Source organism: Pantherophis guttatus, chromosome 4 (genome assembly GCF_059756535.1).
Source record: "Pantherophis guttatus breed Tessera chromosome 4, ASM5975653v1, whole genome shotgun sequence".
Lineage (NCBI taxonomy): Eukaryota > Metazoa > Chordata > Lepidosauria > Squamata > Colubridae > Pantherophis > Pantherophis guttatus.
This window is the reverse complement of record NC_142066.1, coordinates 18,326,755-18,387,702: the sequence shown is the minus strand read 5'-3', so window position 1 is coordinate 18,387,702 and position 60,948 is coordinate 18,326,755. Positions and strand designations below refer to the sequence as shown.

The 60,948-nt window shown below is 37.8% G+C and overlaps 3 protein-coding genes across 3 annotated transcripts in view; all 3 read left to right on the top strand.

Moving 5' to 3' along the window:
- Positions 1-20,437: 20,437 nt before the first annotated feature.
- LOC117673044 (vomeronasal type-2 receptor 26-like) lies at positions 20,438-33,745 on the top strand. The gene is made up of 6 exons (XM_034430178.2): positions 20,438-20,892; positions 25,394-25,685; positions 27,242-28,105; positions 29,506-29,733; positions 31,416-31,542; positions 32,844-33,745. The coding sequence occupies exons 1-6, from the start codon at positions 20,438-20,440 to the stop codon at positions 33,743-33,745; spliced, it is 2,868 nt and encodes a 955-aa protein (XP_034286069.2).
- Positions 33,746-42,077: 8,332 nt separating this feature from the next.
- LOC117673045 (vomeronasal type-2 receptor 26-like) lies at positions 42,078-50,137 on the top strand. Its single transcript, XM_087893424.1, has 5 exons — positions 42,078-42,113; positions 44,471-45,340; positions 45,963-46,190; positions 47,284-47,410; positions 48,317-50,137. The coding sequence occupies exons 1-5, from the start codon at positions 42,078-42,080 to the stop codon at positions 49,216-49,218; spliced, it is 2,163 nt and encodes a 720-aa protein (XP_087749550.1). The 3' UTR covers positions 49,219-50,137.
- Positions 50,138-51,784: 1,647 nt separating this feature from the next.
- LOC117673047 (vomeronasal type-2 receptor 26-like) overlaps positions 51,785-60,948 on the top strand; it is a 12,723-nt gene continuing 3,559 nt past the window's right edge. Inside the window, exons 1-6 of the mRNA XM_087893423.1 lie at positions 51,785-52,314; positions 53,823-53,878; positions 54,723-54,888; positions 57,147-57,438; positions 59,092-59,949; positions 60,912-60,948. The exon at positions 60,912-60,948 is cut by the window's right edge and continues 191 nt beyond it. Coding sequence (XP_087749549.1) covers positions 51,785-52,314; positions 53,823-53,878; positions 54,723-54,888; positions 57,147-57,438; positions 59,092-59,949; positions 60,912-60,948 — 1,939 coding nt within the window. The remainder of the gene's footprint in view (positions 52,315-53,822; positions 53,879-54,722; positions 54,889-57,146; positions 57,439-59,091; positions 59,950-60,911) is intronic.

Sequence of the window (60,948 nt, the reverse complement as noted above, 5' to 3'; positions counted from 1 at the left end):
CCATCCAATCAGAGCACAGCCAAGCCCCCACCCAATCAGAACACACCTCCACCCAATCAGAACACAGCCAAGCTCCCACCCAATCAGTTCACACCCCCACTGCCAGTTAAAAGGAAGAAACAGCTGCGATCACACATTGCTCCTAGAAGCACAAAGCTGAAAACACCAGCCTGAAGATGACGAATGAGACTTCGTCGAAACGTCGCCAAGACACTTCCAATTTTACGCGGGATAAAACCTGAATAACCAAAGACCTACATACAAACACCCGCAAAAACCTCAGAAAACAAATATATATATATATATATATATATATATATATATATATATATATGCACAAATTCATAAATAGACAGAACATATCCATGTCCATGTCAACCAGAATGATTAAAATCAATGTTTATCTACAATATATTCTAAATTCATATGTTAAATGACAAGTTATTATTTTTTCTTTTTGTTTTCATGAATAAACTTAACCTGCCCCCATTGGCCTCCTAAAATACTTGAATGGCAAGTCCCCTCTTAGTCATTTCTGAGTGCAGAAACTGCAGAATAGAAATTTAGGAAAATTGTAGAACTTTGTCTTTCAGATTTTAAGTTAGCTGCCCTGATCACAGGCCTTTCATTTGCTTGTTTTAATGCAACTCCAAGACTATCATATTTCTAATCTGATTTTGTTTGCAGACATGAATGATTGTTTGGAATGTCAACAAAATCAGTATCCAAATCAGAACCAGGACCTATGTCTCTTCAAAGCTGTAACATTCTTGATGTATGAAGAAACTTTGGGAATTGTTTTGACCACTTTTGTTCTCTTCTTTTCTTCAATCACAGCTGTAGTACTTTGGATATTTATTAAGCATCAAGACACTCCCATAGTCAAAGCCAACAACCAAACCCTCACCTATATTCTCCTTGTTGCTCTCATGTTGTCTTTCCTTTGTTCTTTACTATTCATTGGCCAACCTTCCAAAGTAATGTGTGTCCTTCGTCAAACAGCTTTTGCCATTATATTCTCAGTGGCCATTTCTTCTGTTTTGGCCAAAACCATCATTGTGGTTATAGCTTTCATATCTACCAAGCCAGGTTCCAAGATGACCAAATGGGTGGGGAAAAGGCTAGGCTTCTTCATAGTATCTTGCTGCTCCTTTATTCAGGGTATTATATGTGGTACATGGCTTTCAATCTCTCCCCCATTCCCAGATGTTGACACGAGTTCCATGGCAAAAGAAATAGTTCTGGAATGTAATGAAGGATCCACCTACATGTTCTATTGTGTCTTGGGATATATGGGCTTCCTTGCCTTTGTTAGCTTTACAGTGGCTTTCCTAGCAAGGAAATTGCCTGATGCTTTCAATGAAGCCAAGTTTATCACCCTCAGTATGCTGGCCTTCTGTAGTGTCTGGTTGTCCTTTATTCCAACATACTTGAGCACCAAGGGAAAATATATGGTTGCTGTGGAGATCTTCTCAATTATAACTTCCAGTGCTGGTTTATTGATTTGCATCTTTTCCCCTAAATGCTACATTCTTATCTTAAGGCCTGATCTCAATAAGAAAGAGCAGCTAAGAGTAAAAAAATAATGCAATAATATCATACTGGATGGCCTTTCATTTTTTAAAAAAAGAAAAAAGAATCTACAATCCTATATACTCGTGTATTGCGGTAAGCATTGTTGAGCTTTTTGGAATATATTCCTCAGTATTTGTGAATAAGAATGTTAGAAGTATTTATTGCCTAGCTTGTAAACAAAATGTCAAAAATGGAATTAAATAGACTGCCTTGAAGATTTGAACAGCAACACATTTTCAAACATTCCTTGTAACTTGCAATTCTGGAAAGGACCCTGCTGGAGTGTGGAATTCCCATGGTTTTCATACAAGCTTCCAAGTTCTGTATAAATCATTTTCCATTTCCATACCTGCTTTAAAAACCCCAGCACATCAGAATCTAGGATACATATTGAATATAGCTGGTTGATAATATTTTATCCAGTGGTGGGATTCAAATGATTTAACAACCAGTTCTCCGCCCTAATGACCAGCTGGGTAGGCATGGCTGGGTGGGCATTGACTGGATGGGCATGGCCAACTCAACGTCACTCACCCTGCCTGGTCCCGTCTCCCAACCACTCACCTCAAAGTCCTCAACAAGATACAATCTCTATTTATTTACTACTACTGAACATCACTTAATGGTGGCAAGGAAAATCACAAAATGGAGCAAAACTCACTTAAATCTTGCTAAGCAATGAAAGCTTTGGCTCAGTTGTGGCCATAAATTGAGGACTACTCCAATGAGAATGTAGGATAAAGAGCCTACTTTGCTCACCCCAAGAAACATTTCAAGATTAAAGATTTTGGGTGCAGGTGGTGGTAGTGTCACCGAAGCGGGTCTGCTTCTCTCCTCTGTTGGTGGGGCAGCTGTGCTCAGCCGAGGTCTGCCAGAGGGTGGTGGGGAATCTGAATGAGGGTGGCCCTCCCAGTAAGAAGGCCCTTCGGTTGCTTCTCATGTGAGGAAATGGGTGCTACCAGGCTGCCTTGGGAGCAGAGGGGGAGTAAAAAGCCACTTGGCAGGCTGAAGTTTCACTCACTTGCTTGCTTTGTTCTCCCACCTCCATTCTTGAACGTTTCACTGCCTTTTCTCTTCCTGCCTCCCCTTGTCTCAGAAGCACTCCCCTCTCTGCTAGTGGCTGCCCCCTTCTCCCTCTCCCTTCTCGCTGCCAGGCAATCCCATGTGAAGAAAGGGGCAGCCACACTTTTTAAAAAGGATTTTTAATGAAATCTTCAATACAGCGACCAAGATCCAAAGCCCCCATCTCTCTCCTCCCCACCTGGCGCATCTGCTTTGCCTTGATAAATCAGATCTAGAGCCTGAGGGAGAATGAGAAATTTAACAGGGGGGAGTGGGGAAGGACAGAAAGGCAGCAGAGTGAGGTTAAGGAAGTAAACTCAAGTTTCTTAGCTTGGACCAGCAAAAGATGTTGCGCTGACCCAGCGAAGGGTGAGACCACAGTGGAAACATGCAGGAGCAAGTGGGGTGGTGGTGGGGAGGTGTCTCTTTAGAAAGGCATGAGGTTGGTGCACAGATTGAACACCACAGCTTGTTTTGTAGGATTTGGAGTTTAGCAGGATCTTCTGTTTTAGAAAGCGACATCGGTTGCCGCCCCTTGCCCTGAAGTGAACTTTTCTTTGAAGCCTGGATGGCTGAGCACTGCTCCATCTCTCCAGTTGTCCTTTGTATTCTCTGATGCCACCATCGCCCACCGCCTTTTGCTGATCCAGGCTAAGAAACCTGAGTTTACTTTATAAAACTTGCTCTGCTGCCTTTCTGTCCTTCCCTCCCTCCCTCCTGTTAAATTTCTCATCCTCCCCCAGGCTCTAGACCAGTGATGGCTAACCTTTTTGCCATCATGTGCCAGGCCTCTCTAGGAGTCTCTGGAGGCTGGGAACAGCAAAAAAAGTCACTTCCTGTCCCACCGGGAGTTGGGAAATAGGCCCTTTCAGGCCTCCGGAGGGCCTCCGAGGGAGTGGAAAAGGCTGTTTTCGCCCTTCCCAGATGCATAGAGAGGATCTGGAGCCAGGTGAGAAAGAAAAACAGCCCTTCCCCACCCACCCCCGACCCTCTGGAGGCAGGAAACAGCCTGTTTCCCTACTTCTGGTGGGCCCAGAAGGCCAGAAAATCAGCTGGCCGGTGTGCACATGCATGCCAGAGCTGAGCTGGCATGCCCACCAATATGGTATGCATGCCACCTGTGGCACGCGTGCCATAGGTTCGTCATCATGGCTCTAGACCCAATTTAGTAAGGCGAAGCAGACATGCAGGGTGGGGAGGGGAGAGATGTTGTTTTTGACTCAGGATTGGATCTTAGCTGCTGCATTGGAGGTTTCATTAAAAGTCCTTTTTAAAAAATGTGGCCACCCCTTCTTCACATGGGATCACCTGGCAGCAAGGAGGGGGAGGGAAAAGGGGTGGCCACTAGCAGAGAGGGGAGTGCTTCTGGGATGAGGGGAGCCAGGAAATATCTGGGTCCAGCTCACCCGGCCTCTCTTCCTCTCGCAGCCATGTGTGTAGCTGCCAGGCGATCCTGTGTTCCCTCCACTCCTAGCAGAGGTTGAAAGAGGGAGTTGGGGAGGGTCGGAGACCTACCAGGTGTGCAAGCTCTGCCCAACATCCTGGGGTGGCTCCAGTACAGCTGCTGGTGGCCCATGGCAGCAGTCACGTGGCTTGGACACTGAAAAGAAAAATGAAAGGCCGAATTGTGCAGGCGTAGAAAAAGGAAGCAAGCAAGCCTCTTTGCTCCTGCTCCCTTCCCTTTGGGTTACATCACCACACAAAGTGGTAAGTAAGCTTGGGTGAGTGGCCAGGTTACAAGACAAACCGCCTGGTGAAGAGAGACTGGGAAGGAGGGGCGAAGCTGCAGCCGGTTCGCTGAACTGAGCAATTAACAACCGGTTCTACCGAACCAGTATGAACTAGCTGAATTCCACCACTGATTTTATCCCAATTTGAAATAACGAACCATTAAACTTTGATTACTGAATAATGTAACTCTACCTTTCTGTTACTTCATGAACAACCAGTTCATAAATAGAAAGCAAATACATATAGTCAAAGATTGTTAATTTGAAGTTTAGGTCTTTCTAGTGTCTGTCAATCTGTCTGTATCCACCATTTTCAGTAAATTGAATATTTGATAAAATAGTAAGTTGTATACTTTTCGTTATATAAATCAAGGTCACATTGTTATCTTCAGGCCATTGAAAAAACTGACAAGATAATTGATATTAATTCAAGTGGGTTGAGAAAGGGATGTAATACCTACATCATATGAGTAGGTATTACTTCAGCCATGATACTCTTCCAAACTAGTGAGGTTTCTATCTAACCCATTAAAATATTGCTTAAATTGTCTAGGAAATATAAAATAAACACTTGTATTGAATTAATGCTAAGAAAAGAGGAAGAAACTGGAAGTAGAAGAAAGCAAATAGGATGAACAGCAGGAAGGTGAGAATTACAGAATAACAGATAATTGGAAGGGGCCTTAGAGATCTTCTAGTCCAATCCCCTGCTCAAGAAGGAGACACTATACAATTTCAGACAAGTGGCTGTCCAGTCTCTTCTTAAAAAACCCAGTGTTGAAGCACCCACAATTTCTGAAGGCAAGCCACTAGTTAATTGATCTAACTGTTAGGAAGGTTCTCATTAATTCCAGAAGCATGGAGAAATATTATACAGAGAACTCTTCTCTGTAACTTAGAGAAACTGATACTAAATAAATGTCAGTGTTTTATATTTCTTTCAGTTCTGTTTTCTTTCTTATTTTCTAGAAATTGTGATTACAAATTTATAAAATCCTCAATGTAATTACTAATTTAATTATACTTCAATGTCCTCTTTCAATTCCAGGAATATAATTGAACCCATTCAAACAGGAACAATTATCGCCTAATCCCTTGGAAAACAAAAAAAAAAAAAAGGATTTTTGAGGGGAAATGTCCGATGAGCTTTCTTATTTATGATTCATTTATAATTTTCTGTTGGTAATTATTCCTCTATAATTATCCATTTAATGATGATAACTTCTGCGTTCCTCATGGATCTCAAACAGGTTGAACAGAAATGAAATACAACAAAATAAAATGGAATGAGAAAACACAACACAATATTCCAAACTGGGCTTAAAGATAGTTAGAATTCTGAACTCTGATAATTGTTACTTAGGCTGGGACTTGGACAATCTGAATTAATGAAAGACAGATCTGGGAGAGATGAATTGGCTTAAAGAAAAACTGCTTCATTCAGCATGGCGGTATTTGAAGCATTAATTATAGTGCTTTTACCCCGAGTGGTGTGCATGATTCCCAGTGCTAAATGCAGCATAAGTGAACCTCTGCCTTTTCTTCACCAGCAATATGAACCTGGAGACTCCGTTATTATAGGCATTTTGTCTAAGATCTACATATTCTATACAGTGATGGACTTCAATGAAGCACCGTCTAGTAATCTCTTTGATGAAATCCTGTAATTTTATTTGAAACATGGAGACACATATTCATATGGAATCTTATCTGAGATGGTTTCCTCATAGGCAATGAATAACACTCTGTCTAATGAGAGAAAGAGATTATGCATAATCTATATTTGTTGAGCTATGACTTTCCATCACATTAATATTTTTGTGGGTCCAAGAAATACTTTCAAGGAAGGGAACACATCTATATTCCTTTCATAATGTATAGATAATGAATCACATTTTATTCAGTACATACTAATGTTTAATATTTTTATTGTAATAATGATCAGGATAAAATTGAAAACTAAACAGATAAAATTAAAGAGTCTGGCTAAATTGTGATTTCATGTTAATATGCAAAAAAAAAGAGAGAGAAAAGAACAAAGTATTTTAAGAAACCACTGTGCTGATATGTTCTTCAACACTATTTATTTCAAACATTATTTGCTGCAAAGTTATTTCCCTGTTGAAAATAGCATTACAAAAGAATTTATTCAAGGGGGACAGAAATCATTGCTTTTACCATTATATATTAAATGTTTAGAATAATTTCAATTGGAAATCTTTATTGTCAGTGCACAACATATATACAACGAAATTGATTGAGCTCCCTCAGTGCACCCCCCCAACACAATACAACTCACAGTGAAGTCAGAAAATCCCTAACCCAATAAATCATATTAACAAATTGAGCTTGTAAAAACTGGTGAGAAACATCCAGGTGAAGGTGACAATATTTCCTCACATACATGAACGCCAGTTCTTAAAAAAATATGATACAATGAACTCTGCTAATTGTCATTTCTTGAACTGTGTGTATAATTTTCCTTTCAGAGTGATGACACCAATGTATCAGCAATTCCTGGCTCTGCAATTTGCACTCAAGGAGATCAGTGAAAATCCCCACATTTTACCCAATCACACCCTGGGCTTCCATGTCTACAACAGTTATTTTAATCCCACGTGGACCTATCGTGCCTCCTTAGAACTGTTCTCCACCAAGGAGAGATTCATCCCAAACTACAGGTGTGACATGCAGAAAAGACCAATAGCTGTCATTGGAGGATCAACATCTGCAGTTGGAGACCACCTGGCCACTATCCTTTCCCTCTACAAGATGCCACAGGTACAATGCCTGCTGAGAAAAATGAGGTTTTTGAAGTCTTTCATGTTTTCCTTCCAGTGATGTTTGTTTGTCATGGGGTAGAGGTAAAGGGATGCAGTGGCTCAGTGGCTAAGATGCTGAGCTTGTCGATCAAAAGGTCGGCAGTTCAGCGGTTCAAATCCCTAGTGCTGCGTAATGGGGTGAGCTCCCGTTACTTGTCACAACTTCTGCCAACCTAGCAGTTCAAAAGCAAATAAAAAATGCAAGTAGAAAAATAGGGACCACCTTTGGTGGGAAGGTAACAGCGTTCCGTGTGCCTTTGGCATTTAGTCATGCCGGCCACATGACCACGGAGATGTCTTCGGACACTGCTGGCTCTTCGGCTTTGAAACGGAGATGAGCACCACCCCCTAGAGTTGGGAACAACTAGCACATGTGTACAAGGGGAACCCTTACCTTTACCTAGAGGTAAGGAGAAAGAGTTAGGGAATAAATGGGCCCCTTGTATCTTACAAAGTCTTAAACTATTTTGTTTGCTTGATTTAATTAATTATATATTATTAATAGGCTTATTTAGGCCTAGTTTATTCTGTTTATTGTAAATTGTTTACCTGTTTGATATCATTCTTTTTGGGTTAGAGATTCTCATAGTGTATCTTACTTGATGTTCCTTCGTTTTCATCCCTACTTAAATTCCAAGGGCTATTATATACACAGACTGTGACACCACAGTATCAATATTGTTGTTATCGTTAATTTTTAAGTAATCCTTTCTCTTACATGCTCTTTAAAAAAGGAAGAAAAGAAAGAAAAATGTGAAATGAAATGAGAAGAAAAGTATATTTTGTAAATTGAACTGTAGAGAAAGAAAGCAGTTAAAATTCATAGGGTATAAAAATAAATAGACTAGACCCAAGCAATCTGCAAACTAATAGACCACTGAACCTGTTGAGTGTACTTTATTATCTCTGAAGGTAATTGTTTTCAACATATATCACATTCAAAACTAGAGGTTGCAATGTAAATTCTGCTTTATTAATAAGATGCAGATATAGTTGTTCCATGAAATGCAGGATGATCTGATGGAAACTTTACCACTGAATCAGTAGTGAGTTTCAAATCCTGGTGCTACCGGTTCGCAGAGCGTTTTTGATGACGTCTGGGTGGGTGGGCGGAGCCTCCCACCACCGCCGCTACCAGTTTGCCTGAACTGGGGCGAACTGAGAGCAACCCATCACTGCACTGAATCAATTTCATTGGAGCAGACTTACTTAGGCAGGGACTGGCCAAACGTCCCAATGTGTAATTAAATTCTACATACCTTCTGTTCATTTATTTTCATGGAAAAGTAGATAATTCATAATTTCTCAGTTACTTCCCTTAACATTTTAACTGCCACATGCAAAATGTGGCTACAATGGAAGCTTGAAATCCCCATTTTAATTTCTAATTCCTGGTTTTTGTTTTGCCTAATCTTTTCTTCCCTCCCCCCCCACCACATAAAATTAAAGATGATTTTTCCCCATCCTGTTTTTCCATCTCTTTCTTCAGTTCATCTATGGCTCAACTCCAGAGATAAATGAAAAAACACAGGTTGTTTTAAACCAACAGATGTTCCCAAATGTGCACCATGAATACAATGGTATTCTTCAATTGATGCTCCACTTCCAGTGGACCTGGATTGGGATGCTCTATTCAAATAGTGAGAATGGTGAAAGGTTTGTACAAGATGTTGTACCCCTGTTTTCCGTGAGTGGCATCTGTTTTGCTTTCATCAAAACTTTGCCAGCAATTACTTATTCAAATAATATTTTTGCTTCTGTGGAAGCTGGGATTGAAACTTTCAAGATTATTATGAGAAGCTCTGCCAATGTAGTGTTAATCCATGGCGAAGCTGAAGATATGATTATTTTGAGGATAATTCCCACCATATCCCAAGTGGAAGATGTACCATTATTGGCAAAAGTTAAAGTGTGGGTGTTGACAGCTCAGATGCATTTCACATCACTTCCCTTCCAAAGGAATGACAACATAGACTTCCTCCATGGTGCTCTCTCCTTTGCAATTCACTCAGGGGAGGTTTTGGGATTCCAGGAATTTCTTCAGATGAAAAAGCCTAACATGAAAAAAGAAGATGCCATTATCAAGCTCTTCTGGGAAAATGCATTTGAATGTTCATTCTCCAACTCCATGAATGGGGAGAAAGATGCAGTCATCTGCACTGGTGAAGAAAAACTGGGAAATCTTCCTTCATCTGTATTTGAAATGGACATGACTAGCCACAGCTACAGTGTCTACAGTGCAGTCTTTGCTGTGGCACATGCTTTACATGACATCCAGGCATCCATATTCAGATACAAAGCAGGATATCATGAAGCCAAACTAAACCTTCTGATGCAACAACCATGGAAGGTAATGTTCTAAGCCCATGATGGTGAACCTATGGCATGCGTGCCCAAAGTGGCATGTGAAGAGCCATGTTGCCTGGCACACGCGGCCTTGCCTGTTTCTCTTTCGGGTTTCTGGCGTGCATGCACATGCAACAAACAGCTGTCTTTTGCGTAAAGGTAAAAACTGGTGCTGAAAACTGGTGTGTGTATGCCAGGGGTGGGTTCTACTTACCTTTACTACCAGTTTGCAACGGGGCTGCATGTGCGCACTTCTGCGCCTGCGTAGAAGCTTCCTGATGATGTCGAGGTTGGTGGGCAGAGCCTCCTGCCAGTGTTACTACCGGTTCTATAGAACCAGTCTGAACTGGGGGCAACTCACCACTGATGTATGCACACTGGCCAGTTGATCGTCAGGCATGCATGCGTGCTAGAACCCACAAGTTTGGCTTTTCCAATGCATGCATGTGTGACATTTCCGTGCGACCTTTTCAGCACTCGGTGCCGAAAAGGTTTGCCATCACTGTTCTAAGCATTACTTCTAAGGAAGTCTAAGTAACTTCTAAGCATGGAAACTAAATTGCAGAGGGCTGATCATATTTGCAGGTAAACTAATACTGTAGATCCTAGATTGGGGAGGATGCTATTCTCCAAGACTTTTTACAGCCTAAATATGAACATTTATCTAGACATAAGATTCTCTCTAATTATATCTTTAAAGTTATGTTTTTAATGTTTATAAGCTATGTGATATGTTTATGATTATTTATTTCATTCCACCTTATATAACAAGCACACTGCAGTTTTGTGAAATGTATCATAGTTTCAGTGACTAATAAATCACAAGTCTGAGCACTTATCCAATTCATTTTTTTTAAAGGAAATAAGAAAAGAAAAAAAATGAATACTAGTTATTGCTAGAATGAAAGTGAAATGTTTATTTGTCTTTAGCTTATCCCAAATAGTTAAGCAATTTGTAATTTATTAGATAAGAAACCATCAGGAAAAACAAATATAGATTTGTTGCAAACTTCAAAAACAGCTTTATTGATTAATTTGATTGACTATGTGCTATCAAGTAATGGTCGGTTTTTATCCACAATGTAGACAGGGTTTCTCCAAGATGAATTATCCTGAATCTTGTCTGTCAGGTCTTTTATTGGTGCACCCATTACAACTATAACTGACTGCATGTACCTTTCTGCTGGTTTTCATCTTCTTGTCTTTACTTTCCCCTTTCCCAGTATTCATATCTTCTTTAGGAAGTGAGATCTTCACATAATATATAATAATTTCTATGTTACAAATATTCTCCTCAATAAAATGTGCTTGAAAAAATTATCCACTAATGATTTAAACCAGGGGTGAAATCCAGCAGGTTCTGACAGGTTCTGGAGAACGGTAGCGGAAATTTTGAGTAGTTCAGAGAACTGGCAAATACCACCTCTGGCTGGCCCCAGAGTGGGGTGGGAATGGAGATTTTGCAAAATCCTTCCCCTGGAGTGCAGTGGGAATGAAGATTTTGTAGTATCCTTTCCCTGCCATGCCCACCAAGCCACACCCACCAAGCCACACCCACAGAACCGGTAGTAAAAAAAAATTTGGATTTCACCACTGATTTAAACCTAGTGGACAATCATTTAAATATGAGCCAGCAGTGTGTGGCAGCAGGCAAAGAAACTAATGCAATCCTTGATTGCAAAAAAATAAAAATAAAAATAAAAAGAAGTATTATAAAGCCTTAGTAATCACACCTGTAATAATGCATCCAGTTTTGCTCACCACATTACAAAAAAGATGTTGAGACTTTGGAAAAAGTCAGAGAAGAGCAACTAAGATGATTAAAGGTCCGGGGACTAAAACATATGAGGAATGGTTGCAGGGATTGGTTATAGCTAGTCTAGAGAAAAGAAGGACTAGGGGACACATGATAATGGTGTTCCAGTATTTGAGGGGCTGCCACAAAGAAGAGGGGATCAACTTTTTTCCCCCCCCAAAGCACCAGAAGGCAAGACAAGAAACAATGGATGGAAACTAACCAAGGAGAGAAGCAACCTAGAATTAAGGATAAACTTCTTAACAGTGAGAATAATTAACTAATGGAAGAGCTTGTCCTCAGAAGTTGTGGATGCTTCACCACTGGAGGTTTTTAAGAAGATATTAGACAGCCACTTATCTGAAATGATATAGGGTGTCCTGCTTGAGCAGGGGGCTGGACTAGAAGACCTCCAAGGTCCCTTCCAGTTCTACTCTGATTCTGATTCAAATTATTTTATATTTCTCTTGAAATAAATTAGAATCAGGGATTTTTTTTATTCTCAGTTTTTATCTGTTTGTTTTTCGTAGCTTTGGTACTTTTATTAAATTGTGCCGCTTTGTAGGTTTTAGTCTCATGCCTATTCACTAAAACTGCAAGCATAATCATTCAGTATTACCTTACCTTCTAGACCAGAGGTGTCAAACTTGATTTCATTGAGGGCCGCATGAGGGTTGTGTTTGATCTTGGGGGAGGGGCATGGCTGGGGGGGGGGCATGGCCAGCTTGACATCACTCCTGTCGGGGTGCCTGTGGCATCCCAAGCGCTCTGCCAGTGAAAACAGGCTCCCGAGCTCCGTTTTCAGCTGCCATGGCCTCCTGTTTTCGGCTGTCACAGCCGAGCGCTCCCAAACTCTGTTTACACTGATAGAGGGTTGCAGAAGGCCGTGGTAGCCAAAAATGGAGTTTGGGAGCCCATTTTCCCTGGCAGAAGCACCACAGGCTATCCTTCTATGTTTCCAGGGCAGCCCAATGGGCCAGATCTAAGTACTCCACAGGCCGGATCCAGCCCCTGGGACTTGAGATTGACACCCCTGTTCTAGACTCTAAAGCTCTTAAAGTAGTGGTGGGTTGCTACCGGTGGCGGTGGGAGGCTCTGCCCACCTGCCTGGACATCTCTGCCTATGTGCAGAAACTTCTGTGCATGCACAGAAGTGTCATGAGAGCGAGCAAGCATGCGCATGCCCACGAGCGAACCAGTAGTGACAGAATTTGAAACCCACTACTGTCTTAAAGGGTTTATTCTCTGCATTCTCCAAAGAGCAAGGAACATTATTCTTTATGTACTGGAATTTCTAACTGTACTCTGTTTTCTTTTTCTTTCTTACATTTAGCTCAACCAATTTGTAAGAAGGGTGTCTTTCAATAACAGTGCAGGGGAAAAAGTTTCCTTCAGTCAGAATGGAGAGTTGGAGGTTGGATTTGATATTATGAACTGGATCGTATTTCCAAATCAGTCTTTTCTGAGAGTCAGAATTGGAGGGATCAATGGCATGGATTCTCAAGAAATAACATTCTCTTCTCCTGAAGAATCTATTGTGTGGCCTAGGAGATTTAATCAGGTATGGTGCAATTACATTTTGGATTACTTTCCATAATTATTCCACTGTTAGAAATATTTACAGATCCAACATCCCACCTTCCATTTACATTCAGAAATAAAACCCTCCATGGGTTTCCCCCCCCCCTACTTTTATATATTGTCCAAACCATGAGGAAAAATAGCATGGGGATATATGTAAATCTGGTAAAAAGATGGTTTGGGATTCCATAAGTCACATGCATCAGTTATAATTATTCTAATTTGTATTTATTGTCCAAAAACCAAATGGCAAAGGATAAATATAATTAAAAACTTTGGAATAAGATAAAACAGTTTAGCAGATAAAATATTTTCACAAATATTACACAAAGTGATAAAAGATAACAGAATTCTCACTAGGAATTTATCAATATTCATTTCTTTCTATCTATCTATCTATCTATCTATCTATCTATCTATCTATCTATCACTATCTATCTCTATTCTCTATATCTATCTATCTATCTATCTATCTATCTATCTATCTATCTATCTATCTATCTATCTATCTAATGATTGTATATCAACTTTAACCTATTGATGGAACTGGAATATCATAGCCAACTATTTGAAGATGATTATCCCCCATTTACAGGAATGTCTGTTTCAAAGAAGAGAAAATAATGGAATAAAAATTATATAAAACAAAAATACCTTTCCACTCAGTAATGAGATGTTAAGGGAACACAGAGAGAGTGTTTTCCATAGTGGTTTCCAATGTGTAGAGCATATTGTTCCAGGATGTTTTGGGACATTTAAAATATTTCACAGTTTGTTATACAATATTTGCCTGGTTATTTTATGCTTGTTTTACTAATGTTTAATTTATTATCCTTGCTTTGTTATTCCTATGGTACAGCATGATTTTATGCTTAGTAGATTTATTTTATTTTGGCTACAAAGATCCCTCTATCTCAGATCCCCCCCTCTCCCTGGCCCTCAATTCCAGAGTGGCAACACTGAAGCAGACAAAATGGCTTCAGTCAGGACAGCTTCAGGGTTGACACAATGCTGAGGAAAAAGATCACACCTTATTACTAGCCATGATCATTGAGTTTCAGTTCATAGGAGAAACAAGAACAAGAGCAAAAAGAAAAGAAAGTGAAGGACTTTGATAGGAATTGTGAGTAGGAAATTCTTAGGGTCTTATTTGCTGGTAGTTATCTTGGGCCACAGAGGGTGGGTCAAATTATTTTTACTTTATGGGAGGAGGGATGTTCATATTTTTACTAAGGAGAAATACTGTAGCACTTAGACTTATATACCACTTTACAGTGCTTTACAGCCCTCTCTAAACGGTTTACAGAGTCAGTCTATCGCCCCCAACAATCTGGCTCCTCATTTTACCCACCTCGGAAGGATGGAAGGCTGAGTCAACCTTGAGTCTGGTGAGATTCGAACCGACAAATTGCAGTCAGCCGGCAGTCAGCAGAATAGCCTGCAGTACTGCACTCTAACCACTGTGCCACCTTGGCTCATAAATCAATGTTTGGAAATGGTCTGTCCATGCTAATTAGTGATGGGAGATTTAGGTGCATGCTCTTAATCTAGAACTGGAAAGTCTGTGAATTTTCACCCAACAACACTGTTGCAATTTGTTTAATGGGTCTGCTGATGAGTACTTGCAAAGGCTGAATCCTCATTATCTTCTGTTGGTTTAGTCCCAATGAGTCATACTTATTTTCTTCTGGCCAGACCAGATTAAGGGGGTTTAAAATGGAAAAATCTGATTGGATTATGTAAATGAGAGGGGGAAGTCTGACATGAACCTGATCTTGTTTCTGAAGTTCTGGGCGGGATTCTCCATTTCTGGGTTGTTGTTTTTTAAATTTGATTTATATGCCGCCCTTCTCCGGAGACTCAGGGTGGCTTACAGTGCGTTAAGCAATAGCCTTCATACTTTTGTATATTTATACAAAGTCAGTTTATTGCCCCCACAAACTGGGCCCTCAATTTACCTACCTTAGAAAGGATGGAAGGCTGAGTCAACCTTGAGCCTGGTGAGATTCGATCTTACTTTAATTGCAGACAGCTGGTGTTAAATTACAGTGCTTCTGTCTGTTGAGCTATCCAGGCTCTTAAGGTTTGACACAAGAAAGTGTAACAAATAAATCAATATACAAATAGACAATGAAGGTACAATCTTGTCCAATCAAAAGCATTCTCTCCTTTCATAACGGATAGGTCCAGCCACTTTCTCTGTGTAATAACAAGTGCCACTCAGGATACAGTAAGAAAAGGATAGAATCAAAGCCATTTTGCTGCTATGATTGTCTTCGGTGTCCTGATGGGGAGATTGCTAACAAGGAAGGTAAGAGATGTTGTGCAGAAAGCTGAAGGATCTACTGACATCAATAATCACAGGCGTATTTTCTCTTAATATCCAAAAATAGATGATGATCATGATATTTTAATTCATCAAAGGATATCACAGGATTAAAAAACGGGGGGGGGGGGAACCGGTTAGGTTGTCTGAGTTCGCTTATCTTGTTGTAGATATTTCATTACCAAGCTAGCTGACGTCCATGCATGGAGAAGTTATAAAGCAAATAAAAACAGCCAGCAAACTTCATCCTTCCATGGAGTGATGATATTACACAACCCAATAATGAAATGTCTGCAACAACGGTAGCAAGCTCAGAGAACCACAAGAACCCAAACCAGTGGTGAAATGTAAAATTTGTTACTACCGGTTGGGTAGGCGTGGCTTGGTGGTTGGGGTAATGTGACTGGGTGGGCATGGCCAAGTGTTTTTTTTAAATTTTAAAACCATTTTTTCTATAACCTCTTCAGCTGAAGAGGTTGTAAAAAAAATGCTTTTAAAAGCCTCTGATGATCCCAGCTGAGCCGTGCGATCATCAGACACTTTTTTTTAACTTTTAAAAGCATTTTTTCAGCCGAAGAGGTTGTAGAAAAAATGCTTTTAAAAATTAAAAAAAAAAGCTTCTGATGATTGCGTGGATCAGCTGGGCATGGGAGGGGGCAGGAATTTTTGCTACCAGTTCTCCAAACCACCCATTGCCATCGCTACCAGATCAGGCGATCCGGTCCGAACTGGGAGCATTTCACCCTGATCCAAACATATGTACAGCTGAAATAGGGACTGGATGTAAGTAGAACTAAAAATCCCAGAGAGAAAGGCCAGAAAAATGATGGCAATGAATCATGCTTCATGCATGCTGTGATGTTGACTGATTCTACTTACCAAGGAAAATAGGTAAGCATGTAATGTTATGTGAAGAAGAAAAAAGGGCATTGGAAGAATATCTGAAATACAGTGGAAGAGGTACATTGAAGCCAGTATGCCAGCTTTACTCAGAACAGCTTACATCCTCCAATGACACCTTTAAATCCATTAAAATTAACATCTGCCTATTCCATGCTCTTGTGAAGGACTCAATAGATAGATGAAAATGGCAAATTCAGTCTAAGCATCTGACTGACTGTGCAATGAACCATAATATAAATCACACTTCCCTATTTCAGGTCCATGGGAGATACTCAATTGATCAGGGGTATCAAACACAAGGCCTGTGGGCCAGATTTGGTCCATAATGTGGTTGGATCTGGCCAGTGGGGCCATCCTGGAAAATATAAGGGGCCAAACCACATTGCTTCGGCATGGTCTACCCATGTCACTTCAACCCGGTCTACCCAATGTGAAGAGGAAATATTGGGCCAGCGTGGCTTTGGCCTGGTCTACCCAATGCCAAGAGGAAATATGCCAGCAGTTTGGGGAGTGGTGTCAAGCTGGCCACGCCTACCCAGTCAGCCATGCCCAGTGAGTAGGGTCAAGCTGACCACCCAGTCAGCCACACTCACCCAGTCAGCCACGCCTGCCCAGCCCCCCGAGGTCAACCACAGCCTTGATGTGGCCCTCAATGAAACTGAATTTGACACCCCTGAATAGATGGAAAAAAATATCAAATCTAATCAAAATATGTGGCTGACTATGCAACCAACAATAATAATTTCAACTGCAAATTGAAATAAAAGCCGAGATCACATTGGATTTCTTGATATCCTTATATTATTTGATCTTCTGAACTCCTAAATAGTAAAATCACTCTTAATGTTGTGATTCTTACCTTTTGAGTTAAGACCCATCACTGAATTCTGGACTTTATCCAGATAACTTTTGGAGTTCATTCACCATCTAGTTTACCTGCATCTGGTAGCCTCATCAGAACGGGTCTGTAGGCATATGTTCCCAAGGTGTGATGAAGAATTACAAATTCAAATTCCAGTTAAAAATACCACAAGTTCACAAACCTACCCATCATGACTTCTTTTTAATACACAAAAAGCAAATATAATAATGTTGAGTGCTTCTAAGGAAACATTTTCAGTCATCCTGGAATTTCATTTATTTGAAATACAATATATGTCCTGCTTTATTAGCCATTACTGATGTTGGATACATGTGCAAACGATAGAAATTTCTTTGGTTTTCAGATTCAAAGTCAACAATTATTATTTGACTGTTAGTTTCTGATTTAATTAGTGAATGGGATGTCAGAACTATCCTGTTTCTAAACTAATATTTTCTTTTCTAGACATGGATGACTGTTTTCATTGTTCAGAAGATCAGTACCCAAACAACAGCCAAGATCTGTGTCTCCCAAAAGCATTAACTTTCTTGATGTATGAAGAAATTTTGGGAACCATTTTAGCCAGCTTTGCTATTTTCTGTTCTTTCATTACAGCTGTGGTCTTCTGGATTTTTATTAAACACCAGGATACTCCTCTTGTTAAAGCCAATAACCAGAACCTGACCTATGTTCTCCTGGGTGCTCTATTATTATCTTTTCTTTGTGCTTTGCTATTTATTGGTCAACCATCCAAGGTGACCTGTGTGTTTCGTCAAACTGCTTTTGGAGTTGTCTTCTCAGTGGTCATTTCTTGTGTTTTAGCCAAAACTGTCATTGTGGTTCTGGCTTTCATGGCCACCAAGCCTGGGACCAAGATCACCAAGTGGGTAGGGAAAAAACTTGCCATGTCTGTAGTGTTTGGCTGCTCCTTTGTTCAAGGGATTATATGCACAGTGTGGCTGATAATATCTCCTCCATTCCCTGATGCTAACATGAGTTCAATGGCAGAAGAAATAGTTCTGGAATGCAATGAAGGATCCAACTACATGTTCTACTGTGTCTTGGGCTACATGGGTTTCCTTGCCTTTATTAGCTTCATAGTGGCTTTCCTAGCAAGAAAATTGCCTGATGCTTTCAATGAAGCCAAGTTTATCACTTTCAGCATGTTGGTCTTCTGCAGTGTCTGGTTGTCCTTTGTTCCAGCATACCTGAGCTCAAAGGGAAAATATATGGTTGCTGTGGAGATCTTCTCTATCATAGCCTCCAGTATTGGAATATTAATTTGCATCTTTTCCCCCAAATGTTTTATTATTATATGGAGACCTGATCTAAATAAGAAAGAAAAGCTAAGCACCAAAAATCATTAGAAGAATATAAACCTGGATGACCCTTAATACTTTTGAATTAGTCAATAGTGTTTTAGCTATGTATTGAGTTGAGTGTGTGTGTGTGTGTGTGTGTGTGTTTGTGTGTGTGTGGTTATACTTGTACCTATACATATAATACATATCCCTTTTCATCAGGGGTGAAATTCAAAAAATTTCCCTACCAGTTCTGTGGGCATGGCTTGGTGGGTGTGGCAGGGGAAGGATATTGCGAAATCTCCATTCCCCACTCTGAGGTCAGCCAGACCTGGTATTTGCCAGTTCTCCAAACTACTCAAAATTTCCGCTATGGTTCTCCAGAACCTCCTAGAACCTGCTGGATTTCACCTCTTTTTTTCATACTATGAGCGGAATGTGTCTTGCTCAATCTCAGATTCTCTATAACAATTGTGTGAAATTGAGGGTTCTGCATAATGCCTTAATCATTCCTAGACTGCTTTCTTCTGATGTTCACACAGAAAGTTCTGATGATGTTTCTGAGATATTTTAGAGCTACTCTCTCATTGTAGGAGTCACAGTCTTGAGTTCTTGAACCATCACTGGGACCACTTTGCCTTTTATTTACTGTATCCCCTTTCATTTATCCTTTAAGCCCTGCTACTCCTTGAGCTTTTTCTTCTCCTTTTTCCTGGCATTGCTGTCAGTTGGTGTCACTACATTTACCACCACTGCTGTCTTCTGGTCCCTGGTTACTATCACAATGTCTGCTGTTTAGCCAGTACCTGCCTGACTGTTTGGATCAGGAAGTCTCACAGAATCTTAGTCATGTTATTCTCCACAACATTGAATGGAACATCTCACCCCCCCAAAAAATCTGGACTATTGATAGTCTGGCCCATCAATATACACAGTGGGACTCCTTCATTTTGCCACTCAAGGTATAATGTACCTGCCTGCATTTTACATCTTTCACTATGTGTTGGGTATCTCTGAGGCCTTTCTGTAGAGTCTGTAGCTTGAGTCCTGTATGATAGATCCCTCCTTCTATGTATCTGGTGCTTAGTGCCTGTTCTTGTGTTGCTCTGATCAGTGCCTTAGGACTGTCTTTAGTGCAACTTTTTCCAGCCACTGGTTGTGTGTGTGTGTGTGTGCGAGAGAGAGAGGAGAGAGAGGGAGAGAGGGAGAGAGAGGAAGAGAGAGGGAGAGAGAGAGAGAGAGAGGGAGAGTGATTTAATTTAATATTATTCTTGTTGCATTTTTGTTTTTGTACATGGCTTAGTCCTATGATTGAGATAAGCTTTCAAAAATGTCTGCATCAAAAGCCTTTCACAATTGCAGGGTTTATTTGTTTGTTTGTTTTCCTGAACATCCATCCAACCATCCATCCATCCATTTTTATTTATAGGTTGACAGATTTCTATATGACTTTTTAATGCTTACAACTATTGTTATTACCCAATAACTTCCGGTTGGCACCGCCGGTGCCGCGAACGGTCTTTTCAGACCGCCGGCATCGTGATTCCGTTGGAGCCATCCTTACAGCGCTAATCAGCTGTCAGACGGCTCGAAAACTTCTCCTTCAGGAGAAGAAGGGGAGGAGAGCCGGTGGGTGAGGGTAGAGCTCCCCGGAAGCCCCTGGAATAACTCCAGGGGCTTGGAGGGTGAGAGCCCCCCGGTCAGCCCACTGAAGCTCCGGATCTGGTGCGACTCTGTATTAACAGAGCTAGGCGTCGCGTCCAACTCTGCTGTCAAAAAGAAGATTGATTGAATCCAAAAAGCAGACTGAACGGAAGCAGGAGAACAAGCTTTTGCAAGTATAATGCTTAACTCTGGGGATACATTGTTTCTATTTGAATTTTCTGAGCTGGAGGTGAAGATGGCGTCTTTGTTGCGAGTCTAAAAGTGAAAGTTAGAAAGGAAAGTGCTTGTTAACAGATTTGTGCTCAGAGACTGGCTTTAAGTTGCTGGATTTGATTTTAAAGAGCTGCTTGGAAAAAAGATCATTTTGCTTGGTGATTTACAAACAAATTGCTGAAAGCTGTTCAAGAGACTTTATGGCTGTGACTTTATGACTTTATGGTGGTGAAAAGAAAATTTTTCTTAAAATAAGATGGCTTCCAAGAAAGGAGTTTTTGAAAGTGCTGGAAGCTCTCCAGTGGTGTCAGAAATGACACAGTCGACTGATTCACAGAGATACAAGGATTTTATTAATGAATTTACAGAATTTGTAAAGGAAGCCATGAATAATCATACTGTAGCTATGATTAACCAAATAGCAATCTTCGAATGGAAATTAAAAGATTTGTTGGAGGACACAAAAGCAAATACAGAGCACAATGACAATGCAGGAGACATTTTGATTAAAGCAGAGAAGGTGGAATTGGCTGGTTCTCAAGAATTTTCAAGCTTACTTCCTGCTCTTTGTGATGATTTGGAGAGGAAAAAAGTAGAAAATGATAAGCCTTGCGAGGTCTTGGAGGAAGAAGGAGATTTGCCAGTGGCTTTCACACAACTAAATGAAAAGAAACAACTGAATTTTTCTTTGCGAACTGATGATAATCTTTGGTTTTACAGAACAAGGAATGAAGTGACTGACTATATAAGCAAGAAGAGGCGATATGGTGGCTCTAAATCAGAGGAAACACTTTCAAAAAGGGGAAAATTTTTACAGATACATCAACCTCAAATTAAAATTAAAAACCTCCTCAAAACAGAACTAGGAGGGATGAAGAAAGATTGGAAAAAATATAAAAAGAAAGCAAGAATGGAAGATTAACCTTTTTTGGTTTTGCAGTTGATGTTTTAATGGCTAATTAAAAGGATTATGTTTTAAGATTTAAAAGTTGGAGGGAGGAAGACTTTTTGTTATAAGACTTTTAAAATATCTGAAAGCATGAAAGTAAGATTAACTTTTTTTTTGGTTTTGCAGTTGATGTATTAATGGCTAATTAAAATGATTATGTTTTAAAATTTAAATGATAGAGGGAGGAAGAAAGATTGAGGGGAAAATGCAGAAACTCAATTATTGACTAATTAAGGTTTACTTTTTGTTATAAGATCTTCTAAAATATCTGAATTTTGAGAAAAGTGGAGGGAGAGTAAAATGTTTAAGTAAATGAATTAAGAATACTTTACAGATATACTAAAAGAGTTTTTAGGGTTTGAATGATCAATGTTTGTTAATGTTTTTAAAACCCTTAGAGTTAATGAAAGGGGAGGTTGATGACTTTGTAGAAGGGGAGTTAAGGGGTCCAGGAAGTTTTAAATCTTGCAGTAAGTTAGCATATGTTAGCGAATGTTTGTTGAAGTCTATGCCCTGTTTTTGTTCTGGGAAGTTGGGGGTGGGGGGTGGGGAGCGGGGTTGAAGGTTGATGATAGATTGAATGATTGCTTATATTGTATATTTGTTTGATTATAAAATAAAATAAAAACTTTTTCAAAAAAAAAACCCTATTGTTATTACCCTATGGCTGTGATGGCAAACCTATGTCACGCATGCCCAAAGTGGCACATGGAGCCAAGTTGCCTGGCACACACAGCATCTACTGTTCCTCTTCCTGGGTTTCTGGCATGCAGGCGCATGCAATGATCAGCTGGCCTTTTTGAATGTGGCAGTGCCAGAAACTAGAAGAGCCAGTCTTTTGTTTTCCTGCAGGAGCATGTGTGCCGGCCAGCTGATCATTGTGTGCCCATGCGTGCCAGAAACCCAGAATAGTAGCTGAAACCAGAAGTTCATTTTCAGGCACGCGCATTCACCCTGGGCAGCTCCTCTTCCGGGTTGTGGCCCAGATGCACACTCGGTGCTGAAAAGGTTGACCATCACTGCCCTATGGCATTGTTACATAGCCAGGAGACTACAATGTTAATGCATAGTAGTAGTTTGGCTGCCAATTTATTAGCTTTGTTATGGAAAATACTTGTGTGCTTTCCAGGGTGCATTCATTACAGGAGTGTGAGCTAGGTTCACATCAGAATGAAAGATGAGCGGCTCTTCCTGCATAGTCATTTTAAGCCCCCCTCCCTTCACCAGAGCCACCTTGCAAATGAACATCACAAGCAGGAAGGTTCAGAACTGGCAGGAATCTGACCATCTGCACAAAGCACCAGTTTGTCTCCCCAACTAAGTGGTACCTATTTATCTTCTTGCATACAACATTTCTTTCAAATTGCTAGGTGGGCAGAAGCTGAGGCAAGTGATGGGAGCTCACCCCACCATGCAGTGCTAGGACTCAAACCACCAAAGCAGAGACCATCACCAGTGTCATGAAGCCATTAAGCCACCTCTGCTGCTTACAATGAAAAACCTGACACACAAAAAAATACAATTAACCAGAAATCTCAAATGAATAAAGGAGCAACTTTTATGCCACTAAGAAATTTGTTTTATGTGTATTCAATAAAATCTCCAATTTTCTATAAAGAATACCTACATAGAAGTAATACCAATACAATTGAATATATTTTAATCTTCTACTATACAGTGAACTTTTTTGAAAAATTCAGAAGGATATACTTATAGTTCTTTCCTACTGCCCTCTTACCCAATTCTTACTGTATGTTGAATTTCCATTAAAAAAAAATATTGGTGCTGCAATTGCAGAGTTACACACTGTTGTTTTTGTTTTTGTTTTTTAAAAATCCTCCCATCCTCATGAATATTTCTGTTTCTGATCATCTTGCTATCACACTGAAGTACCAGTGGTAAATATCATTTTTTCCTTCATTTTTTTCCCGCCAATTTCAATAAACCCAATATAGATAAGGTAAATTGAGCTATGTGTTCTAATCCCAAAAGAGTTTTTTTTAAAAAAAAAATTATCTACATTTGTGGTTTTTTCAGTAAAGAACATATAAGATCTCAATTAAGATACAACACATGCTTTCTTATCCATTGTTTTATTTCATCTATTATTTTTTACTTGGTTCTTCCCCTGCAATTATATACATTTTGAACATGTTAATGTCTGAGAGCTGCATAGATCCCAAATCTATGTGAGAATCACTAACGCTGAAATGCAATGCAACAAAATAAAATCATTTGTGGAAAATAAAATAGAACATTGTCTGGACTGGTCCCACCTGGGGTTAAAGATAGTTAAGGTGCTGAACTTTGATAATTGTCCCTTTTATCTAGTAATATACTGTCTGAGGACTTAGATTAGACTTATCAGAATTAATGAAGGACAGTGCTGGGAAGCTGAGCTGACTTAAAGAAGGAATTGCTTCATTCAGAATGGTGATATTTGGAACAATATTTTTAGTGCTTTTGCATCCGGTTGCATCCAAAATTCCAAGGGCTAAATGCCGCATCAGTAAGCCACTGCCTTTTCTTCATAAGCAATACCAACCAGGAGACCTCATTATTGTAGGCATTTTATCTAAGATATACATATTGACTTCCATGATGGACTTCAGTAAAGCACCCTCTAGTGATCTCTTTGATGACATTCTGTAAGTTTATTTTAAAACACACACATATTCCTTTCTAATGCCAATTGAGATGGTTTCATCTCTGCCTGGGTAATTACATTCTTTCTGATTACATCATGAAGGAAAGATAGCATAGTAAGATTTAGTTAACCTCAGAAAAACCTCTATTAAAGGAAGCTCCTATGAGCCAAATCCAAGGGCTTTCAAAGAAGCAAGTATTTCTGATTATGGTTAATAATATACAATAACAATAACAACACAATACAATTCTTTATTGGCCAAGTGTGATTGGACACACAAGGAATTTGTCTTTGGTTCATATGCTCTCAGTGTACATAAAAAGAAAAGATCCATTCGTTAAGAATCATAAGGTACAACACTTAATAATAGTCATAGGGTACAATCAAGCAACCAAATTAATACTAGGAAATAATATAAATCGTAAGGATACAGCAACAAGTTACAGTCATATGTTGGAGGAGATGGGTGATAGGAACAATGAGAAGATTAATAGTAATAGTAATGCAGACTTAATGAATAGTTTGACAGTGTTGAAGGAATTATTTCTTTAGCAGACTGTTCAGGAAAAAACTGTTCTTGTGTCTAGTGGTGTGCAGTGCTCTATAGCGTCATTTTGAGGATAGGAGTTGAAACAGTTTATGCCTAGGATGTGAGGGGTCTGTAAATATTTTCACAACCCTCTTTTTGACTCATGCAGTATACAGGTCCTCAATAGAAGGCAGGTTAGTAACAATTGTTTTTTCTGCAGTCCTAATTATCCTCTGAAATCTGTGTCTGTCTTGTTGGGTTGCAGAACCAAACCAGACAGTTATAGAAGCGCAGATGACAGACTCAATAATTCCTCTGTAGAACTGTATCAGCAGCTCCTTGGGCAGTTTGAGCTTTCTGAGTTGGCGCAGAAAGAACATGCTTTGTTGTGCTTTTTTGATGATGTTTTTGATGTTAGGTGTCTATTTTAAATCTTGAGATATGGTAGAACCTAGAAATTTGAAGATCTCTACTGTTGATACTATGTTGTCTAGTATTGTAAGAGATGGTAGTATGGGAGGGTTTCTCCTAAAGTCTACCACCATTTCTACAATTTTGAGTGTGTTCAGTTTCAGATTGTTCTGGTCGCACCACAAGGCTAGTTGTTCAACCTCCCGTCTGTATGCAGATTCATCATTTTCTCAAATGAGACCGATCACTGTTGTGTCATCTGCAAACTTCAGTAGTTTAACAGATGGATCGTTTGAGATGCAGTCATTGGTATAAAGAGAGAAGACAAGTGGAGAGAGCACACATCCTTGGGGGGGCCCTGTAGTTAATATTATGGTTAATAATATACAGAGCATGTCTTTAGTAGGTGAAAATCAAAGCTCAGTTCACATCAACTAATCTGTGATTCATTAAAAATAAATAAAATTAAGACTGGAATTTTCAGTCATATTTGAAAATTCCCATAATTGAATATTGTGATAAAAAAAGTAAAAATAAAAGAGTGTATAGAAGGAATAGGAAATTTTGCTAAATTATGCACAGATGGTTGGGAAACCTTTATAATATCCTGAAATGAAATAGACCAATGTTGTATTTGGCATTAAAAGTTATGTGACATGTTCTTTTTCTTTTACAGGGTCATGACACCAGTTTATCAGCAATTTCTGTCGTTGCAATTTAGTATTCGGGAGATCAACAAAAATCCCCAGATTTTACCTAATCATACTTTGGGTTTCTATATCTATAATAGCTACTTTAGTGCAAGTTGGACTTATCGTGCCTCATTAGAATTATTCTCTGCTGAAGGGAACTTGATCCCTAACTACAACTGTGATGTGCAAAACAGACCAATAGCTGTCATTGGAGGACCTACCTCTGCTGTTGGATTTCATTTGACAACCCTCCTGTCTATTTACAAGATGCCACAGGTACAATGCTTTATCAGAACATAGGCATTTTGTAAGTCTTTCATTCATTCATCTTTTTTTCCTTATGGCCATGCCTACCGTACAGTACAAGAATGCCATGTATGCTATAACTGGAATAAAGAGGTTGGACTTTAACAGTAACAGAGTTGGAAGGGAGCTTGGAGGTCATCTAGTCCAACCCCCTGCTCATGCAGGAGACCTGTGCTAGGATTTTGAACCTCCGAACTACCGACCTTTCTGATCGACAAGTCTTAGCCACTGAGCCACCTAGTCAGGATTTAAAGAAGAACCTGGGCTTCAAAGGAACTTCCACTCTTGTGATTAGGAAACTTGGAGTGAGGGTTTAAGAAACTGAATAGATTAATTACAGATTCCAAACATTGGATACATTCTTTTTGCTTTTGGCTTTAATGAAGGGGGGGGATGCTAGAAATTAGGAATGGATACCTGAAGATTAAACAATGGAGACATCCTCTTATCATGCTGTCAATAAGCACCTGTGTATAATTTAGAGCATCAACATAAAAAGTTTTACAAGGCTTAGCACCAAAATATATCTGCAGTGTCTTTCTTTAAGCATTCAAGACAAAGGTCTTCCAGAGGGTTTTGTGATATCTTAGTTGGGATATAGATGGTCTTTGTTATTTATTAAGCATGTAGAATAACAGAGTTAGAAAGGACCTTGGAGGTCTTCTAGTCCAACCTCCTGCTTAGGCAGCAAACCCTACACCATTTCAAACAAATGGTTATCCAACATCTTCTTAAAAACTTCCAGTGTTGGAGCATTGACAACTTCTGGAGGCAAGTTGTTCCACTGATTAATTGTTCTCATTGTCAGGAAATTTCTCCTTAGTTCTAAGTTGCTTGTCTCCTTGATTTGTTTCCACCCATTGCTTCTTGTCCTACCCTCAGGTGCTTTGGAGAATAGCTTGACTCCCTCTTCTTTGTGGCAGCCCCTGAGATATTGGAACATTGCTATCATGTCTCCCCAAATCCTTCTTTTCATAAGACTACACATATCCAGTTCCAGTAACTGTTCTTTATATGTTTTAGCCTCCAGTCCCCCAATTAACTTTGTTGCTCTTTTCTGCCCTCTTTCTAGAGTCTCAACATTTTTTTTTTTACATTTTTTTACAAATTACATTAAATTTGTATTCAATGTTCATTACTTTATTTATGGATCCTGGATGGATGGATAAAACCAGGATGTGAAATTAATAAATTTAAGAAAATATTGAAAAGCTATTGATAAATTCTCAGAATGTAAAACTATCATAATTGTCTTCAAATGTAATATTATTTGAGCATATACCAAATTGGATACCACAGGAATATGGTATCCATATTCTCCACCACTGACATAAAGTGAGAAAAGATGTTGTGTTATGTGGATGATCTCTTGCGAAATTCTAATATAGGGTTTATTTTGCTGATGTCAATTGAGTAAAAGATTGTTTCTTATATAGTCAAATGCATTATTAAATTTCTTCAAGCCATTTATTCCTGTTCAATTCTATGTAATTTATCTCCTGATTTCATTCCCATATTTTCTTCAGTTCATCTATGGCTCGGCTCCAGAGATGAATATAAAAACGCAGATTGCTTCATATCAACAGATGTTTCCAGATGTTGATCTTCAGTACAAGGGAATTCTCCAGTTACTCCTCAAATTCAGATGGACATGGATTGGGTTGGTTTATATGGATAATGAGAATGGTGAAAAGTTTGTACATGATGTGGTTCCAATGTTTATCCAGAGAGGTATCTGCTTTGCTTTCATTGAAAAGTCACCAACTGTTTCTTATTCCAATGACATTACTGATGCAATGGACACTGCGATTAAGTTGTTCAACGTTATCATGAGGAGCACTGCAAATGTAATGATAATTCATGGTGAAATTGATGACATGGTAGTTTTGAGACTATTTCCAGGCCTGTCAAATTTGGAAGGAGTACCACTATTGGCAAACGTTAAGGTGTGGGTTATGACCGCGCAGATGGATTTCATGTCGCTTCCCTTTCAAAGAAATGAGAAGATAGACTTTCTCCACGGTGCTTTATCCTTTTCAATTCACTCAAAGAAGGTGTTGGGATTCCAGAAATTTCTTCAGACGAGAAAGCCTGACTTTGAGAAAGAGAATAGCTTTATCAAGCTCTTCTGGAAAAATGCATTTGAATGTTCATTCTCCAACTCTGTGATAAATGATGGTGAAGAAGAAGTCATATGCACTGGAGAGGAAAAACTGGAGACTCTTCCTACATCTGTGTTTGAAATGGACATGACTGGCCACAGCTACAGTATCTACAATGCAATCTATGTGGTAGCACATGCTTTGCATGCCATGCTGTCATCTACATTCATGTTCAGAGCAGAAAACCATGAAGCCCAATTGAACATAATAGAAAAACAATTCTGGAAGGTAATATGTTGATATATTTTTTTTATCTAAAAATCATTTTCTCTTTAATTTGACTGATTTGAGATTACTTTTAAAATTAGATTAATGTACTATATATTGATATGAGATAGAGTGCCCCAAAATTGTGATGTTTCTAAATTATTTTTACTTGATAAGTTCATTTTTCTCATATAGCAGTATTATACATATGTATACGTATACGTATACGTATACGTACTTCCAGCTACCAAAATCTATATACTTTAATTTTTTACAATTTCAATTCTTTTTAGACTGCATTTAAATTGCAAGTTTGACCCTCCAAAAATATATTGCCCACTAGTTTTATCCACACAGTAACTGCTATATTCCTCTAACATATCTTTTAGTATGGGAAGTTGGAAATCACAACTTTTTAATTATTTTTAATTGTTTTTTAATTAATAATAAAAAGGAGAAAATTGGTGATAAATTGTTAAAAAGAAGAAAAAAGAATACAAAAAATGTTTTAAAAAACAAGTGAAAATATGACAAAAATATATGGTATGTTATTGTATCAATGAACAGTACAATTCTATATATACTTTTCTCATGAAAATATTATTCAACTACATATATATTTCTATTGCATAATCTTTTTATTTACTTGTTCTGTATAAATGAGCCGCATAATTAATTGTATTTGACCATACAAAATCTGTATCTATAGGTATCCACTCATAGGTGGCAAGAACAATTAGATCTTCAATACATTGAGTGAAAGGGGCCACAGATTTATCTTTTCAATGCTGCAATATCAATCTTTTGACCCTAGTAAGACCTTACTGTATATACTGGAAATCATAACTTAAATAAATAACCTCTTTTTGTAATCTAATGCTTTCAAAAGCATGCACTAATTTTCAATAAGATTTATTTAATAATATTGCATTACTAAAAGGGACACAGTGGCTCACTGGCTAAAATGCTGAGCTTGTCAATCAAAAGGTCGGCAGTTCAGCGGTTTGAATCCCTAGTGCTGCGTAATGGGGTGAGCTCATAGTCATATTTCTATGACGCCCACTCTCCGAGGACTCTGGGCGGCTTACACAAAAGACAGTATACTAAATAGCATATTGCGCCCAACAATCCGGGTCCTCATTTTACCCACCTCGGAAGGATGGAAGGCTAAGTCAACCTTGAGCCAGTGAGATTTGATCCGCTGATCTGCTGAACTAGCAGTCAGCTGAAGTAGCTGCAGTACTGCACTCTAACCACTGCGCCACCTCGGCTCGACTAGCGCATATGTGCGAGGGGAAACTTTACCTTCATTGCATTACTTGCTAGTTTTCTTAAATCTATTCAAGGATTTAACAATTGAATTCTACAAATAAAACATATGTTCATTTACACCTCTTAATTTCTTTCTTTCTTTTAATCAGCTCAACCATTTTGTGAGAACAATCTCATTCAACAATGGTGTGGGGGAAAAAGTTTCCTTCAACCAGAATGGAGAGTTGGAGGTGGGATTTGATATTATGAACTGGATCACTTTTCCTAACCAGTCTTTCCTGAGATTTAAAATTGGAGGAATAAACAGAATGGACTCCCAAGGAGAAATATTATCTTTTTCTGAAGAATTTATTGAATGGCCGAGGAGGTTTAATCAGGTATGGCCCAATTTCATTCCTGTAAATGAAAAGTAGATTAATAATAAATGTTGGGACTCTTTTTTTCACTTCCTCTTTCTCTGGAATATAAGAAAAAGAATAATACATCAATAAAATGCAGCAGGAAACAATACACATCATAGTAACCATGAGTTCCACAACCTTGCTTTGTGTCCTGCTTTCCCTCCATTTTTATATGCCTTCCATACAACTCTGATTTCCTTATTCAACTGAAATCTCAATAACAAATGTCAAGGGAGACTTTATTTCAAGGTCTAGAACAAGCGTGTCAAATTCAAGGCCTGTGGGCCAGATCCATGGGTGCTTAGATCCAGCCCATGGGGCCAGTATAGAAACAGCAAAGGACTGGCCCACAGTGCATCTACCAGCAAAAACAGAGCTTGGGGGGCTCCTGCGGCCGTCTGCCAGTGAAAACAGGGCCTGGGGGCATATACACCCCCCCTGCTGGCAGAGGGCTGTAAGAGGCCATTGCAGCCAAGAATCAGAAGCGGGGGGGGGATACATGCACCTCCCTGAGCTTCGTTTTTGCTGGCAGGGGGCTATCAAAACAAACTAAAGACAAAACAAAAGGAGAAATGTTTCCTCTTTTGCATTTGAGCATGGAAAGGAAAGGAGAAAGGGAAAGAGGAAAGGCAAAGAAAAAGATGGGAAGATGGGAAGAGAGCAAGGAAGGAGAAATAAGGAAAGAGGGGAAGGAAGAAGGAAGGAGAAGGAAGAAGGAAGAGAGAGAGGGAGGGAAGGAGATTATAATGAGAGTAAGAGATTTATTATTTATTTATTTATTAGTTTGATTTATATGCCGCCCTTCTCCAGAGACTCAGGGCGGCTTACAATGCTTTTAAGCAATAGCCTTCATACTTTTGTATATACCTGCTTAGTAGGGCTTTTTGCCGCTGCCCCCCAGCAGTGTTCTATTTTATACAAAGTCAGCTTATTGCCCCCACAAACCGGGTCCTCCTTTGGGTCTCAGGGAAGCCCTGCATTAGCACTTGGCCACCACAGGTGCCCCTGACATGAGTCCCGTGTCATGCCCACCATGGGCACCCCTACCCACACCCAGCATTGCCCACACCCACCATGGCCATGTCCTCCATGGCCATGCCCACCCCCCAGGCCTCCCAAGTCAAACACAACCCTGATGTGGCCCTCAATTAAATCGAGCTTGACACCCCTTGTTTAGAAGAAGGAGAAATATAACTCAATCCTAAGTATTTAAAGAAAGAAATAAAGAACCCTCTCATATCTGGAAAAAGATCACTAACATATTTCATAAATTTATCGAATTCTACACAGTGCACTATGACTGCACTGTCCCCCCCTCCCTATTTTTAAATTAAGACATTTCTAGTTATCAAACTTCCTCTTTCATTAACATCAAACATTAGACACCCCAACAACAGATTGGGGTGTTTTAAATCTGGCCAAAGTATTTAATGTATTTTAAATGGTTTTTAACGTTTGTATTATGTATATTTTACTTTTTTGGCTGTTCACCGCCCTGAGTCCTTCAGGAGTATGGCGGTATATAAATTTAATTCTAAATAAATAAAAATAAATAAAAACAACAATAGAAAATATGGATGATACTTGTAAAAGTTTTGGTATCACAAAAGTCCAGTTTTATTTAATTAAAAGGATTCACTTCTTTCACTTCTGAACAGACCCAACCTCTTTCTTGGTGTAATGACAAGTGTCATTCAGGATACAGTAAGAGCAAAATAGAAGAAAAGCCATTTTGTTGCTACAATTGCCTTCAGTGTCCAGATGGAAAAATTGCTAACCAGGAGGGTAAGAGATATTCTTACCTATTGTAAAGCTTATGAAGATGATGTTACTGAAAAAAAATAATCATAATAATAATTTCAGTGGTGATGTGCCCAATAGCTTTGGAAATTAGATAGATGATAGGTGATAGTTTGATGATTGATAATGATAGATAGATAGATAGATAGATAGATAGATAGATAGATAGATAGATGATGGATAGAAGATAGAGAGACAGAGACAGAGGGAGAGAGAGAGGGAGAGATGGCATTCAGCTGATTTGGGAAAACTGGTAGTTAAATTGCTGGGTGGCTATGTTCCTCCCCGCCCTGCCCCTTCCAGGAGTCCCCATGCACCCTGTTTTTGCTCCCTGGAGGCAACAGGGAGGCCTCCTAGGCCCAAAATGGGGCACGGGGGGGAGGCGGTGAGCCCCCCTTGCTTTTTTTTGCTCCCAGGAGGCTTAAGGGAGGCCTCCTAGACCCAAAACTGGGCACAGGAGGCCGACGTTTTCCCCCCCATGTCCCATTTTTGCTCCCAGGGGTGGTGGTGCAGGAAGCCAAGTGCTGCCTGTCACACACCCTGGCCATGCCCACCATGGCCATGCCTACCCAGCCAGTGATTAGGACAGAAAGCCGGTTGTTAAATTATTTGAATCCCACCATGGATAGAAAGGTGATAGATAGATAGATAGATAGATAGATAGATAGATAGATAGATAGATAGATAGATGGATGGATGGATGGATGGATGGATGGATGGATGGATGGAGAATGATTTGAATGAAATTTGAACTGTAAGGATTTGTAAAACAAATTCATAAATGCTCTATTTATTACCACTCTTTTAATTAAAAGAAATAAAGTACTGACATAGGTGCAAAAAATCCATTTTACTCATAACAGTGAAAATTAAAATCTCTTTTGAATTTCCATTTAGAATATTCTTTACATTTCATCATTTACATCACATGTTCATTCTCTTACTTTATGGAATACATTTAAACTCTTTCTTTTTTCAAGTATACATTTTTGAATATGCTTTTCAGTAAATTTCCTCTAAATGTTTGGTTTTTTTAAAGTTAAATACTGCATTGATGTTGCAGAAAAATAATAAAAATAAAGTTTCCAGTTCTATTAATTCATGAGAACAAAATTCTTTTTTTTTTTTTAATATCCTGAGCAGGGAATCTTGGGAATATAGCTTTAAGCAAACTATATAAGTAGGTTTGCTTTTCATATTTTAAGCCAGAAGACAGTAAAAGTTTTCTTTTGATTCTTTTGGTACAATTTCAGTATTTATATCTAACTTGATATTATCTTTTGTAGATATGGATGATTGTGTTCAATGTCCAGAATATCAGTACCCAAACAAGAAACAGGACTCCTGTATCCCAAAAATTATAACATTTCTGATGTATGAAGAGCAACTAGGCGCCATTTTGGCAGGTTCCACTCTTTTCTGTTCTTTGACTACACTAGTAATTTTTTGGATATTTGTGAAGAATAAGAACACTCCTCTAGTTAAAGCCAACAACCAGGGTCTCACCTATATTCTTCTTATTGCTCTCCTTTTGTGTTTTCTTTGTGCTTTGTTATTCATTGGCCGGCCTTCCAAGGTGACATGTGTCCTTCGTCAAACTGCATTTGGCATCATCTTCTCAGTGGCCATTTCTTGCGTTTTGGCCAAGACCATCATTGTGGTTGCAGCTTTCATGGCCACCAAGCCAGGTTCGAAGATGACCAAATGGGTGGGGAAAAGATTAGGCGTGTCCATAGTATTTTGCTGCTCTTTTATTCAAATTATGATTTGTACTACATGGCTGACAACTTCTCCCCCATTCCCAGATGTTGACATGAATTCAATAACAGAAGAAATCATCTTGGAATGTAATGAAGGATCAGTTTTCATGTTCTACTGTGTCTTGGGCTTTTTGGGATTGCTTGCTTTTGTCAGCTTCATAGTGGCTTTTCTAGCAAGAAAATTGCCTAATACATTCAATGAAGCCAAGCATATTACCTTCAGTATGTTGATCTTTTGCTCAGTCTGGGTATTGTTTCTTCCAACTTATCTGAGCACAAAAGGGAAATATATGGTTGCTGTGGAGATTTTCTCTATTATAGCCTCCAGTGCTGCATTGCTAATTTGCATCTTTTCTCCTAAATGTTTTATCATTGTTTTGAGACCTGACCTGAATAGGAAACAGCAACTAACAAAGACAAAACTATAGAAGGGCATCCCAAAGGTGCTTTTCTCAAGAGACAACTGGATTTTCTGTTTTTCTTTGAAGGTGTTTTGCTTTTCATCCAGGAAGGTTCTTCAGGTCTTGGATGAGAAGCGAAACATCTTCAAAGAAAAACCAGAAAGTTCAGTTGCCTCTTGAAAAAGCACCTTTGGGACAACCATGACCAAGATGACTGAGAATCTCCATAGAGATATAGAAGGACGTGTATAGCCCTTTAATCATTTTAAATTTGATTGTAGTGATATACCCATATACAGTGGTGAAATTCATTTTTTTTTTAATTACCGGTTCTGTGAGCGTGGCTTGGTGGGCATGGTGTGGCTTGGTGGGCATGGCTTGGTGGATGTGGCAGGGGAAGGATACTGCAAAATCTTCATTCCCACCCCACTCCAAGAGAAGGATACTGCAAAATCTCCATTCCCACCCCACTCCTGGGGGAAGGATATTGCAAAACATCCATTCCCACCCCACTCTGGGGCCAGCCAGAGGTGGTATTTGCTGGTTCTCCAAACTACTCAAAATTTCCGCTACCGGTTCTCCAGAACCTGTCAGAACCTGATGGATTTCACCCCTGTCCATATACCTGGAGAAAACCCTATTTAAGTCTGTGCTCTCTGCTTCAGTCAGTATTGCATCCTTCTTACAATTACTGCATTCATCTCTAATAGTTCTCAAATACAACACAAAGTACTGATATTAAGCTATAAAAACCTACATGTCTTTTATATCGGCTACATTTTGCATGGTTACCTTTGTGGTGATTTTAAGCAGCTTGCCTATTGTTTACCAGAGGGAATGCTAAATGTCCCCTTAATCAAAAAGGAGAAAAGACAAGGACTTGAGGTAGCATTCTTCAGATAAAATCCATTAAGTGCGGACCCCCAAAGTATAAGTAGTTTTGACTTACAACAGTTCATTTAGTGACCTTCAAATTTACAATGGCATTGAAATAAAGTGAGGGTGAAAAACCATTTTTTCACTCTTACAACTCATGATTGCATGATCAAAATTCAGACACTTGGAACTTCCGGTTTGGCATCGCGGCGAAACAGTCGGGGAAATAGCAGGCTCTGATGAGCCCTGTGAAAACCTCGGCTGTTGAACTGCCGCTGATGGGTCTTCAGACCAGAACTGTCCTGCAGGGACGGGGGAAAAGGAGGGGTACCTCAGATGACCAAGAGGAACAGGCAAGTTCCTCAGAGGTCAGAGGGAACCCTCTGTGAGTCGGTGGCGGGGGGCGACAGCCATGGTGGCTGCCATGAAGCTGGGACAACCGGGCAAGAAATGTGCTGGAGGAAAGTGGATAGAAACGGAGCTCTTTGAAGCCAGGTGAGTGACAACCAACCCAGGCTAGAACAACGCCTAGAGCAAAATTAACATCTATAAGACCCCTAGCTATAAAATAGTGGCTGAATAACAAAGGGGCTGAAAGTTTAAAATGTTACCTTAAAGAAACAAAGAGCCAATAAACAACTAAGCTTTGAATAGAACTAAAGGAATTAAATATCGAGATATGGGACAAAGACTGGATATTTTAAAATTTGAATTGGATTTTTTTTTTTTTAAAAAAAAAAAAGAAGATTGGATACTTTTAAAATTAAAAGAAGAAGAATTGGATTGTTACATAATAGCACAAAATGGATACTCACATGACTAATGGAAAATGTGGATTGTAGAGGGACACCATCTGGTTCAAAAAGGAACTTTGTAACTCTTTTCTGCTATGGGAAATTTTGAGTCCTACAGATAAAAGTCATGAGATCTTACAGAGGACAGTTTTTTTTTCCCTGTCTGCAGGCAGCTTGACTTTTGTAAAAAGAAAAAGAAATTATAATGGAACTCCTATAGTTGAAACAATAATAACTTAAAATATTAGCTCAGGGATAGAAGCAATAAGGGCAGGCCCAAGAAAAGATTTGATATATTATATCCGGAATAAAAATAACAAAAAGATATAATAAGACTTATGGAGGACAAAATTGAAAACTTTGAAAATGGAAGGAAATATATGTTTGCAGGTGAGGAGATGAAGAAATAAGATAAACACAACTGGAAAAAGAAAAAAGAAGATTGAAACAATGTGATTAAAAATAAAACAATGTACAGGTGGATTGTAGTAATAAAAAGGAGGTTTTTACAGAAATTAAAAATGTTAAAAGGAATTTATAAACATATTTAAAGGTATGTTTGAAGCGAGAATTATGTTTTAATTTTAAATTGGTATGAAAAAGGATAAAGATAAATATGGTTAATTTAAAATGTTAAAAGGAATTTATAAATACATTTAAAGGTATACTTTAAGCAAGAATGATGTCTCAATATTAAATTGTTATGAAAAAGGATAAGGATAAATATGATTAACTGAAAATAAGCAATGTATAGATGGATGGAAACAACAAAGAAAGGATTAAGTAGGGATAGTTAAACCAACTATGATTATGCTGTGTTTAACAGCCAAAAAATAAAAATAGATATGCTGTGTAACAGCCAGAAAACAAAAATGACTATGCTGTGTTTAACAGCCAAAGAAAATGGATATGCTGTGTAACAGCCAAAACATAAAAGGATACGCTGTGTAACGGCCAAAAAACAAAATGAGCATACTGTGTCTCAACAGCCAAACAAAAATGGTTATGCTGTGTAACAGCCAAAATAAAAATGGATATGCTGTGTAACAGCCAAAATAAAAATGGATATGCTGTGTAATGATCAAAAAACAAAAATGAGTATGCTGTGATTAACAGCCAAAAATAAAATGGTTATGCTGTGTTTAACAGCCAGGAAATAAAAATGATTGGTTTAACAACATAGATGAAGATAAAGATGTTGGGTTTTATAGCAAAATAAAATGAGGTGGGATAGCCAAATAAAGAGGAGTATGTTGAGATTAATAGTTAAAATGAAATGAATAAATTAGGTTTAATAACAGGAATAAAGACTATAAATGTTGAGTTCATTAGTAAAAATAAAATGATTATGTTGAAATTAATTACCTTATGAATGTTTATAATTGTGATGATTTATATTGTTAAAATATATCCATCTAAGCAAATGAAAGAGAAAAATGGAATTATAATTGATTAGGATTTAAGATTTAAGTAACAGGTTTTTGGGGATAATGGCATAGTTAAATAGATAAAATTGAGGGAAATAACTGAGTAAAATAATGAGTTCAAAGCTTTGTTTTGAAAAAATGTGTTTTATGTTTATGTTTTTTAAAAAAATTTAAAAAAAATTCAGACCCTTGGCAACTGACTTATATTTTTGACAGTTGCAGTGTCCCGGGGTCATGTGATTACTTTATGTAACCTCCGGGCAAGCAAAGTCAATGGGGAAAACCAGATTCACTTAACAACCATGTTACTAATTGAACACTACCATGATTCACTTAAAAACTGTGGCAGGAAAAGTCATAAATTGGGGCAAAATTCACTTAATAAATATCTCACTTAGCAACAGAAAGTTTGTGCTCAATTGTCATCGTAAGTCGAGGACAAGTCCAGGAGAGGAGCCAATGTTTCATTTCTTTGACAATCTTTCTGAATCAAACATTAGTATTCAATTTTACCTGGGTTTTCTGCTACTATTTAAGAGATTTCTTTAATTGATTGTTTTGTGGTTGGAATCTGTTTGTACTGTACCTCATTCTACTAATATATTTAAAACAGCAATGATTTTTAGAACTTAGCAGTTACTGTCTCCGCTTAGGGGCCTAATTCTCTAGAAATTTAATAACAACTCAGAAGCTTCACATGTAAAAACATCAGACAAATACAACATATGTGTAACGTCACACAAAGAATGTATTATAAAATAAAATAATTAAGCTAAATTCTTCTTTTGACAGTACAAACACCCTCTCTCCAGCTTTTCCATTGAAAATGTTTAACAAGGGCTGTTTCTGATCAGCTATTCTTCACATCCTGTGCTAAGCACATTGGGCTACAGGCATACACCATAATTTTCAGTCCACAGCTACAGTTCCCACATCCTTCCATTTTAAGTTTTTCAGATAGATAGATAGATAGATAGATAGATAGATAGATAGATAGATAGATAGATAGATAGATAGATAGATTGATTCACATTGAGATGCTGGACTTCAGTGAACAAGGCATGGATAGTGGAGCTTATAGCTGATGAAATAAACGTGTTAATGGGCAAGGCCCTAATTTAGAGATGAAACACAGACAGCATCTTCAAGTAGAAAGAAGCTCTGGAATCATTGTAGGATTTCAACTACAGGTAGTCTTCAACTTACAACCAATCATTTAACAATTGTTTTAAGTTACAATGATCTGTACGTTGCACAAACCAGAAGTAGGGCTGAGACAGTATCTGCAAACCTCTTACATTCTGGACATAAAATGTTTCAACTTCTCCCCTCTAGATGCCACTGTAGGGCATTGCATGCCAAAACAATTAAACACAAATATGTTTCCCCCATACCATAACTCTGCTAAATACCTAATTCCTGCAGCAGTGTCTTAGACTTAAATATATTTATCCATGTTGTAGGCTGTATTGATATTATCCTTCTCATCTTCTCATCTTTCTCATCTTCTCATCTTTCCTACTACCTTCTCTTATTGGTATATATGATTTATCACTTGTTGTATATTATGATTTATGATTGTAACTATGATCTATGATACATGACCTATCACTTTGTTTGTATGTACACTGAGAGCTTATGCACCAGAGACAAATTCCTTATGTGTCCAATCACACTTGGCCAATAAAGAATTCTATTCTATTCTATTCTATTCTGTTCTGTTCTGTTCTGTTCTGTTCTGTTCTGTTCCATGCTATGCCGTGCCGCGCCACATCGCGCCGCGCTGCGCCACCCCCCCCCACCCCATCCTATTCTGTCCTATCCTGGACTAAATGGGGTTTTAATGGGTAATTTAGTTTTATTGTTGAATTTTAATTGGACTTGTTGTTGTTTATTGCTGTGAGCCGCCCTGAGTCCTTGTGGAGAAAGGGCGGCATATAAATCCGATAATAAATAATAAATAAATAAATGCTATTCTATTCTATTCTATTCTATTCTATTCTATTCTATTCTATTCTATTCTATTCTATTCTATTCTATTCTTTAAAAGGAATGCTTTACAACCTGGAAGTCATGTGATTGCTATCTAGGAGCTTAGCAACTTGTTCACTTAATGCTTAGAGATTGCTATTCTGGTCCCAATTATAGTCATGATTTGAGGATTATCTTTTAATATGTGTAATGGGAACCAACTTCTTTAATAATTAAACAATTCAAGAAACACAAACATGCATAAGAAGAATCAATCAAACAAACAAACAAACAAACAAACCAAAAATCATTTCCAGAACCAGAATATCGTGTAGGAAAATCATTTTTTCCTGGGAAGAAAAGTCTTGTATGTTGCAAAAAATATTGTATCAAATTAATCTATTTTGACAAATGGGCTTTAGTGAACTGGTTTTGTTTATTATGTAAGTTGAAGCGTCTCCAGGTTTCTCTAAATATGCACACAGATTCACACAGACACACAGACACAAACATACATGCAAATACATAAACACAAATACATGGAGATAGGGTGGGATTTATTTTCTCTTAATCTTTCTCTAATGTGCAGATTGTGAAACTCGGGACTTAATAAGACTTTTTTTTTTTTTGCTGTTTTTTCTAACATTCTAATGGAATAATGTCCATGAATTGTTCTTAGTAATTGCACCTTCCTTATACAATTGTTATTATGATGAAGAAAACCAGGGCTGAGAAGATGTGAATGATATATTATCTTCTTATGGTTCCCTAGGACCTACATTTCTGAAATGGGCTTTTCACCACTACAATTACCAACACGTATTTCAACTGCCTATTCTAATCCCACTAGAATTCTTCTAACCACCATGATGCCTGGCATTTCTCTTTTATTCCTTGTTGCTCCACTGGAAAAAAAAACATAAACAATATTTCTATTGAATTAAACCATGAGATTTCATCATTCGCAATTCATTTCATCTGTAATCCTGAGCTACCTATTCCTTCTCTAATCACTGAACGTCTGTACAGGAATCACTGTCTCAGAAATGCCACACAATGAAGCAAAAGTATCTGAGAAAGAACAAAGTAGCATTCCCTTCACTATTTCAACTTGGAGATAGCAATAGCACTTAGACTTACATACTGCTTCACAGTGCTTTACAGCCCTCTCTAAGAGGTTTACAGAGTCAGCATATCGGCCCCAACAATATGGGTCCTCATTTTATCCACCTTGGAAGGATGGAAGGCTAAGTCAACCTTGAGCCTGGTGAGATTTGAACTGCCAAATTGCAGGCAGCCACCAGGCAGCAGAAGTAGCCTGCAGTACTGCACTCTAACCACTATGCCACTGCGGCTCTTATTTATTTATCATCAGGTTTCTGAACTATTTACAATCATGTTTCTGAATCTGACTATTTGCCACTAACAACTAGTAGCATGCTGGCCAAGATTGTGAGAGATGAATCTCAAAAAGGAACTGCTACGTTCAGAGTGACGGTGCTGGAAGCCATGTGTCTGATGATTTGGGGTCAGGTTGGATGTAAGATTCCCAATTCTAAATGCAGCATCAGTGACCCTTTGCCTTTTCTTCACAAGGAATACAAACCAGGAGACCTCAACATTGTAGGCATTCTGTCTAAGATCTACATATTTTATAACATGGTGGAATTCAATGAACCACCCTCTAGTAATCTTTTTGATGAAATTCTGTAAGTTTATTTCAGTATTCTTCATAAGTAATACAAGCCTCTAATTTTATACAGGACATGTATGTCTTGTCCAGACTAGGGATTCCTTATATATTCAGTTTTGGCATGACAATAACTTTTTTGGGGGATGCCTAGTTGCCTAAACATATTCCATACCTTCAAATGGTGAACACAATTAAATGTCTTTGGATAATCAATGAATCACATACTGACATTTTTTGGTGGAGGGTTGGGTTTCTTCTTTATCTATGATGCATCAGCAATCGTTATTTCCTCCGCCTTTTCCAAAAGCATCTTGAATATCTGGCATCTGCCTTTATACGTTGGATGCCAGTCAGCATTGAATAATCCTAGGGATTATTTTGCTGGCAAATGAAAATAAATATATTGTTTATACACTCTCTTAAGCCTCCTTTCTTAAATCTCCAATCTGTTGCCGATTGTGTTATTCTTTGGGTGTCCTGGCATTGTTTGGTTTTAACCTTATAGATCCTTCTTATGTTGCTTGCCATATTTGCATAGATACCCAATAAATTCAATTTGTACCATCTTCAGTTTGTAATGACCAGAGTACTGATATAAATTTATCTCCTATTACTAGAGGTTTTGGAAGTGATGAATTTCTTCTAAGGGATCTTGAAGTCTGTCATCTCTACAACAGAGAATTTCTTATTTCCATCTTTTTATTTTTATCGTCCTTGAATCTACCGGTATTTACTATCTGTCCATTTGTGCTATTTAGCATAGGCATTTGAGGTTGGAATCTCCTTTTGCATTTGAAAATCTTTACAAAGTCTTCTATTCCCTTTCTGTCATGGATGCCTTTACAGATATCATTGTAATATTGCTCGTCTCATCAAACAGCTCACTGGAACTTTTTGTTAAGTTCCTTCCTCAGATGTTTATGTTTCTTGGGTTTGACTACTATTACTTCTTCCCCTTCCCCTTCCCCTTCCCCTTCTCCTTCTCCTTCTCCTTCTCCTTCTCCTTCTCCTCCTCCTCCTTCTCCTCCTCCTCCTCCTCCTCCTTCTCTAATGTCTCTTCTGATATTCTTTCTGTTTCCTGTGTTTCTTGATCTTTTAACAGTTTCTTTTCACTTATTTTTCTGAGTAAACCCTGCCGAAACAATAATTCCTTAGGTAGTAAAAGAAACCATTCTCTTAATCAAACTTTTCAAATATTGTGTAAAAAGATATAAGAGAAGTTGGATTGAATTTGAAAATAATTGCTGATGGTCATGCATTTTCATAAAAATCATTTGGAGTTTGCTGAATTAAAATATTCTAAATATGGAATTATCCATGTATTTACTTATTCTTCTTTTAGGGTCATGACACCTCTCTTTCAGCAGTTCCTGGCTTTGCAATTTGCAGTCAAGGAAATCAATGAAGATCCTCATATATTACCTAATCATACCCTGGGCTTCCATATCTACAATAGTTATTTTACCACAATTTGGATTTATCGTGCCTCGTTAGAAGTATTTTCTGCTCAGAACAGATTTACTCCCAACTACAGCTGTGACCGGCAGAACAGACCGATAGCTGTCATTGGAGGACCGACACCTGCAGTTCAGGCCCATATGGCAACCATCCTGTCTCTCTACAAAACACCACAGGTACCATACTTTCATGGAACATAAGCATTTTATAAGAGTTGCATTCATACATGGAATCCCTTTTTAATGTGTGTGTTTTTAATGGTACAGGAATTAATTATCTTATGACCAGAACAAGTAATGTGTATATGTTTATACATGATCCATACATGTCTTACAGACAAATAAATAGACAGTGAGTCATTGTAATGCAATGGCAAAAATGTTGAAGTAGAAATGAGGAGACCCAGGTTACAGTTCTCCTTGAGGGAAAGAGTCTAGATAGGTTTTAAATTAATCATTCTCAAACACTTAGAATGGGAAGCTGAAAAATACAGTGGTGAAATGTAAAATTTGTTACTACCGGTTCTGTGGGCGTGGCTTGGGGGGGTAATGTGACTGAGTGGGCATGGCCAACTTTTTTTTTTTAACTTTTAAAACCATTTTTTCTACAACCTCTTCGGCTGAAGAGGTTGTAAAAAAATGCTTTCAAAAGCCTCTGACAATCAGGCAACTCAGCTGGGATCATCAGAGGCCGAAGAGGTTGTAGAAAAAATGCTTTTAAAAATAATTTTAAAAAGCCTCTGATGACGGCTCAGCTGGGCATGGGGGGCGGGGAACAGGGATTTTTGCTACTGGTTCTCCGAACCACCCACCGTAATTGCTACCGGATCAGGCAATCCAGTCCGAACCGGGAGCATTTCAACCCTGAAAAAATATATGTACTTACTAACCCATGTAATATGGAACTTTACAATCCATATCTTTCAACAAAGAATTTTTCCTTTTCCTCCTCCTCCTCCTCTTCCTCCTCCTCCTCCTCCTCCTCCTCTTCTTCCTCCCCTTCCCCCTCCCCCTCCCCCTCCTCCACTCCCCTTCTCATCATTATCAATGTTATTATTGCTAGTTTTGAAGTTTTATTATCCAGCTGAAGAGAAAAAGCTATGGGATAGTATAACCAGAGCAAAATATAACTATAATGTTCAGGTTCCAAATAACAACCTTAACGAAAGAAGATTCCGAGGCTAGCAATTCCTCAAAGTTTCATTTTATTAGAGGTATCATATTGGCACATTTGAAAAAACCCAAATCTGAGAGTTCCAGGTTTTCCCCACCCAAAATAAAGTCAAAGATCCATCCCCTGCACCCACAAGTCCGTCACATGGTCCAATCATTTCAACTTCCCAATTAGAGACAATCACCCAAAGATCCATCCCCTGCACCCACAACTCCAACACATGGTTCAATCATTTCAACATCCCAACTGGAGACAATCCCCCATCACTCCCATCCAGGTGCAGGCTGAGTGTCCTTGACTCCCATAGAAAAGGATGTTGTTATGGCTAATCCTCCACCAACTCCTTGCAATCCCCCCCTCCCATGTTTCCAGGCACTAAATGTTGCAGCCCTGAAGCTCCAACAGAAAAGATGGCTTCCAGGACTGACAGATAAAATATATCAAAACTTATACTTCAAGTAGATGGACAACATTTCTTTGAAAAAGTAATAAAAACATAAAATATTTTCATAACGTAGAATTTAGACCCAGAAAGAACTAAAACATTAGTTTAGGATCAGTTCATTTGTAATCTCACGCACACAAAAACAATGTCTGGAATAAATGAAGAATGGATTGAAAAATAGGCAAAAGAGTCCCAGATTTGAAAGATAAGGATTTTGAGCTTGACAACATATCCAGCATAATCTGCCTCCTCAGAAGATACTATGTTCTCAGAGATATTGCAGGATACTATGTTTTCAGAGATATTGCAGGATTATTCTATATTGTGAGATACATCACCTCCATCAAATATAATATGCATGCAATGTAATGGATTTATTGCTGGTGCATTTCTGAAGCTAATTTTCCCCAAAATATAATGCAATTTATTTATTTAATTTATTTATTTATTAGTTTGTCAAACATGTACAAGATAGCAGGTATGAACATGAACATGGACATGAATGAAGGAAATGAAAACAAATGGGGACAGTAGGACAGGGATGATAGGCACGCTGGGGTGCTTATGCACGCTCCCTTTACGGACCTCTTAGGAATGGGGTGAGGTCCACAGTAGACAGTTTAAGATTGAAGCTGTGGGGGTTTAAGGATGTAACAACGGAGTCGGATAGAGCATTCCAGGCGTTGACCACTCTGTTGCTGAATTCCAAGTCTTTCACCCTTTTACAGCTACTGAACTATAAACCTGAAAGCAATGTTGAGATTTCTTTTACCATTTCATTAATTCATATATGAAACATGGACTTGAAATTTCAAAGCCATTGGTTCTTAAATTCTAGTTTTGGTCCATTCAGTTATGAGTAAATGTCACCAAATGCAATCCCATTTTTTCCTCCTTTCCCTTTGTTTTCTTCAGCTCATCTATGGCTCAACTCCAGAGATTAATGCAAAAACACAGGCCCCCATATACCAACAGATGTTCCCAAACGTGGGCCATCAGTACAAAGGAATTCTCCAGGTCTTGCTCTATTTCAGATGGGCTTGGATTGGGGTGTTATATTCAAATAATGATTATGGTGAAAAATTTATACAGGATATAACTCCCATGTTTTCTCAGAATGGCATCTGCTTTGCTTTCAGTGAAAGATTCCCAGAAATAACTTATTCCAATAATATTCTATCTGCTGTGGAATCTGGGTTAGAAATGTACAATGTTGTTATGGGAAGCACAGTAAATGTAGTGATGGTGTTTTGTGAAATTGAACACATGATTCTTCTGAGATTGTTTCCCAGTTTATCCAAACATGAAGGAAAGCCACTATGGAATAGAATCAAAGTGTGGGTTATAGCAACACTGATGGATTTTACTTCACTGCCCTTTCAGAGAAATGAGGACATGAATTTTCTCCATGGTGCCCTGTCCTTTTCAATTCACTCAAAGGAAGTAGTAAGATTCCAGAAATTTCTTCAGATGAGTTCTTCAGATAAGTCTGCCTTGGAAAAAGAAGGAAGTTTTATTAGGCTTTTCTGGGAAAATGCATTTGAATGTTCATTCTCCAAGTCCATAATGGATGAAGAAGATAAGACTATCTGCACGGGAGAAGAAAAACTTAACAGTCTTCCTTCACCTGTCTTTGAAATGGACATGACCGGCCACAGCTACAGTGTCTACAATGCAGTCTATGTCGTAGCACATACATTACATGACTTCCAGTCATTTCTTTCTAAACACAGAACAGTAGAGCAGGAAGCCAAGCAGAAGCTTCTAGAACAGCCACTCTGGAAGGTACTGCCTTGATCAAACAAAGAGCAGAGGGCTCACCACACAGTATCTGCTTGTATTGTAATAGACCTTAGATTTCTCCAAGAATATGAAGTATCTGAATTCCAAACTGTTCACTTATCTCACAGTACTTCCTTTGTCTTCTAACACATTTGTCTTAACTTTTTTGTCAGAAAAGATGTAATAAACTAGCTGATAGTCTGATCCATCCATTTATCTGGAGCATCTGTTGTCTATTTCAGTGTTTTGATATAATTATACCCAAAACTGTGCACAATTTGGCAATCTATTAATCTTCAGGGAACCTTACATGACTACATTTACCGTGATTACTAACGTTCCTGGTGGTTTGTGGATTAAGTCTATCAGTGTGGCTGCTAAACTGCAATAATGATTCAATGTACTGATTTCAATTATTTGTAGAGCTGTGCATCTCACAAGAGTGACTCTGAGTGGGGTACAAAGATTAAACCCATGGCACGTAATCAATGTTCCAATTGCATGTATACATTTACTTGTCTGTCTTATTCTCATCTGCTATTTATGCTAAATTTATGCTATTTTATGCTTTATTTATACTAAATAAATAATTACTGTACTCCATTTATTTTACTTTGCAATTAAGTTCAACTACTTTATGAGAAGAATCTCATTCAACAATAGCGCAGGAGAAAAAATTTCTTTCAATCAGTATGGAGAGTTGGAAGTGGGGTTTGATATTATAAATTGGATCACTTTTCCAAACCAGTCTTTCCAGAGAGTCAAAGTTGGAAGGATAGACCTGATGGATTCCCAAGAAGAGATGCTTACCATTGATAAGGCTAATATTGTATGGCCACAGAGATTTAACCAGGTATGGTCTAACTATCTTCCAACTATATCTTACTATCAATTCAATTTCTCTTCCCCTCTCTTTCAAATATTGTCAATGTGATGTGGCTGGCATTAAGACATGTTTCCTCTTGCTTACATGTTGAATATGTCCTAGTGTATGGGAATACATGAGAAAAGAAACATGATTTTAGGTTTTCTTTAGATCTGGTATGAAGAAAATATGATATTGATTCCCACAAGAGGCACAAATGCCAGATATGCCTAAATATTCACATAGATTTTGCAATGTGTATTTTAACTTTGGAAATAAATTTTTAAAAAGTTGTTTTAAAAAAAGATTCTGCAATGTGTATTTATGTAACAGTTGTATTCTTATCACCCGAGAATAAGAATTACATAGAGTAAGTGAACAGTAATAGTAGATTACTGTTCCGCCCTGAGTCCGAAAGGAGAAGGGCGGTATAGAAATTCGAATAATAAATAATAAATAAATAGATGAAACATTACTATCCAGTGAATCTAGGGGTGGGCTGCTGGGGGTTCCCAGGGTTTGGGAAAACCTCTAGCTAAGATTCTGTGCAGTTCAGAGAACTCCCAAATCCCACTCCTGGCTAGCCCTGCCCACCCCACCCCTCCCAGGAGTCCCCACACAGCCCATTTTGGATTCAGGTAAGTGCAGGGCACGCGTGGAGGTTCTGGAACGATGAAAAATGGGCCTACCAGAAGTTCGGGAAGGCTAGAAATGTGCCCGTTTTCAGCCTCCAGAGGGCCTCCAGAGCCTGTGGAGACTGTTTTCCCCCTCCTGGAGGCTTGAAAGACTCCAGAGCCCGGGGAGGGCAAAAATGCCCCCCCAGCCATGGTGCAGGAGGCTGACTAGGCAATGCCCACCATGGCCACACCCATCCAGCAACTGGGCAGAGAACCCGTTGCTAAAATTTTTGAAGCCCACCCCTGAGTGATTCCTTCATTAAACAAATGGGACACAACCTCTACATGTTATAATTCTCAAACATCATATACATAATGTATATAATGAAGAGATACATAACATTTTTTTTGCCGTTGTTTAGAGAAATGTCATTGTTTAGAGTCTCTCTTTTCATTACCTACAGGCTCAGCCACTTTCTCAGTGCAATAACAAGTGCCCTTTAGGCTCCAGTAAGAAAAAGATAGAAGGGAAGCCATTTTGCTGCTATGATTGCCTTCGATGTCCAGATGGGAAAATGGCTGACAAGGAAGGTAAGAAATCTCATTTGTAAAGCTAATAGATGTTGTAAAAACAAAATGCATTGATATCCTTGCTTTTTCAATTCAAAACATCAAGTATTTGAATGGTTGTACATCTATTGTTTAGCCTCAATAGGTGTCCTACAGGGTAAAAACATAAATAAATAAATAAAAACTTGTTGTTTTAGGAATAAAAAGAAAACAGTAAGAACAACCACCACTATTCATATGGTTTATCCATCACCATCCTGTCTGTCTGTCTGTCTGTCTGTCTGTCTGTCTGTCTGTCTGTCTGTCTGTCTGTCTATCTATCTATCTATCTATCTATCTATCTATCTATCTATCTATCTACCTATTTATCTATCTATTTATCTATCACCTATCTATCATATATCTATCTACCTATCTATATTGAGGAAAGAAATATATTTTCTTGACTAAGATCCCAAAATTCATATCATCCATAATCATGAAGTGATCCTCTTTTTTATTTTTATGATTTTAGTTTTCATAGATAAACTCACTTTTTCTGTTCTTCATTTCAATTCCAGTGTTTCATTTTTTTTTCCTTCAGGAAAAAAAAATTACATACATAGTTTTAATTTATATGAACTAAAATACTAAGTATCATATTTACAGAGAATAACCAATTGGCCATTGCTGGTCACAAAATGTTGGACATGTCAGGGTTCCAAATAACACCCCCAATGAAAGGAGACTCCGAGGCTTGAAGTCCCTCAAAGTTCCATTTTGTTAAAGATGTCATATTGGCAAATCTGGGAAAACCCGAATCTGAAAGCTTCCAGAGAAAATATAAATGGGCAAAATATAACTGGCAAACATTTCAATTTCTTTTGATGATTTCAATGGAATTTCAGGAATTTAACATCTTGACCTCATTATTATTATTTTTTCTAGATATGAATGAATGTGTTGAATGTCCGGAAAATCAGTACCCAAACAAGAATCAGGATTTGTGTATCAATAAAGTTATAACCTTCTTGATGTATGAAGAAATTGGAGGAAGTGTTTTGGCCAGTTTTGCTCTATTCTGTTTTTTCATCACAGGTGCAGTCCTGGGGATCTTTATTAAACACACGGATACTCCACTAGTTAAAGCTAACAACCGGAATCTTACCTATATTCTCCTTGTTGCTCTTATGTTGTCTTTCCTATCAACCTTGCTATTTATTGGCCAACCTTCCAAGGTGACATGTGTTCTTCGTCAAATGGCATTTGGCATCATCTTCTCAGTAGCCATCTCTTGCATTCTGGCTAAGACCATCATTGTAGTTGTAGCTTTCATGGCTACCAAGCCAGGCTCAAAGATGACCAAATGGGTGGGGAAAAGACTAGGCATGTCCATCGTATTTTGTTGCTCTTTTATTCAAGTCATGATTTGTATTACATGGTTGACAACCTCCTCCCCATTCCCAGATGATGACATGAATTCAATAACAGAAGAAATCATCTTGGAATGTAATGAAGGATCAGTCTCCATGTTCTACTGTGTCTTGAGCTTTATGGGTTTCCTTGCCATGGTCAGTTTCATAGTGGCTTTCTTAGCAAGAAAATTGCCTGACACTTTCAATGAAGCCAAGTTTATTACCTTCAGCATGTTGGCCTTCTGCAGTGTGTGGCTGTCCTTCATTCCCACGTACCTGAGCACAAAAGGGAAATACTTGGTTGTTGTAGAGATCTTCTCTATTATAACCTCCAGTGCTGGGTTACTAAGTTGCATCTTTTTCCCCAAATGCTACATAATTTTATTGAGACCTAATCTGAACAAAAAAGAGCATCTAACACAGAAAAAGCAATAACAGTATATAAAATTTCATGATGCTTCATTTATTCTTCATTTGATCATTGGTTTACAATCCTATACCCATTAATTTCTGGACATGGGGCTGGAATATTTGAAGAATTGCCTCTTCCAGGTTTAACATCTGCCCATCCTATCAGATCTAGCAGAAGAGATATGTGGGTCTGTTTGGCTAAGGAATTACAAGTCTTTTCTGCCATAGCACCTATCACCGTGATGGCGAACCTATGGCACACATGCCAGAGGTGCCATGCAGCTCCCTCTCTGATGGCATGCGAGCTGTCGCCCCAGTTTAGCTGTACTGTGCATGCCTGCGTGCTTCCCACTAGCCATCTGGTCTTTTGGTCTTTGCCGCGCATGGGCAGGGGTGGAGCACATGCGGGGGGCAATGTGCACATGCATGGGGGTGCATGCAGGGTGTGTACGCATGGGGGCGTGGCACGTGCATGGGTGGGGCAAATGTAGGGAGAGCACGCACGGGGGCAGGGCACATACATGGCACATTGCATTTTCTGGGTTCAGGCACACGCTTTGGGCACTCAGTCTGGAATAGGTTAGCCATCACTGACCTATCATGTAGAATCTCCCCACCCCCAGTTGAGAGTGTTCCCATTTTTCTTATCTTACCCCATCTTTCCTTCTATTACCTTATCCTATTGGTAATTTATGATTTATCACTTTGTTCTTTGCATCTTATGATTTATGATTGTATCTTATGATTTATTATTATGATTTATTGCTTTGCTGTTTGTATATACACTGAAAGCTTATGCACTGTACACTGAGAGCTTATGTTTGTATGTACATTGTATGTTTACTGTATGTTTGTAATTTGTGTATACACTGAGAGCTTATGCACCAGAGACAAATTCCAATCACACTTGGCCAATAAAATATTCTGTTCTGTTCTTTGCCAATTTTGTGGAATCCTTTATCAACGGACTTGGGAGGTCACAATAAAGAGGCAATTGGATCAGGTGTCTCCATTATTCATGTGATGCCCTCTCGTAGCCTTTCATAATATTATTTTTTTTTTACTTCTTGAATGTTTTTTAAAGTTGTTTTTGTGGCATCCACATGATGTAGTATATGTGGCCATATAAATGTGATAAATCAAAATCCAACTTCATGAAAGCACTATTGAACTCTCATGGGCTTATTTCATGATATTTACTGAAAATGAGTTAAGATTAAATCTGACTGACATTTTCCATTGGATTCAAACTTTTATTAATGTAGAATAACACCTGTGTAAATAACGGCATGTGTTTATTATAATAATAACAACCGAGAAGCAAGTTTAAGCAAGATAAATGACATTAAGAATTTCCATGAGGCACTTTGATACATGAAGAAATCATTTGTTCTACCCTAAAAAGATGTAAACTAGCCAATTTCTGACCTTTTCTTTTTTGAGAAAAACTTGTTGAGACCATTGTAGCACATACAAAAACACTGATTATCTAGACCTGTGATGGTGAACCTATGGCACGCATGCCGGAAGTGGCAATCAGAGCCATCTCTCCGGGCACACCAGCCATCGCCCGTTGCTCTTCTTGTTTCCGGGGAACACACAGGCACCGGCCAGCTGATCTTTACGTGCACATGTATGACAGAAACCGGAAGACCAGGTGACCAGGGTGCATGTGCACGCTGGAAACCAGAAGCTCAGCTCTTCTGGTTTGTAGCACTCCTGCGCATGCGTGCCTGGGAGCTGCTTCTCTAGTTTCTGGCACTCCCCCGTATGTGCGCGAGCTCCCATTTTACCACTCGGGTTCACTAACACTGATCTAGACACTTTTCAGTCAATTAATAGCCCATATATTAGCCTGAGATTATTGGTTATTCTACTGAAGGACCTTTATCAGGTCCTGCATGGAATCAGTGCCCAAATTCTTCATTTTTCTAAAAAAAAAAAAAAAAAGAAGAAAAGAAAACTTCTCTTCTTTAACCACTTATAGGAAAAGATGGACTCAGATTATCTTTTTCCAATATTTTAATCTATCTCAGACTTTTTATACAAAATTGGAAAGCAGCACATGATCCCTTGTTAGACCCTCTAAGCAAATAAAATTTGATTATTGACTATTGATTACTGATTATATGAGTATAAAATCTTCAGCCCAGATGGCAACTGATATGGCACAAATAGTATTGGCTCTCAATAAAATTACTGAAAGATTAAATATAATGGATGAAGGATTAAATAAAAGAATGGAGGAGGAAAAGAAAGAAAGAGCTAAACAATTGGAACAGATTAAAGCTCAAAATGTAGAAACATATAAAAAATTTATGGGTGAAATTAATGATAACTTTGCAAAATATGCAGCAGAGACAGCTATGATAAAAGATGACATTGATCAATTGCAAATACATACTAAAAAAATGGATGGAAAATTGGGGATCTTGTTTATAAATATTGTCAACAAGATAAGAGATTATGCCTATTGGAGGAAGGAGTAAGGAAAGCCAATCTGGTCGTACGAGGAATTTCTGAACAAACTGTGGATAATATACGAAAGAGAGTACTGGACTGGCTAAACTCAATTGGAATGGACAAAATGATGACGGTGGAGGATTTAATAAGTGTCTTCAGAATTGGAATGAGACGTAATAAAGGAAAGAAGAGAAATGTTCTGGTTAAATTTGCAAGTATAAATGATAAATTGAAAGTGATGTCAAAAATTAGAGAGGATGGAGATAAGATTCTTCAAATAGAAGGGGACAAGATAGAGGTTTACCAGGATATTTCTCGGGAGGAACGTATATGGAGGCACACTTTAAAGCCAATTACAAAATTATTGAGAAATAAAGGCATTAAATATAATTGGAGATTCCCACAACAATTAAAAAAAATTTATAATAGAAGAATGCATACAATTGATACTAAAATTGATCCTGTTGATTATTTTCATAAACTTGGGCTGATTGAGAAAGAAGATGATGTTATTAGTATGAAAGCTGAACTGCTTCAGATGGGTGGATATGGAGTGAGGAAGGAATTAAATCTGGATAAGGAACAAGGAGCTGTAGCTGGAGAGGGCCCAGAACTTAAAGCTAAACTACAACATGAAAGAAAACCAACAAAAGAGCGGTTGGATTTTCAAAAAAAAAAAAAAAAAAAAAGTAGAGAAAATGGAGGAGAAAATGTTGGTGAAGAAAGTGAAATGGAAGATCAACTTGGTTCTGGGCCCAACTCAAGTGATGGATCTGAGTGTGGAAAAGAAGTAATAGAGTAATATTAATAGAGTAAAGAAAGCATAAAGAAGCATAAGAACAATGCCTGGAGCTAGAGATGGCTGGGTTGACAGACACATTCGCTCTCCCCCATTCTTGGAAGACAAGGCGGCTGGAATTGAATGAATGCGATGGGGGAAGAAGAAAAATTGTTGTTTTTTTTTAATTTGTTATTGGTGGTGGGTTGGGGAAAGATTCACAGTAGGGAGGAGGAGGAAGAAATGGAAAATATTGAATATAATGATGGGTGTGATTAAAATTATGTCATGGAATGTTAAAGGCACTGGGAATCAAATTAAAAGAAAATGTTTAGAATTAAAAATGGGAAGGCAGTCACCTGATATAATCTTTTTGCAAGAGACTCATCAAAAGTCCGAGGATTCAAATAAGTTGTATATAAAAGGAATACGGTTTTATGAGAAAGCATTTGGAACCTCGAAATTGAGAGGGGTCGCAACTTTAATTTCAAGTAGAGTTCAATTTGAAAAATTAAAAAGTGTAGTGGACTCCGAAGGTAGATATTTGATAATTGTTGGTAATATTAATGAAGAAACTGTAACGTTGGTTAATATTTACGCACCTAATGAAAAACAAAATGAATTCCTGATGAGAATATCAAAAATACTGCGGAAAGAAAGTAAGGGCAGACTGATTGTGGCAGGTGACTTCAATCTTATTCGAAATAAATATGATACTACTAATGTAACCCGGTATGGTGATAATGTTCAAATGAGGATCTTAGATAATTGGATGATAGAAAATTTGAATATTTGATACATGGCGGGAAATTAAAGGTCAAGAAAAGGTTTATACTTTCCATTCTAAGGTATATAATACATATTCAAGGATTGATTATATTATGGTGTCAAGAGATTTACTTAATAGAGTTGGAAAAGTTGATGTAGGGATATTTAAAGAATCAGATCATGCAAATGTAATTATGGAGTTGAATGTATATATTGAGAAAAAAGAAAATAATTGGAGGTATGATGCTAAATTGTATAAAAATGAAGAAGACAAAAAAAGAATGATTAAAATTTGGGAGGAAAATTGGAAATGGAATGATAATGATGAAGTGAATTATAATGTGGTATGGGATACAATGAAGGCGATTTTTCAGGGTGAAAGTATACAATTGTCATGTAAAAAATATAAAGATTATAAAAAAATAGAAATGGAAGGGAAAAGAATACAAGAATTAGAAAACGAATTTTCAAGAACTAAAAATAAAAAAATTGGGGAAGAATTGAGACAATTAAAAGATAAGCAGGTAATTGAAGATATTGAAGTTGTTAAAAAGAATTTAATGTATTTGAAAAGAGAATTTTTTGAATTTGGTAATAAGAACTCTAAATTATTGGCAAGGATGGCTAAAGATAAGAAATGTAGAACAGAAATTGGAATATTAATAGATGAAAAAGGTAAAAGATGTAATAAGAAAAAAGATAAATGTGAGATTGTTAGAAATTTTTTTCAAAAACTTTACTCTAAAAAGGAAATAGATAGTAAGAAATTGAAGGACTTTTTGAAAAAATATGAACATAGAAAAATAGAAATGGAATATAAGGAAAAAATGGAGGGAAGTATAACCCAGCAAGAAATTATAGAAATGATCCCAAAATTTAAATTGGGGAAGGTACCAGGTGAGGATGGGTTGCCAGCAGAATTTTATAAGGAATTTAAAGACATAATAGTGCCAAAATTAGAAAAATTGTATAACAAAATTTTGCATGGCGTGGATATTCCAGCGTCTTGGAATAGATCACTGATTTCTTTGATTCCCAAACCAGGAAAAGATTTAGAATTGGTAGAATCATATAGACCTATTTCCCTAATAAATCAGGATGCAAAAATATTTACAGCTATTTTAGCGAATAGATTAAAGATTAATAGATAGATTAAATTTAATCAATAGCTTTATAGACAAATATATAAATGGTAATCAAGTAGGTTTTGTGAAAGGTAGATATATGTCAGACATAGTTAGGAGAGTTTTGAATATTATAAATATTGCAGAGTATAATAAGGATAGAATAGGAATATTAGCGTTGGATATATTTAAAGCATTTGATTCAATTCAATGGGAAACGATTATAGAATTGATTAAGGCTTATGGATTTGGAGATAAATTTACTCAAGTTATTTCAAAATTATATCAAAAGGGGGTTGCCAGAGTAAAAGTGAATGGGATCATAACAAAAGAGATAATTTTGGAAGCAGGTACAAGACAAGGTTGTCCTCTATCCCCAGTATTGTTTTTACTAGCTATGGAGATCTTAGCAGTAAAAATAGAAGAAGATGAAGATATTATTGGATATAAAGGTGTTAAAATTAATTTGTATGCCGATGACACCCTGATTGTAATGAAAAATCCAGAAAAAGATATTGAAAAGATTAAGATGCATTTAGAGGAATTTGAAGAGCTTACTGGGTTATCTATAAATTGGGCTAAATCAGAAATGTTATTAAATTGGGATATAAAAAAAGGAAAAGAGAAATTTATAAATCAATTTGGAATAAAAGTTAAAGAAAATATAAGATATTTAGGAATAATATTATCAACAAAGATGAATGAAATGAAAAAGTTGAATTATGACAGACTGATAAGAGAAATTGATGAGAAAATCGGGAAGTATAAGAAATTAAATTTCTCTTGGTTTGGGAGAGTGGCATTAAGTAAAATGATGTTATTACCGAAATTCAATTTCCTATTTGAAATGCTCCCAATATATATCTCTGAAAAGGATATGGAATTATATCAAAAGAAAATTGACAAATTTTGTAATGGTGATAAAAGGTCTAGGATAGTTAAAAAATTATGGTATCAAAATCAAAAGGAAGGAGGTCTTGGGATACCTAAATTGATTAATTATTATAGAGCCTTTCAAGTGAGGACTGTAGTTAAAATAATTGTTGGTCGAAACGAATTATGGGGAAAATCGGAGTTGGGAGAAATTGAAAAATGGGGAAGAATATATTTTATGGAGAATATAGCGGAAAAAATTAAAGTTAGAAATGATTTGTTAAATAGTTTGTTGAAAACTTGGGGTAAATTTGACAGAAAATTGATTCCAGACAGATTACAATTGGCTTATTAGAGGAATTGATCATTTTCCTCCTATTCTTTTTCAACTATATGACCCTTCCGGGAGATAGCATTTGATATTTGAGTTGCTGATGATTCCCAATTTAATACCATCTCATAGGCTTAAGGGAGAAGCTATCAGTGTTCTATCATGTAGAACACTGATGCCTGTAAAGGTCAGGACAAGAGAGAACTGAAGCTAAGGAAGATAGATTTGATATTTGTATGTTGAGGTTCTCCATCAATACCACTACCATCTCTGGATGGGTAAAGAAAGAACATATTTGCCATTTGGGATTCATTAGGGACTCACAGTTACTACTTGAAATGTAGGTTGAAGCCATGACTAGAGGACTGGTGCACCAACTGTTGCTTTATCTGATGCTGGTGAAGCTGGCCACACACACAATTCTATGCATTTGACATGGGACAGCATTTAAAGACTACTCCAAAGTCACACCTAATCCAAAATGCTGTAGTCTTTGAGATAATGGAATTCTAACGTTATGATGTATAATGGCAATTTGACAGCACCTATACTGATTACCGATTCAGTTTTGGGTACAACTAAAAGCATATAGACAGGTAGGCAGGCAGGCAGGCAGAAAGACAGACAGACAGACAGAAAGATAGACAGACATCCAAATCTGACTGGCATCAAATGTCAATGTGGTATAAACGTCCACTGTTTTAAAACTAGAAAAACTTTTTTTCCTGTTTTCATACAAATGGGGAAAAGTTCTGTATTTCTTTTTAGTTTTCATTGCTTTCAGCAATTACAGGCTGGTGTACAATTGTTTATATGCCATGGTTTCCTAGGTCTTGAATTCTGAATTGTTGATCTTTCAGTTGTCATTATCAATTCCCACATCATTGTTTCAACTTCATCTCCGAGTGGGCAAGAACTTGTTGTGGAGACAAGTGCAAGTATAAATACACTTAATGAGGCAGAGCTTGGGGAAACTTCAACTGGCTTACGATAAGACACTTTTACACATTATGATGATACTTGCAGCCTTGGTCTTTCTGCTTTTGCCTGAAATAATGTCCATGATTCCCAGTGCTAAATGTAGGACTAATGACCCTCTGCCTTTTCTTCACAAACAATATCAGTCAGGAGATTTCATAATTGTGGGCATTTTCTCTCAGATCTACATCCTCTATAGACCGAAAGACTTCAGGAGACATCCATCTAAGGAGCCTTTTGGCACTGCTGTGTAAGATTTTTACAGAAATTCTCTTTTTACAAGAAAAGAGAAAGAAGAAAAGGATATAGAGCAGAGAGAGGAGAGAGGGAGGGTTGAGAGGGAGAGTATTTGTATGTACGGTAGGAAAATATATAGATGGACAATGGATTATAAATATTAGATGATGGATGGATGGATGGATGATGGATGGATGGATGGATGGATGGATAGATGATAGATAGATAGATAGATAGATAGATAGATAGATAGATAGATAGATAGACAGACAGACAGACAGACAGACAGACAGACAAAAATGGGTTAGATAGACGTTACAATCATTAAACTGAGTTGGCCTATACCGTCTATGATATTTTGGGAAGTATGTATTTTGACAATATATAATGCTTATTTTAGGGTCATAACTCCAATGTATCAGCACATCCTCGCTTTAGAGTTTGCCATCATGGAAATCAATAGGGATACCTCTATTTTACCAAACCATACCTTGGGGTTCCATATCTATAATACCTACTTTGATCCCAGTTGGACATACCGTGCCTCATTGGAGCTCTTCTTTACAAAGGGCCAATTCATACCTAACTACAACTGTGATGCACAAAACAGACCAATAGCAGTCATTGGAGGACCTTCCTCTGACATCTATCTATACATGGCTAATATCCTTTCCCTTTACAAGATGCCACAGGTATGTTGTTTCCTTGGAATTAAGAGGCAGGAGATAAAAATCCATACAATATTTTTTCTGTAAAAATCTTCAACAAAAGAAATATTGTGATTGTAATAAAAAGGGTATATTTTAGGAAATTTTGGAGTGTTTTATTATGCAACAGCACCTTAATTCTTCAGCATTTTGATGTTTCAAGTACTAGGAAATGGGGATATTATACATTGCCCAAAAGTAATGTATATTTTATTGATTATTTCAGAGAAGGAGTTGCTAAACACATGGTGGAGCATGATCAGAATTGCAAACTGGGTCTGGGAACACTTGTATAACCTTGTAGGTTATACTTTTCAAACTTCACTTAAAATATGATTGTAATGATAATACAGTTATATTATGCTATATTTTTCAGCAAAATCATTATTCTCCAAAGTCCACCCATCAAGGTCCACCCATCCTAGTATTTGGGATATTTTTTAGGACTTAGTATTGATTTTGTTTCAGTTTCTCTCTGGCCCGGTAAAGTTCTCCTTGGAAATAATATGAAATTATCTTGAAATATTGCATCAATAGTATTGAAAACAACTGGATAATCTTTTTTTACCAATTAAGTAATATATTGTAAATTAATATTTATCTTAATGATATTTAATTTGGAGTGTACAAATCGCATTACTTAAATATTTAAGTGATACAGTTTGTGCTCTCTGGACTAAATCTCATGTCTTGAGATATGATATTGGAAATCCCAGACATGGAGTTGATTCTGTAAGTTGTTCTATGGTAACCTAACATGATATGATTCATCTCTAAATTGTGAACTGGTGTTCTAATCCAACTCTGAACCACTGAACTATTTTGCTGATGCAGCTCAGCCTTAGAAGTGATGGCATAGCAATCTCCATGCACAGATGGAGATCTGCTGATTGAACTTATTTACTTAAGTCATGAGAAAAGCTAAACATTCCTGCTCAATTAGCTCATCTTGAATATGAACATGAAACGTACATGGAATTCGGCTTTAGTTTCTAACTTAATGGACAAAATAGGGAAAGAATCTGATTGCACATCAGCTTGTTATTTTACAGTGATTTTTTTTTCCTTATTAGATAGGATAGGAAAGGAAAAGAAAGGATAGGATAGGATAGGATAGGATAGGATAGGATAGGATAGGATAGGATAGGATAGGATAGGATAGGATAGGATAGGATAGGGCAGGATGGGATGGGAAGGGAAGGGATGGGATGGGATGGGATGGGATGGGATGGGATGGGATGGTTGGAAGGGACCTTAGTGGTCTTCTAGTCCAACTCCCTGCTTAAGCCTACACCACTTCAGAAAAATGGTTATCCAAAATCCTCTTAAAAACTTCCAGTATGGAGCATTCACAACTTCTGGAGGCAAGTTGTTCCACTGGTTAATTCTTCTAACTGTCAGGAAATTTCTCCTTAGTTCTAGGATGCTTCTCTCCTTGATTAGTTTCCACCCATTGCTTCTTGTCCTGCCCTCAGGTGCTTTGGAAAATAGCTTGACTCCCTCTTCTTTGTGGCAGCCCCTGAGATATTGGAACACTGCTATAGTGTCTCCCCTAGTCCTTCTTTTCATTAAACTAGACATACCCAATTCCTGCAACCGTTCTTCATATGTTTTATTTTATTATCTCTTTGTTTCTAGATATTGTATGGTTCTGCTCCTGAAATTAGCACAAAAGACCAAGCTGCTTTTTACCAACAAATGTTGCCAAATATGGATAGTCAGTATAAGGCAATTTCTCAATTATTGCTATATTTCATGTGGACATGGGTTGGGATGTTGCTAGTAGACAACGAGAGTGGTGAAATGTTTCTGCGCAGGGTGCTTCCCATGGCTACCCAGAGTGGCATCTGCTTTGACTTCGTTGCAAGATTTCCCAACCCTGCTGAATCAAATAATCTGAAAAAGATGGCCGAAATAGGACTTAACATGTACAGATTTGTTATGAAAAGTAATGTCACTGCAGTGGTAGTTCACGGTGAAAGTGGTAACATGATAACTCTAAGGGTTATTTCCAGTCATTTGAAAGACAATGATTTACCACTATGGACAAAAGGGAAAGTCTGGATTATGACAATCCAGATGGATTTCACATCAAATCCCTTTCACAGAAATAAGGATCTCGTGTTCCTTCATGGTGCTTTATCTTTTGCAATTCACTCAGAGAAGGTACTGGGATTCCAGCAATTTGTTCAGATGAGAAACCCTATCTTGGAAAAGGAAGACAGTTTTATCAAGATCTTCTGGGAAAATGCCTTTGAATGTTCCTTCCGACCCTCTGTAACACAAAAGGCAAATGGGGCCACTTGTACTGGAAAGGAGAAACTGGAGATTCTTCCTACCTCTGTCTTTGAAATGGAAATGAGTGGCCACAGCTACAGTGTGTACAATGCTATCTACGTGGTGGCACATGCTTTACATGACTTCTATTCATCTATAATGAAATACAGAGAAGGGAGGAAAATCAAGGGGAAATTTTTGAATCAACATCTATGGAAGGTAAAATCCCCCAAAAGACAAATTACAGATCTCTCATTTTATCTTCCTACTAGATTTCAGAAAAAATAAATAAATAAACATTCTTCCAGGGATTCATTTTTCCAATTTAGGTGAAACTGAGAAGTTTTGGTAAATATAAAGTTAGCTATTTACTTTTTCACAGTCTAAGACCAAGTAAATGTAAAATACAGTATACCATTGATATATCCATATGTAACAAAAAAGTTTCTATAAACTAAATAGCAATAGCACTTAGACTTATATACTGTTTCACAGTCCTTTACAGCCTTCTCTAAGCGGTTTACAGAGTCAGCATATTGCTCCCAACAATCTGGGTCCTAAAGTTAGTTATAAAAACTTTGCTTTTCCTTTCAAACACCTGGATATTAATAATTTAGTAAGACTAAACGTGATTTATTTTTTTCCTTATATGTTTTTTCTTATATGTTTACTGACCCTGCTCATTTGGAGAAGTTTCTGAAATCAAAAAACATACTCAAAATTCAATTTCTTTTAGGAGAAAACCATGGAGACGGTTTTCATTTCGGTACTAGAAACTTTATTAAAATGTATTGAGGTCCTCATCATTACAAATTTAACATATTTAAATAAATTTTAAATCCTTCTGCAACATTCTTCCCCTTATATTCTTTTATACTCTCCTCAATATAAACTTGTTTCTCAATTATTTTTTCAAAAATCTTTTAGAAATAATTACTCTGATTCAAATTGCTGAATAATCCGATCTAGTATTTTATTTTATTTCTTCTGTTTCATTCTGGTGTTGTGAAGATTCTGTAATCATAGTTACAATCAGTAATGTAATTTATTATTGCAGTTATTATTATCTTCCATGTTATACAAACCTTGAAAGGATTTCCTGTCTATATACTTTAAAGGGGAGAAAGAGTGCTGTTGTACATCCTGATCTATATCTCTGTTTGGCTTATTTTCTGATTTAGCTCAACTACATGATCAGAAGAACATCATTTAATAATA

Coding starts and splice junctions, on each gene's coding strand:
- LOC117673044 (XM_034430178.2), top strand. CDS start 20,438: ATGGCTTCCAAGAAAGGAGTTTTTGAAAGTGCTGGAAGCTCTCCAGTG. Junction 20,893..25,393: donor CGAACTGATGATAATCTTTG/GTTTTACAGAAC, acceptor TTTCTTTTACAG/GGTCATGACACCAGTTTATC. Junction 29,734..31,415: donor GGCCGAGGAGGTTTAATCAG/GTATGGCCCAAT, acceptor ACTTCTGAACAG/ACCCAACCTCTTTCTTGGTG.
- LOC117673045 (XM_087893424.1), top strand. CDS start 42,078: ATGGCAACCATCCTGTCTCTCTACAAAACACCACAG. Junction 42,114..44,470: donor CTCTCTACAAAACACCACAG/GTACCATACTTT, acceptor TGTTTTCTTCAG/CTCATCTATGGCTCAACTCC. Junction 47,411..48,316: donor GAAAATGGCTGACAAGGAAG/GTAAGAAATCTC, acceptor TATTTTTTCTAG/ATATGAATGAATGTGTTGAA.